Raw genomic sequence first — 71,837 nt, forward strand, 5'->3', positions numbered from 1 at the left:
CAAAAGGAGGGAAATTTATGCTAAAAAGACATTAACTTTGGAAGACACTCACTTGATTCTATCAGCTAACACAACTGAAGTCTCACATAAGCTTCAAATAAACTTTAGAATACCTTTTTCCACAGACTGAAGACTGTGGATTTTGTCCCCCAACATTTATATTCATTTTAAATTTCATTCAATTCAAGTGCATTAGGAAAGGTTTTTTTTAATGACCCGTATGGACAGCAGAAATGATTTAATCTGTTTCAGTGTTCATTAGTGTACCTGCCAAGTGTTAAAGGTGCTATATGTAAGTTTTTGCAATCACCACATAGCCAACATTAGCTTTAACAGCTGTTTACTTATCAGTCTAGAAGAAACTTTGCTAGTTCAGCATCAAACTTCATTCCTTTACTTAGCAAGAGCTGTCTCCAGCAGTGGAAAGTAATGCCAGTGTTAACTTGTTGTTTTGCTTCTAGTTCTATCACTTCTCTTCTTCTGCTGAAGTTAGCATGCTAACCAGCTAACCCTGGTCTGTCTTGTCCTGTAATACTATTTTGCAATCACTGCAGTGTCCAGCCTGCTCTCACTCCAACATAAGTGGATGAAGAGGTAACGCTGCCCAAAGGGTGTATTCTAAGCTCTTGTCTGCACCGATGCCTGGAGCTCATGGTAAGTAAACAGCTGTTAATGCTGACATTAGCTATGCAGCGATAGCAAAAACTTACATAAAACACCTGTAAAGACAGACTTGAAAAACTATGAACCTATCCTTTAATAGCGGAGCTGTTGTATTGGATTACATTCATTGTACAGGTGTGTAACTGAACTTTCACAGACAATAAAAAATGTAAAACTAAAATAATATTTGATCACATAATACTCATTGGTTAATTTGGTAAATCTAAACTGAGCCCTTGATCTACAGGGCCAACCTTTGTTTTAACTGCAGTAAGTTTCTAAAATCTCTATGAATGAGTCTATGATTGTACAATCTAAGAATCTATTATTCTGAATAGGAGCACTGTAAAGATGAACATTTGGCTACAAATGCAGTGTTGACTTGACCCTATGGTTGTCAAGAGAAAATGTGTTAAAGCCCAGCAAGCCCATTTATTTGCTTTGCATGGCGTAGAACTATATTGAGGCCTCATGCATATGAAAGCGAATATGTGTCTGTAGATGCTACCACAGAGACAAGGCTGGAAAGCAGCAGTGTCCTCTCCGCCGTGTCCACCCACACAGAGGCCTAGTCACCAGGTGGGCGGCTGGCAGTCCACTCTCATTGGCCAGCTGAGGCCGCCGGTCCACTGGAAACAGCAAGAGCATGGTTTTCCCAGCCAAAAGCTGATTTCCATCTCCGTCATCTCCCCACACAAACGAACCCCTGCTGCACTGATGAGCAGGGGCTGATTCAGAATAGAGAATTACCTTGATATAAATAGTTACGCCATCATCATCCTCCTTTGATGAGCCTTTGCTGAGGATTTAAAGTGATGGTTGAGAATTTTGAGAAATGTATGTGAGTCATCGTGACTGGGGAGGCTTGTCAGACCTTGGCTCATTCTTACGTCGTTCTAGCAAATGGAAACAGAGGCAGTTAATGTAAATGGAAGTAAATGGGGTTAAAAACAATCACACAAGGCACCATTAAAACACTTCCCTAAGTGGTTCACATCATATTAAACAAGAGCCTTTGGTTGGACAGAAAGTGATTCACCAGACTTTCTAACACCTCCAAACTCTTTTAAAACTTAAAAAGCATTGGCCTTTTTTGTCTATATGGTTATATAAATGCATATTTTTTACAAAGCTCTACACTGTAAATTTCTGTGTGAGAGAAAGTGAGATACCATTTTATAAATTTTAATTCTTAAAACACAGGATGTTCTTCTGTGTGCAGCCTATTTTAGTCCTTCAGCAGACCACCTCTGTCCATTTCACCATCTAAACAATTCAGGTCTTCCAATCTCTTAGATACTTCATTCTTTTTTAATTGTCACAGAAGAGTTTAATATATTATGACTAGTTGTTATTTCATTGTGTCATTATTTCATCATTCCCAGTTAAAGAGAGAAATAATATATTCAATATACTCACTGACAATTCTCAGGTCAGTTTTCACCCTCACTGATGTACAGTATAATGCCTTGTGCTGAGCAGAATCAGTCACTTTTTCATCCTCTTTCTCTCTCTCTCTCTCTGTCTTCTCTCTAATTACTGCCTGACGAACTAATGAGGAGGATTCTTTCGTTAAATACAAACAGCAGCCTGGCCCTTAATTAGCAGCCTCTCTGGCTTGTTTTTTGAAAACACTGTGGAGGAGAGTGGAGCATCTAATAAAGGCCCAGCTCTAGCTGACATTGAGAAAAGTAAAGGCTATGCCGCCAAACATCAAAATGGTGCTGGAAACCATCAAGTGTTTGGGTGTAGATACGTGCGTTTATGTGTATACATTGCACATGTGTGTATAAGAGACCTCCTCTTGCTCAGTTGTCTGTACAATATATCCTCATTTACTGGAAAGGGAACCTGATACCTGTTTCGACAGGTTTTAAACCACCTAGTCTGTCATTTGGTGCAGTTTCAATCTATTAAACCAAAACAAGGAGCTGAAAAAGGCTAAAATTCTGCCCATAAGACTTATTTGAAATCTTTCTTCTTGAAGAAGGAATCATTTTTGTTAAAGATTTTGAGTCTACTCAGGGATGGAAAATAAAAAGCTATACAAAAGCATCAAAGCATGCTTTATTAGAGTGCTCAAGGCAAACTGGATAGTAATGGAGCTGCAGTATTTAGTGTGTCGAGAGCCCAATCTAAGCAGACAAAGGTCTGGCCCAATGAAGCCAGTCCAGTACTAATGGAGGGTCAAAGGCTAAACACTCAGAGGCACAGCTTGTTGACCTGAAATTATCCTTTTATTCTATGTTCCCCCGGGTTACAGAGAGTCACATTATAAATACACATCTCTTTCGTCTCTCACGTCCACCTCAGTCCCTCCCCACACTGCATGACTGTTTACTAAATGCCACTGAGCTGAGTGCCTGAGATATGGGTGGGGGTGGTGGGCTGGGGTGAAGGCAGAACGCACTGCAGCCGCAGTTACCAAGGAGACCTGTGGGGGGACTTTAAAGATGAAAACCTGAGACGACAGCAGTGGCCTGCTGAAACTCGCCACCACAGGCCGAGGCGTCTTCAGTTTCCGCTGGAGCACCTGTACTCTTCGTCGAGGGCCAATCACAACTGCCCGGCGGCGCCGGCTGGCGAATGACAGACATCCAAGGATCAATCGGTCGGGTGAGGGCAGCTGCCTCTGAAGTCACAAAAGCAATATTTGAGGAAGCTGAATGGACCGCTAATGAGACATCGGATCCTAAATGATAATAGAGTGTTTATGAGAGGTCACCTGAGATGGCTGATGAATAATAGAGAGGCTGTAGCCTGGTGAGGGCAGGTGAACTCACCAGCCTGTGGTTAGAGCTCAGCTCAGGGCTGGGGCAGCCACAGGCCAACATTTAGAGGCTCACGATTAGTCTCAGGAGAGGGGCAACAAGTGAGAGGGGCAAATAAGGGCCAATGGGCACAGAGCCTGGGTACGCAAGAGGCACCGACCAGGACCGGGGTCAGTGACACAGAACAGTGATAATGAGACCCAACAGTAAACTGTGAAGACAGTACTGAAAGCGTGTTTACTTATTCTTTCAGATAGGTCCCAGTATGAAGAAAACAACTGCTAAGTATTTTTATTTTGTTGAAGTTCTTGTACAGCTGCTTGTGTATTTTGTTTTACGTTTCTCTAGGACTTGGCTTTTTATTCCTTTATTACACAGAGGAAAGACATGACAGGAAATGAGGGATTGAGAGATGCGTCAAAGGTCCCTGACCAGACTCCTAAGCTACACAGTTGTCCCCTGGACAATAACAGTTTGTTAAATTAGAAAAAAGTGCCTTGTAGAAAGCCTTCATTAAATTCCTTATGTAAGGATAAGAGAATTAGAACTCTGTGCCCACTTTATTATAATCTAATGCAACCCAATACAACAGCTCCACCATGAATCTGCCTTTACAAAAATATAATGTTAATGTTTGATTGACATGGTTAGAGAGGGAGAGATTTTGCATTGTTGTTGAACCACACTACATTATATTGAGCAGTGTTTCTAATATCTTGTTCACTCTATAACAAACATGAATATAATGCAGTCCACCGCAACACCACTCATTTATGCTCATTTTCTCTGATCAACAGATCTTCAGTTTACAATGATATGAAAGTGGGAAAATATGCAAATTCTCACATTTGAGAACCTGGAACCGGAAAACATTTTGCGTTTCTGCTTGACGAATAACTAAAATGATTAAGCAATTCTCATTTCAGCACTATCTGAACACTTCCCCTCTCACATTCACACCTATTGGAAATGTTAGTTTCCATTTCAGCTAACCTGCCTTGTCTGTATATTGTGAAAGGAAACATGACACCAGAGGAAACCCATGTGAACACGGGAAGAACATGCAAAGTCTATGCAAGCAAACACCACACAGAAAGGCCCAGGTATAACCCAGGATGTTGTAGCCGTGCCGAGTGCTGAGTTTCTGATCAGTGCTGATAACAGGTATTCATGTAGGTGGTTAAGACTGGCTGCAGTTTTCTGGTGATGCTGCTGTTAGCCCTGACCCGATGAAACATTAATGAGGGCAGATGTACTCTTAATAACCCCACTGGAAAATCCGACTGGCAACCTTTTTGGAAGTGCTCACTCATATTATTGCTATGCTGTAATAAGGCATAGTTACATCAGACTGTGTACAGTTATAATCGCCTCAGAAGCAGAGCAAATTTGTCACTATAAAAAGCCTATTGGTATTATTTGGACTCGAAAATGATTGGATGCTGGTGGATTCCATTAGTGCCTCCTCTCTCTTTTCTCTGCATCTCCCTGCTCATGTAGTATCTCTCTCACTCCCTCCCTCTTCTAACCCATTAAAGGATGCATCCATTTCACAATAAAAGCCATTTTTTTCCCCCAGCCCCCTGCATTACTTCGCTGACAGATAAAGGGAACAGAATGTTTCCTTATAAAGAGACGCAGACACATCAGCCTCTTGATTTCCACTTTAAAGATGTATGTGGCTGGATGGATGGGTTAGGTAGAGGGGGCCGTGCTTTCATCTGAGGGCCGCTCTGTCTTTATGTATGTTCCAGCACACAGTCTGTGGGGCTTAACACGCATCCCTGGGCATCACTGAGGCTCACTGAAGGCAGCACATAAAGACAGAGCGAGCCTGCTCCTCTGCTTGCCCTCCTTCTGAGCGTTACATAAGAATGGAAGATGCAGGCATACAGGCGCTGTTGCAGCTGGAGGTGAAAGTAGGCCTGTTAAGCCAAAGGGGTAATAGGTGTGTGTATGTGTGGATGTTAGAGGGGACCATGTGAGGGAAAAAAAATAGCTAGAAGCAGTGGGCTGGGCTGAGGCAAATGGAGTCACTGCTGGACAGGAAATTCTATTTACTTATTCATAAATAGAGAGCTTGAGGGCTGGTTCTCAACACATTCACATAGTGTGTGTATGTGTGTGTTTTTAATGATATAAAACTATCTGTATGTTATAATAACACATACAGACAGGTACATGAGAAATAAATCAGGTACCAGACAAAATGTTAACCACGTTACCAGTGTCCATGTCTCCAACTCACTTTAAAAGACAGTAACGGGAATACAAACATGTATGTAAAATGCAAGAGCCTTAACACAGTCTTGATTGGCACGACCCCCCCACCCCACCCCACCCCACACACACACACCAAAGGGTGAACCTGCAGTGGAACACTGATTCACCTCAGCAAGTGCACACAAAGACCCACACCCTCACCGACAACCCCACCACCACCCCTCACTCCCAGCAGCCCCTGGTGGAACAACATGAGGCTTTTACCGAAGACAAGAGGACCTCATGAATATTCATGTTGCCAACACTGCTGGAGACGCAACAGAATTCGCTGAGATCAGCACCGAGAAATTCCCATTGTGCGAAAAAAAACACACAAGTACACTCGTGCTGTACAGTATGCATGCGTGACCGTGCCGCTCGCTCTCTCTCTCTCTCTTTCTCTCCATTTCTCGGCCTCTCTCTGACATCCACCTGCCCACGCACATCCAAATGTCGAAAACACACACACAAACTTAAAGCCACCTACATGCTTTCATGTAGGTCCACATCTTCACTTTCCCTTCATGGGGGTCCAGGTTTTGTCATGTTGTAATTCAGCATCTGTCCTTGGATGTGTAGTGGAGAAAATTGTTTCACTCTTACTCAACAAAACACACAAACCTTTGAGGGCTGTTGTTAAGGATTATACAGATTGATCTGGATTGATGCTGGATCAGACTGGGAACTGGGGAGTTTGGAGGCCAGGTCAACACCTTGGGCTCTTAGCATTTGGTGTGGCAGGCACTGACGCTGGGGGCTGACATTGGAGATGTTGGCATGGGGTGTGCTTGGTCTTCAACAATGTTCAGGTAGGTGGTACATGTCAAAGTAACATCCAGGTGAATGTCAGGAACTGAGGTTTCCCAGCAGAACATTGTATTGTAATGAAATGATCAGTGTTATTCACTGTACCTCTCACTAGTTTTAATACTCTGGCTCTCTTAGGAACTCTTAGGAATCTACATGAATTTGGACACTACCCTGCCCCTTACTACATATTATCTGAATGTATGGAAAACATTATTTTCTATTGGATGGGACATATGCACATATTATATATTAGGGGTTCAGACACTAGGGTTTAGACTTAAACTAAGCCTACTTCAAAAACATATAAAACATGTTATGTGTGTAGTGTGCAACTAAGTTTTCTTTCTCAGATGACATTCAAATGTGTAAATGCTCAGCACAGTCAGTGAGTTTGGATTATTTAGACAGCTGCTTCTTCTTCACATTATTACCCTATCAACCACACACATGCAAGAATTGTAATGAGCTCGACCTCTGCATAACCTAATGAATTGAATTGGAGAGGCATCGCAGCACTTGGACAATTTCACACTGTGTTCTCTCTTGTGTTTATGAGTCAGTGCTTCTCATCATGTCCTCGAATGGCTCGGCACCACGTGTTCAGCACCTGCCTTTCAACTCTGGCAGTTGTGAGTTGCTACAGTAGTTTCGACAGTACAGAGGCAGACTCTTGATAATAAATAGGAGATGACAGCCAATCTGATGTCAGCTTTGGAGAGCTGTGACGAGGCCAAGCCTATGGGCCCAGACATTGACAAGTACCTCCCGTGTTACTGCTGTACTCTGTGATCCCCTGGCAGCGTTGCTCAGCTCACAGCTGTGCATTTGATGTGGCGTTGTGAGTGGAATGTGGGTGACACAGGCACAGGTTAGCTTTTGGAAATCAGTAGTGTACTGTGTGTAGGTTTCATTTGCACTAACTGGTTTATCTGAAAGATATTTGTGATAGTAGAGCTCAGAGGACAGATTCATAACTGGATCCATCATAACTATATATAAAGGAAAATAACTGCGTACTATCACTGTTTGATATAAAACTGATGATACCTTTACATCAGCTATTCTAGTTTGTTAGGTCCTGCTGGGAAAATTCCTTTGGACTTATTTTAAGCAGTGTCAACAGTTTGTATTACTGTAAATAAATGGAGTAGAGCTGAAACAATTAGTTGATTAATCTGCAACAATTAATCAATAAGATTTAGAGTCTACAGCCATGCTAGCCGCTCTGTGAGGCTGTACTCAGGCACAGCAATGCTTTGTCATTATGCTAACATGCCGCACCATCAATGCTAACATTCATGATGTTCAGTAGGTGTAATGTTTACTACCCTCAACACTGACACTGATGTTTCTGAAAATAAAATTAAATCAAGAAAATAATCCTGGAGAACATCATCTTAAAGATGATGCTCATACACACAGCGAAACAGTCAGAAGCGTTGCCATATAATAAACTACCTGTTGTGGACAACACCAATGGAAAACATGCAAAGATGATTCTGAGCCACTGCACTGTAACTGTTCTGCATATCTGCTGACAACGAATGAAATTTATTTAGCTGTATCCCATTGGGGCAAGTGCTATGGCTAAAGCTATTTGAATGAATTCTCTGAGGGAAGAAATGCATTGCAATGAGCTCTTCAGTGCATTAAGTAACAACAACACATATTTAATGTTATTGGCTTTATATCATTGTCTTTATATTTTCTTTCATGGAATCACACACCCCAGAGGTGGTTGTAATATGGGAAGATGCCAAATTGAAGGTTGCTACACATACCAGTGAATACCACAAACACACACACATCTCTAAAGGAAAAAAGCAAGGGATCACACACGTCATATGCTATTTGCTCAGTTGGTATTAACAGTTCCGGCGGTAGAGCTTTATTAAAATTGGAACATCACCTGAATATTTCAAAATGCTAAACCTATCTATAGCAACATGAGGTGAACTCTCAGCACTTTGAGCACATTGAACTTGGGTGATCTTATGTCCTCAAAGCCTTTCAAGTCATTTCCTCTCTAAGCCATCTTTTCAGTCAGCAAATTAGAGAAATACCAATAAAATCTTTGAATCATGAGCTGCTCCTTATTATTACTGTTGATTACTAAGTCATAAAAAAACTTAAGAATAGAAAGAGGGGCTAGGATTTAGGAATGAAAGAAAATATAAGGGAGAGAGGGAGAGAGGGAGAGAGAAAAGCTACAGAATGGACAAAGTAATGTATCATTAAAGAGGCAGTTTGAGACAAGAGAGCACAACACTGAGAAAGGAGACAGAGACTGTACTTAAAAATGTGGGGGTCTAAGATTCCGGTCCTGTTTCCCTCTCTGCACTCAGCCCGACAGCAGTTTCACCTTTTAAACTCCCTCTCTTCTTTAAGGGAATTAAGCTTCTTCCTCAGCTCCTCTCACTGCAGAGCCTCCCATGAGCCTCCAACATTAGACTCCTGCTTTTTCTGGAAGATTCCTTGAAAGAAGTACACAATTAATAAAATGTTCTGATGTAATAATCATGAAACTTGGACTTTAGTTAGCCCATTAGATGTTAGAATTTATCTAACAATCATGTTGTAATTCATTATTAACAATGAAAAGTCTACACCACACTAGGAGCTCTGAGGCTGTATGTTAGCTAAATGCTAACATGCTGATGTTAAGCAGCAGAATGTTAACTACAGTCACCATCTCAGTGTGTCTGCTGACAGCATGAATGCAGCAAAGTGTCAGACTATTTCTGGGCTGAGAGAACCAACTGCCAAGCAATTACTGTAGTTGAGACTGAAGCCAAACAAGACATATACCGTGTTGATTAGAAAACTCTAAGGGTACTGGTTGGCAGATTTTGTCACCTTTGGAAAGAAACAGGCTAGCTGTTTCCTCCTGTTTCCAGGACTTTTGCTAAGCTAAGCTTTAATGGAGACACATGAGAATGGTGTCAATCTTCTATTCTCTAGAAATGGATTTTTCTTATGTAAAATTAGATTGTAAAAAGCAAAAAGAACCTGGGCAAAATGTAAAAAATACACTGATTTAGCTACGCTAGCTTTCTCAGCCAAGCTGTTGCACAACCCAGGAGCCCCAATGGCAAAGACCTGTCATCTCCTTTATCCTTTAGTCTAGACTTATGGACATGATGATTCTATGTTATTCTTTGCCAACATGGCTGACAGAGCACAGCACAGCTACACCTCTGGAAGGCATACAGTGTATGACATAACTTCACATAAAGTATACACAATGTGAAAAGACACCTGAAGGGATCTCAGATTCAGTAAATGTATTTATGAATGAGCGGCAGAGAGAGAGAGTACGAAGTGCATTAAGTGATATCATTGTGATCCATCAAAGTAAAGTGTTGGGTAAAAGCACCCTGAGGCAGGCAATCTTTCCCGTCCTTTAGACATGGTTCGTTTCAAATGCTGCTTACGTCCCCTCCCCCTTCTTTTACTCACATCCTTCTCTTTGCTTTCCATCAAAAGCCCAGCGTGTGTGTGTGTGTGTGTGTGCGCGTGCATGTGTGTTCCTCACAGGGTCAAGTGTGCCATTATGAGTAGTTATACTCTTGATTATCTGAACTCAGGATGTTTGTCTTTCTGTTTTCAGTGCAAAGCTAAAGAGCACTTTGAAGTGGTGTCTATATTAGTGCACATATCGTTTACATGAGAGGAATCCCACTATATGTTTGTGTGAATGCTCATTGTCTATAAAAATGTGTAAATGTGAGCGCATGTGTGTTCATGTGTTTGCCCACACACACACACACACTCAGAGGCCAAGCAGGTCACTAAACAGTAAACCACCCAGGCCCAGAAAGGAATCTCATTAAGGCTGGCCTATCTCTTGCCTCTCCATTCCCTTTTTTTCTGTATCCAAACACTGGAAAAACAACAAGCTTTGTAACTTGTCAAAGGGCAACACTTAAGTTTTTTTTTTACGCCTGAAAATGAGTAGCGCAGGGAATTCCTCTGAGGAAATATTTTCACAAACCCAGAAGATGAAACAGAGAGAAACAGAGTACCTGTCTGTGCGATGTGCTCTGTCAGCATCCTGTCAACAGCGCACAGCCAATTAGGACTGCAGCCAAATGGCTGGGTGAGCTTTCTGTTTCTCACTCCACTGATTCTGCGTCCAGCACAAACACACACACCCTGATATGCACATACACACATGAAGTAAACAAGGCCAACACACATTCAAGTGTATGCTCAAGTGAAACATGTGTACACACACACACACACACACACATATATATATGCGCCTGTGTTTACACAGACATTAATGCACATGTGCTTTTACAGTAAACAAACACAATCTGCATCCTAAAAGAAAGGAAGCCTGTATCTAAATTGTGAGGCAGGAGAATCACCCTAACTACCAAGTCTCTGTCGTCTCTTATCCTGTCACTAATGCCAGTTGGCCATTTGACTACATTTCCATATTGAGCCCGCTCTGAGCATGTGAGGCTGCGCCTGCGAGAGGCGGATAAGGTGTGTGTTTATCTGTTTGGGGAGATGACGCTGAACTTGATACCCTCTCTATGTAAAATCATAGCAACAGTCCTGCCACTGGCTGGGGAGCCCATCCAGACACACAAATGCTGACAGAGAAGGACACAAACACACATCCTTCCCCATACACATACACAAAAACATGGCCCCTGTCTCTATCTTCCTTGCTACAGTCATTCCCCAGGCTACTTTGCATATCAGACCTGACATAATGAGGAGATACTGTATGGTGTCTGAGGACAGTGGGTGTGGAGGTGGAAGGTGATACTACCACCTTGTCTGGTCAGCTAAATAAACCTGACACATATGGGCCCGTCAGCTTGCTGGGAGCTGCTCAGTTTCAAGTTATCAAGTCAAACAGGCTACAACTCCTAAAATCAATTTTCACAGCACTTTTATAGGACAGGAGCAGAGTCTCAAAGTAGATTCAGGTCATAATTTTTAAGTTTTAGATAAAGGAAAAGGTCAGTGTCAAAGAGTTCCAGGGGCCAAAGAAACAACATGTGTTCAAATGTATCTGCATGTTGCAGACTCTTATCAAACATTTTGCAGTTTCTTCATTTCATCATACACTCATTAGCCTATTGCACTTCCTGAACTGTTAACCCATGCTCTATGAGCATTGTCCGTCAAACAGGGCTCTAACAGCTTGGCCACTTGCCGTCATGGATCTGCATTTAAAATTTGCATGTAGGCAAGTGGCACTTACCAGCTGCCAACCAGGCTACTTGGGCAAAGTGCAAGAGGCTGCAGTGTCCTACTCCAAGTGACAAGGCCACACCAACTGTTCACTGAGCAGTAATCTGTCTGTGCTGCAGGAGGTGCTGGAGACCAAGTGAGAGGAAGTCTGGTCTAAGACCCAGGTAAAGTCTGCTACACAGCAAGGACAGACAACTGGTTGACAGCAGCCCACGTGTCAGTCACATAGCAATTAAACCTGAAAATATGCAGGGCCTCAACTGTGATGCTAACACACAGGGGTCCTCATAGATGCTCCACTGAGCAAGACTGCCGTTGCACTCCTTAAGTGAAGACAGACAGCGAAGGAGGCCCTTCCAAGATACCCCTGCACAGCCAATGGCTGAGCCTTAGGGGGTTTACCAGCAACACTGTCCACAAGGTAGAGAAAGTAATGCAGAGTGCATATCATGCCAAAGCTCACACAGAACACAGATGATGCTATTTTTCATTTCTCTACCCCCTGAGGATACAAAACACTGAAACTGAACCCCCTGAACTTTCAACGAACTTTCAATAATTGTTGGCTAAAAGGGAAGGTTCTGTCTGAATGTAGTGTCTCTCAAGTCCCCTCGACTAAGTGTGTAGTTTGGGTGGTACGAAAGGGCTCATAAGCTATTCACATGTTTAGCTGTTGTCAGAGCATGCTGCAATGCTGTCATGACGGATAACAGCTTTGGAGAACCCTATCTAATGGAAACTTTTAATATTTGTTGGCTAAAAGGGAAGGTTCTGTCTGAAGGTAGTATTTCTCAAGTCCCCTTGACTAAGCCTGTAGTTTGGATGGTATGAAAGGGCACACAACTTATTCACACTTTTAGCAGTTGTCAGAGCACACTGCAATGCTGTCATGATGGATAACAGCTTTAGAGGAGCCTGCCCAATGGGTATAAACTGGCAATTTTCACTGAGGGGCAGAGGAGTGTACCACAGAATGCAGCGGCCTCAGTCAAACTCAGCAGAGGGTGGTTAAAAATAAACTCTCTCTAAACCCCACATGACAAGAAGAGATCAGTGATGCATACACCTTAATAGTAAAATGAGACAGACAGGAAAGGGAGAACAGAGCAGAATGGGTAGCTCTCTGGGTCAACTTGCACTCTTAATACTGCTGATGAAATCCTAGCCATTTTGCCTTGTAGACAGAAATGGTGGGCTGCATTCTGGGATTTTTCTCCACAACTTCTGGGGTCCATCTTAAATGCACCCCCTTTATTTCAAGATCCAAGCCTTGAGAGGTTGCCCAAAGTTGAGCACCATGCCATTCGCCAATGACAACACTCCCAAGTCCCTAGATTAAGCCTCCATTAGCTGGGACACCTCAGCATATCATAAAACAGTTGCTCAGTCCAAGAGGTTGACAGGTAACTCTTCCTGTCTGACTCTGACAGCTGAAGAGTGGGTGAGGAGGCGTTCTGCTTTGAGGCATGGCAATCAAGCCTGTCACTGCTCTGCCATGCTGCATCCTTTGAAATGACTCCAAAACACCCATCTTCCTGGCACTGGAGGCTTTTTGGTCACTAAAATGTGTGCCTGGCCAAAACTGGGCACCCTGGAAGACCTGAGATATTGGTAGCAAACGTTTTCACAGGCGCCATTCATTTCAACCACCATCTGTGTCATAAGAGGCAGTTTCTTGGCTGAGACAAAGATCCAGCCTGCCATTTGGCACACACCAACCTATGCCAGGTTTTTATCTGCAATTGATAACTTGATCAGAAAGAAGATATTGTCAGATACTGTTCCATCTGCTTGTCCTTCATTCTCCTTGCAAAAGGTAGTAATTTGGTGGATGGATGCCTTGGCTCAGCATGTCAGTCTTCCTGTTAACCTGTGTTCTTGGAAGTTGGAGTTGGGGACCATGATTGTCATGTACTCTGACAAACCCACAGGGGAGCACTGAAACCAGGAAAAAGACTTCATGCACAAGGGCATGGAGAACTGCTATGTACGACTCTACAGAATATCCTGACTGCAAAGTAAGTGTAAGGACACTGGAAGTAGTCGAACCATTTCTTGCGCCATACTGAAAAAAGGGCTTGGCAATCAGCAATTGTTGCTGGCATCCTTCTGATAGATACTGACTGTCTGTGTCTGGCTGAAATAATAACAACCAACCTGTGAAGTATTTCACAAGTATTTTGACAGACCTTTTGGAGAGCTAGAGTTGCTTTAGATTTCTTTCTACCTCCAAGAGCACCATATTTAGTTGACTAATGCGCCTAGGATGCACTACTACGTGACTGCATTGTTGTATTCAACTTGGATTTAACATTTTTCTTCACCAGACATTTGTCACCTTGTGGGAAAAAGTGTCTCTATTTATGCTTGAGTTTCCCAAAAGTGAATCACTTAAGTACTTTGCTTGATAAATGGAACAATTTTCTGGGTAACATGCATATGAGAGAAAAGGGTGACTAAAATGCATTTTAATAGGTGTTGTTTTCCCATTAAACCCGAGATAACCATTTAACATTTCCAGAGCTTTATCATTTATCATAAAATTAATCTTATGGTACTAAAAAGGCGTACAAATTGGTACTAAAACAATAGGCCAAATCTAAACTTGCTTTCACAACTGCAGTGAAAATCTGGTTGTTTTCAGTGTGCAAGGTAAATTTAAGCCTTTAAGAAGCAACTTGATTCAAGAAGAGTCTAGCCAGTATAAGGTGAAGAAACAGCTATAGCCTTACTGCTAATAGTGAATTCTAGGCCACTGCCATTGACACACCAATAGAGATGATACCAGGCTCATCTAGAGCACAGGTTGCAAGGTGCAGCACTGTCCTTTTGAATCTGACTGGCTCTCTGCACGTTCCCCTCTCTCCTCTCGTCTATCCTGATGATGAGCAGCTTGCTTCATCCCTTTGATATTAACTTATGGATGTATGCATTTAACATTCTCTTACACAATCAGCAAAGGTACACGCCCACGCACAGCCCTGGCACACAGCACATGCATGCATGCACAAAGAGATCCACATACATCTCACTCGCTCTTCTGAAAATGCATAGTGATACACACACACACATCCATACATCACACAGAGGGGCAAGAATATAAGTAATTTAGCACAGTGTGACACTTTCACGGTCTAATTAGCCCCAGTGTTGCAGTAAACACGTCCCAATGACCCTCCAGTTCTGGTTACTCATTAAGTATAGATGGGGCTGAGAATGGCCGGCTTCTCTCATCCGTCAGGACCTGACTCGTCACAGTAGTAGCTCCTGAGAACCCTCTAGAACCTCAGGAAGAGCATCGGATTCAACCAGCTTTATCACAGATGCAGTTAGACAGAAAACAAGACAAGGAACCCTTCTCCCTTTGCCCTGATGTGTCTGCATCTGCATGTTATGTCCATTTCTGACCAGATTCATGCAAGCGTTCATGTGCACCATCACAGGGATGTGTGCAGCCGATTCAAGGGATGCTCTAGAGAGATGCTGCATGGCCTGCGCGGAGACAGACAGCCCTGTTGCTTGCTTGCTTGCTGCTGCCTTTGACGCGGTGATGGGGATTTTCCTCCTCTCTCTCCCTCTCTCTGTTGCGGTAGCAGACGTGGCCAGCAAGCTGTGATCAAACTGTGCCTTCATCCATCCTCTCTCTCTCTCTCTCTCTCTCTCTCTCTCTCATCAGCTGGAAGGATTCAGCAGCAGGGTGCCCCAGATTCACAGACCACCTCCCTCCTCCCATCTAGTGCAGAGGCTGCTAGCTCTCCACTGTGGAGCACTACTGACACTGCCTGGCCAGAAAGGTGGTACTACAACTGGAAAGTGCAAAGACGGCCTGTTTAGTTGTTTGATATGTGGATTTTTAGATACATGTTCTTGAATAAACTTCATGGTGTTGACCTAGTGCAACGTGATAAATTAAAGCAAAGAACATGTATTCAACATCCCTGTCTTGGTTCTACAGTTCTACCTAGAGTAGAATTTTAACCAATTACCATTTCAATTGATTCCTCTGAATTTCTGAGCATTCTCAATAAATCAATCAAAGTTGTGGCGGTTCTGTATGAGGTGTCTGCACAGGCCTGTGGGCAGGCAGACGGACAGCGATGTGGGGGACCAAGAAAACGGTACATCAGCGCAGATCCTGAATCAATACCAGTGTGTGGTGTTAATCTAGTGAGTGGTCCTCTGGCAGAAATAAGTGACCAAAAGGTTGAACAGCACAGCAGACCAAAGAGTCATTATCAAATAGGACCAGCTCAGCATTTTGCTCCCAAATAAGCCACTTTTCTTTTTTTCTTTTTTGTCACAGAGGAGTGAAGCCAGGGTTCAGCAAACCTCGGGGGTGACTTTGGGTTGAGCACTGTCAGGGACTTTCTGTCTTTGTACACTGGAGTATTATATAAGATTTTATCTGGGCTTTTTTGTGCATGCTAGGCCAAATCCAATAGGATATTTAAGTTCTATGCAAAACTCTGATATTTCTTTATCCAAAGCTCTTCAGTCAAAGAAAAGGAAATTAGCTTGACTAAAGCTGAGCAGTGCAGGTTGATACCATAATCACCTAACTGCACAGACACTTCCTTTTCTGCTAGACAAGCAGGCAGGAAGCCTTTAAAGTATAATAGAGACACAATTTCTGCTCTGTTATGAACTGTGTGTGTGTAGGTTAGACTCTCCAGATGATACAAACAAAATCTTTAATCAGCTGTACATGCATTGGCACAATGTCACGTTTTCTTTTTACCTCTACTGTAGAAGAGGAAACATGATGCATAAAAACAATCCAGAAATAAAAAATAAAAGTTCTACTCAGTGGATGTCACATTACGCTTCACAAATACTTTTTCTTTATGTTTATGGTATAGCATTGCAAGCACCTCTCTCTACAATACTGTTGGCAGGTAATACTTTGAAATACAGTATGTATGCAATGCTTAAAGTGTAAAGCACCACAAAGAAAACACAAAGCAAGATCAATAAACCAAACATAATTTACACTGGACGGATTGTACGCACAAAAAAATCCCTTAACCTTGCTTTCTCTTTGTACTGTTAATACATCAATTTTGAGGAACATTTTTACTGACAGCAAAGAAGACAAGGGGGGAAAGGGAAAGAGAAGTGACAACAGAGAAGAGAACAAAGACAAGAGGAGAGGACAGGGAACAGGAAATAATTAGATTTTTTTAAAGATGTGACATTTACACTGCTGGACTTAGTAAATAATCTTTTCAGCTATTTTATTCATATCAGACACAAATGGGCTGAATAAAAACAAAAAAGTTGAAAATTGGCACCAGCAAAGAAAAAACTGCAGGCCAAACCTGTGGAGTAAGGCTTGGATCCCACCTTAAAGGAAAATACTGGTATGTTTAAACCTGGCATATTTCCCATAAACTTATCCACTGTCACTCTCTGGATGATGCTACCTTTGCACTTGGCTGTTGTAAAGATTCAGGGAATCAAGACGATGATTTTTATATGAATCGTATCAAACACTTGTCTCTGACAGCTGACTGAACATAAACACAGAAAGTAGCCACCTGGGGTAGTCTGCATATGGAGCCACAACAGACCAAAGAGCCATTATCAAATAGGACTAGCTCATGTGCTAAATGTTAGGTTCTAGGTACTATCAAACGCATGGCAACATGACAGGAGACAGAGGGAAGAATCACAGTGAACTAAACACAAATACCTTGTTGTCTCTATATACAGGGCACCTGCCATTTTCTGCATGTTTAAGCTTTTTTCCAGCTGTTATGTTTTGCTTAGTGCATGGGGGCTGGCCTTGGCTTGAACTAAAAAAAATGTAGTGCTGAAAAAAATTACATTAAAACATCAACACATCAAGAAATCATTTAGTACAGTGGCTCCCCAAGTGGGTTTCAACAAAACCCTGGGGTGGGTTTCATCCCATTATGTTCACAATATCATCTTCTCAAAATTGATTAATCATTCTCCATCTCCATATTGACACTTGTGCATTTTTTTCTTCACTAAATCAAACAATTTCTCAAGCTGGGGTCCCTGTGGATCCTAATACAGATTTATTAGGCTCTGTGGAGCATGAAATTCAAGTCTAACGGCATCCTCACCTGGATCTGGGTTTCACTCATTCATCGACCCCCTTCAGTCCTCCTGATGTTAACACAGTACAGAGTAAGGCTTCACTGAATTGATAGTTCAGATAGTTAGTTTTTTGTTTTTTTTTAAATCAGCCGAGGCATCGTCTTGTCTCAGAAAGGCACGCGACTGAACTTCACAGTTCGCTACTGCTCTAGTTTTCCTCGCTTCGTTTTTTTGTTTTCTTAGCAGCACTTTGCATTGATCTCCGTCTCAGAGAAAATGACACTTTGTGGCCTTGTCGATAATATCAACATACATATACATATTTACAGAGATGACCATCCTCTAAAAGGGTCAGTTGACATTTGTTTGTTTCCAGACAGTTTCTTTTTTGTTACTCATACAAACAGAGGAGTGAAATCAGTTGTGTGTGTGTTTGTGTGTGTGTATTTGTCTGGCTTAGAGTGAAAATCTTTTTAGGAAGTTATTGTGTGTGTACTGTACATATGGCAAGCATGTAGAAAGAAACATGGAAACAACATGGAAAGGAGGCAGAGAGACATGGCAAAGATGATGGTCTTTGTACTGTGTGTGTGAGAGTGTGTGGTTTTACGAGTGCTTGATGGTGTATTTGCCTTTCTGCAGCTGGGAGATGTACAGCTTTGACTTGGTGCCGTCCAGTCGTTTGAACCACACCTCATCGTTGTTGATCGTGGTGATGATGGCGCTGCGTGACACACAGACGGAACAAGGTTAGCGCAACACCAAACCACAATCCTCACAATCAGTTTAGAGGGTTTGCATGCAATGTTACTGTAAGCAGAGGTTGCTGGCCACTCCTCCCTGAGTGGCAAACACTCAACACTGAAAAATCTTCACAACAGTCCTAAAAGGGCAAAGACTTTTTTACAAACTGCTGATGGCAGCTGACCTAACCAAGCATGAGCATTTTAAAGTGAAACAAAGAACAAAAACAAAATATTTTTACAAAAAACAGTCCACAGACAACAGGAATATCACTAGAACTGCTTGATCATGATTTGATCAGACTGAGAAACGATGCTTTAACATATCCACCATTTCCTCACATAAAACAGGAATTTACAAAACCAGAAATAATGTGATGTAATGTAATGTTATTTCTGGCTACTTTTTACATTTTGTCGTCAGACCACAGACTGACAGGTCTTTTGTACGGACTCCTGCATCACAGCTCTGCCCATTCGTAACAGCCACCTGCTGCATTTGTTTTGCCACTCCATGGTGTCGGGTCGGGGGTTGGGGGGGTGGTTTAGGGGATCACTGTGAAAAACTGACATCAATGCATTCCCTCTATTCAATGTGCATCCTGCCCTGACAACACACAGGGCAGGACGCACAAAGAGGCAGAATGTGGAATCACAATCGTTCCTGCTAATACTCACATTGTCTTTGGTTAAATCCATCCGTGATCATTTCCATTACAAATAAATCCACCATGTGACCACACTGCTTCTCAGTCACAGACTCACACAATGAGTCAGAAACACACATTTCCAAATGAGCACGTACATCCCTCATGCTTTAACTAAAATCCCCAGTCCCTTTCATATTTATAAGGAGCAGTTTATTCTTCAGTAAGCCCTCCTCCCACACACACAAACAAATACGCGCACACACCTAGTCGGGTACTCGTCCTTCCTGTTGATACAGATGGCCTGTCCCCTGCAGTACCACTGGTTGTCATAGAAAAGTCGACCGTCCTCGGAGCGCGCCACATGGTGATGTCTGTCAGGCTTTACTGTGGGGACTGGAGGAAGAAAAAAAACGAAGGAAAAATGGGGTGAGGAAGAGATGGGGAGACAGAGGAGGGAACAAGTGACTAAGGGCAGGGTGAGGTTGAAAGGAATACAGCACAAAATATTAAAAAGGAGGACAGGGAGAGGGATGAAGGGATGTTTGTGTCCTTATCAATGAACTAGCAGAAAGTATTGGATCTACTTCTCCTGTGTAGCTATGGGTCGATGACTGCACTCAGCCAGATATTGACTGTAACCAAGGACGAGGAGAAACTCTTACCATCCACCTTCACCCTGTGTGGCCCCAGTGATGCCATCGCCTGCCAGGGAGGAAGAAACAGACAGAACTCAAAAACTCCAATCAGAATTTTGCAACAACACAAATGCATTCACTGGTGGATTAGTTTGTCCGTTATCATAATCATACCTTTCTTATCGCGGTCCAGTCTTCAAGGATGTCCAGATCTTGCAGCATGTAAACAATATAAGGCCGTAATGGAAAGGTTAAGGAAAACTCTGAGGGGTGGCAGGAAACATCTGTCTTAGCAGCACAACACTGAAGCGCTGCAGCAAAAATGTGGTGCAGATGACTGATGGGGAGGAATAAGACAAGGATGGGGCTAAAAAGGAAAAGGATATCAGAAACAACAACAGGCTTCTTCTTCTTGACAGGGCAGAACGGGTCTTTCTTCTTGTTTTTCCGAGAATGCAATCCATCATTCCACAACTCTGGAAAAAACAAAGAGGGTAGATAACGGTGAGGGGAATAACTAGGCTTCTGTGTCACTTCCTTTTGCTGGATACTCGCTTCATACTTCAATCTGATTTAAAGACAGGAAGTGCAATCTTCAAATGTCAGTTAACATATTCTTGATCAATTTAATACAGATTTTTCATTAACAAACTAATTGTACCCTGTAAGGAATGTTTAGGTTTAGTTGAGTCACTAAACCTCGAGTCCAAGTGTAGCCTCCAGTCCAAGTCCGAGTCATCAAGGTTGTGTGTTAGCATTGACTGTTACTGACTGTACACATGTGAATCCACATGTAGGCTGGTAAACACACGCACTAGCCTTTGCAAATTGACAAATGTTACTGTATTATTAAAATTCATTCCTATTAAAATATGAACCAAAAAAGTCAGAGTCAAAGTCTCTAAATCCCAAGCCCAAATGCAGTCAATGCTCGAGTCCATGTGGAGTTGTAAGCCCTGATTTGACTGACTTGTAGTAAACAATTAATTAATAAGTTTATCAACTGACAGCTCCCAATTAGGATAAATTAACTGCTTTTCTTATTGTTCAATGAAAATATCAAATATTTACAAATTACTGCTTAGCAAAAAAAGGAAAGAATGCTTTTCTCTCTTTCATAACTATAAAACTGAATACTCTGGGTTTGTGGATAGTGGCTGCACTAAGTAAGCAACTTTAGGATCTCACTGTAGGCCCAACTTCTGATGGGTTTGACATTTTACTGAATAAATGATGAATAAATGGACCAAAAAAAAACTAAAATGATGGCTGGTACCTGAGGTAATGTCAATACTGTGTCTGTCTTCCTCTAATCTTCTTATCTTTTCCTCCAGTTCACTCTGCACAGTGTCAAACAGCAGCAACTTCTCACTCTGGAAAGACAGAAAGAGAGGTCAGCAAAGACAGGAAGTCATCACATCTCACATCTCCAGAAGTAGGACTGGGCTTGAATTTCATCCAGTCAAGCAGTGCACACTGTGGCAAAAACCCAAACATCCAAAATTACAGTGTATTTCCTAACTTTGCTCAGGCGATCATCTGTTGGACAAAATCTATTTTAAATGCACCTCACGTAAGCCCTGACTCCAATGCTGGCCTTCTCACCTCCCAGTGCTGGCAGGCTGCCTGGATCTCACACTCGTACTTATTCTTCACTGACTCCAAACACAGCTCCCTGTAGATCCCTGCAGCAAACATTATGGCAAATCAATCTGAGGCAGCCAACAGGAAAGATGAGAATTTGTTGTAATCCAAGCAACTATAGGCTTTAAATTGCAAAAGAGCAAATTCCATTAGTTAAATGTCATGCAGGCATTGACATTTGAACAAGTGCCAAAGTCCTATGCTGTACTTGTTTCCTATGTAAGTGCACACATGAGGGGTCAACAGCAGGAGGTGTGATCCCTGTAAGAATTCAGTATAATACCTTAATATGTGAGCATGATAGCAGCAAAGACTGAAACTCACCAGCCACTTTGGTCCTGATCTGCATGTTCTCCTGCAGGTTGGCTAAAGGTTCCAGGTATTCTTGTGCACAGCCAGCCATTACTTCCTGCAGCTTGATGTCCACCTGGCTCAGACGCTCCTTGTACAACCTGAACAGCAATTCATAAGCTTGAACTCAGGCAGAAACTTGATCATTATCATGGCATTACTGTGAGTCTAGCGACTGTGGCGAAATTGTTTTTGAGGCATCTTCAAGAGTCTAGCAATGGTCTTAAAAGCAAATTAGCCACAGCAGTCAGACACAAGAACATAATAAAACTCAGCTGGGAGTAACCACATTACTCAGCTCTCTCTGGTCTGGGCAAAACAGCAAAATCATGTCCTTACTTCTGAAGAACAGGATGCTGTGGCATAGCAGGGGGGCATTTATTTGAATGTCCTTTTTACTACAGCCAAGTTTAACATTTCTAAAAGCCAAAGACATTTTCAAAACAGAATATCACTTTCAAAAGATGGACAGTTACAGAGAGAAAAGTAGTCAGAGTAGTAAAAGCCAAAATTTACCAGCACTCAGCTGGTGGGTGGCTGATGCAGATTTCTCACCCAGAATTACCACCTGTTCTTCTGTACAGCTGACCCTCACTGTGGAAAATATCTAGGCCAGTAACCCTGACCAGGGCCCTGTTCATAGCTGGCATTAACAAGCGCCTTGGGTGATCTGATCACAAGTGGACAGCTCTAAGGACATGTGTAAATGCATTCAAGACGCACTGAGATCCAATCGTTCAGACCACATTCAGAGGAGGTCTGGGCCACATTCTTTTAGCAGTGTGTACACAAATGCTCTGGGCCACACTGAAAGACCACTTACACAACTGACATCCTCCAGGTCTGTCTCCAGTTGGTTCTCAAACTGCGTGAGCTGGCTTTAGTCATGACATGTGAAAATTTCAAAGTGCTGGTATGCGAATGTGTAAAATATGCTCAAAGGTTAAAAACAACAATGCATTTGGTCTTTGCAAACTGAAATGATGCACATGTTTATTTGACTGTAGATCACAAGTGGTCAATCAAGACGCATGCGGAGATGCATTCTATCGACAGGTATGAACTGACATACTTAGACCTGTCCACTAGAGATCTAGTTGTGATTTCAGTGCATGGTCCATTTCACTTTGAGCATCACATTGTCTATGATTAGTGACATATGTGACATATGATTACAAGGATTAATGTGAGAAATATCTATGGGATAGTATTTCAAGTAGTCAGGTGAGATGACAAGCATCTCAGTTCTCTGACCCAGACCATAGTAAGTTTTCACGAAGTACCCTGTTAATTGAGGACAGACAGCTGAAGGTGAGGGTTATATTTTGTTGGAAACAATATTGGAAGGAACGTACTGCTCCTTCAAGTCAGTGAACTGTTTCTCCAGGGTAGTCATCTCATCCAGGCACTCCATCCTCCTCCTCTCACAGTCCTCATCATCCATCTCTGTTGACATGAAGACATGGCAGGTTTGGCATCACCTCAATATCAACTGCTTTTCTTTTCAACCACCACCAACATCATGGCATCTCAGCTTCATACAGTACCACCACCTCCCTGGGTCAGCTAATTTTCAACAGCAATCGCATATCTTGTTTAACCCATGTCAGACAGAGAAGAAAAAATAACTGTGGCTTGGTGTTTAAGGCCTGTTTTTCCTACCCGAGCTGTCTCCATCTTCGGACACAGATGAGCTAACGGTGTCCTCCTCGTCTGTGCTACTGCCGTCCTGCTCGGGAAAATCCACCTCCATTTCTTCGTGGTTGCTTTCTTTCTTCTCCCGGGAGTGAACCGGCATTGTTACGTACAGGTAAGCCGGTGTTACCGGGGTGACAGGGCTATTTGCTAATTTTACCCCGAGTAAAAAAGGCAAATGTAGCTCAGACAGCTAACCGGTTAGCTAGCCCGCATCTAGACAGCTGGAAGTGCAAACATGGCTACCGTCGACCAATAACAAGAGGCTTTACTGAATTTGTCCAATCAGATGTTGGCATGGGTAACAAATTGCCAAGGAAGGATTTTAGGGATTTGTAGTTCATTAAACTTTCCATGAGTACCAGATATGTACTGTGTGTACAAGTATGTAACTATGTCGATCTGTTGCTGTTGTTTATGTTGTTGTTGTCCACTGCTGCCACAGTTTAATAATAAATAGGTTCGTACACTAAGAAATATTGATATAAGCAATGAAGCATAATTCAAATAAAAAATGTATATTGTATGTTTCATTGTTGTTAATTGAAATTGTTTATTATTGTTGAACTTTTTAAATGTTATATTAGCTGCAATTTTAAAATCCCAGCTTATTAATGGTTAATAAATAATGCCAATTGATCAGTTATAAACCACTAATAAGAGGGACTTCACCCCTCAATGGACTATTTTTACCCTTGACTTAAAGACACAGCAGAGGGTTGAACTAGAATCAAAATCAAAATCAAAATTAAAATCAGTGATTTAAAAGTGCATTATAAAGGGAAAGACATATTCTATTACTGCATGTTTTACTATAGTGTATTGCATATAATATATATATTTATTTATACTGCAGCCTCCACTTATGGGTGCCCACAGAAGGAGTTGGCAGCTGTTGCCAAATATATTAATGCAGATATTAATGTTAAAATAATAACATGAATGTCTACTTACAGTACATCATAATATGTTAGACAGCATTTAACCTTTCATCTTTAGCTTATAAATGCTAAAGATGTTACCATTATTTACAGAGTATACATGATTTCAGATGTATTCATATTAATGAACAGGGGACAATAAACACTGTAGAAGGTGCTGAGTTGGAGTGAACACAGAGGTAGGTAGCATACCACAGAGGAAGTATTATGTGCTGACTGCTGACTCATGACTGAGAATCCATCCAGGACTCAAACATTTTGATTGCATGCCATCAGTGCCGTCATCATAGCCAGGCAGGGTACTTGGATGCCTTTATTTGGCACTGGAAGCAGACAGGAGGTCTTCACAGTGAGTGCACCCTGTGCAGCTGCAGGGATATGTTGAAAAGGTGCTAGACAGCCTCTGCTAGCTGACTGGAAGATAAATCAAGCATCCCGGGGCTAAAGCTGTCATGGCTTGCTGCTTGACTCTCTTCTCACTCATTTGGGTGGCAGTGATGGACAGACTGAGGAGTGGAGGGAGGTCGGAGCCATGGTGATGTCCATGAGCATGATGGACAGTTGTGTGTGCATGTGTGTGTGTGTGTGTGTGTGTGTGTGTGTGTGTAGACTGAGTAGGTGTCTCACTACAAAATGCACTTTTAAAAACAATCAAAACAAACAATACTTTACAGTGCTAGTTGTTTGCATTTCACAAAGTCATTGTGTTGCAATTGAATATATGCACGTCCTTGTGCATTCTCTGCCACTGACAAGGAGAAAGACCTACAATCCCATGATCTGCAATTCACATTTCAACCACAAGAAGGTGGTAAAGACTTATGCTAGGTGGATAAAACAATAGTTTGCATTTCCTCAATTTTAAATCTGTTCCTGAAGAGTATGATGGATCCATTGAAACAGGACAAATTAGTGATAATGATTTAATAAAATAGCAATTTCAGAATTTGCAAAAGAACATGATTTAAAAATAGATTTATATATATATATATATATATATATAAATATAATATATAATATATATATATATATATATATGAATGAATGAAAAGACTTACTACACAGGAATACTGATGGAAAAATAGTTAAGATAAATACTGGCTACCCACAAACATACTATAATGACCATATTTCACTATTTAGGTTACATATTTGTTTAAAAAAAGGTCATTAAGCATGAACTAAAACCAAAGCACATTGTCATCAACAGACAAAACAAGAAGTTCGGAGTTTTATTTGTGATGTGTGAGCTGCTTGAACCTCACAAAAATGCATATGAGAATACCAAACTGAAAGATTTTGCTCAGTTGATTTGCGGTTTGCCTCATAGCCTCACTATTTCCGTGGTGTGTAGCACACTGCCAGTCACATCCATTTTCACACTGCTGTAAGTGTGTCAGGAAACTTTGCTGGTCTCATTTGTATTTAGGGTGCAGTACAGTGTGCTCGCAGAAAATCTGAGTTGTCTTTGTGGTTTATTTCATAATACTGAACTTTTTTTTTCATAGTCTCACACAGTCCAGAGTAGACACTACTGACACGATAGACAATCAATAAAGTTTTACACAAAGGAATGTAAGAGAGACTCAAGAATGAGAGGAAAACCAAACAGAGAACCACAGTTTAGGGATAAATGCATTTTTTCTTTTCCAGTGTCTTACAAAAAGCTGGACAAAAATTATGTCTGTGCACTCTGTAAAAATGTCTTAGTAGAATATTATTTGCCTTGTTTTAACTGCTTTGCATGGGCACTCACATGACAGTCAGCGCTTGTCAATGTAAATCTATGACCTCAAACCATACTTGCTTATACAGGCTGCATGTCTAACCTTTCTTCTTCTGATATGATTTTAGACTTGCAGTTTCAAAAATAACAGTTTCATGTTGTGACTTCATTTTAAAGTTCTGAGAATTGTGGTGATCTATCCATCACGATCGATCATTCACAACTGTCGGATTACTGACTAACCTTTAGAATAACAGGTGGAGAGCCAGGTGAAGCCTTGCCTTCTACAACTGGAAAATGACCAAAAAAACAAAAAACAAGTTGAAGTACGTCTTTGATGCTTTTATCTTATCTCCTTCGAACTGCACTGCAGACCCCTCTGTTAGTGCCTCACAGAGAAATTACTCTTACGTCTCCAGTTTGTTCAAAATGCAGCAGCAAGTATTTGAACTGGAGCCAAGCAAAGTGTTTGTAAATCCCCAACATTAGCATTCTTCCTCTGCTTACCACTATAAAATCATATTAAAATTTTGATGACCCACTTAACTTTTGCATTGGAGAGCCCTTGGCTTTACATATGCCCAGCCTGAGATCTTCCAGCCTTTGTGCCTCACTAATATTTAAAGCTATGTCTTTAATTGCACATAAGTGCTTAAAGGTTAGCTTAAAAGAACAGGCAGACATTTTGAGAAATACTCTTATTCGCTTTTTTGCCAAGAGATGGAAAGAAAAATTGTGATAAAAATGATAAATGATAAAAATTAGCATGAAAATAGCTTAGCATAAGCATAAACAGGCATAACGCATAACAGTGGAAAACAGCTACCAAGAGTGAGGAAGGAGGGTGGTTATGTGCTAAAACTTTCTTTTGACACAGCCATAGAGTCTTTGGAGACTCTTTGACAGCCTCATAGTGATGACATTAAAACCGTAACCTCTTGTTTTTACATGTTCTTTGTTCATTTGGACAAAATCGGGCTAGGTGTTTCCCCTTGGTTCCAGCCGTTACATTAAGTTTGCTAAACGGCTACCAGCTCTAAGACCAGAGTGGTGTTGATCTTTTCAGCTAACTCCTGGCAAGAAAATTAATATGGGTATTTTCCAAAACGACCATTTCTTTAAAAAAAAAAAAGAAAAGAAAACTGACATGGCTACACATACCACCTATAAGATTTAACCAACAACTGTGATACTGATAGTAACACTATTATCTTGACAGATGCCTGGTGGCAGTAGGGCAGTAGGACAGCAGATCATATTGCATACATTAATCCCTCTGTATGTGTTTGTGTGTGTGTATGTATAACACCGTGGGAATGCCTGGGGAGGGAAATAAAGGTATTACCCCTTCTCCGAAAAACACCCACATTTCCCCGAAAAAATATGCATTTGCACATTCAGCGCGAAACCGAGTCAACAAAGGGGAGGATGTCAGAGTTTTTCACCTCAGTTTGAAAGTTTCAATCAATAAGTCTCTGATGTCATCAGTCACTTTTTCACAAGCAACGGCACTAGAAAGATGTTGAAACTTTCTATTTTCCCACCTTTCAAACAATCAAAAACACATGACCATCACATACCACTGTGAGGGAAAAACTTTGTTCTTTTTACAGGTATGGAAACCGATTTGAAGTGATTTTGTTGTTGTTGTTGCTGGAACACATGGGATTAATGAACATTCCTTCCTCTTTTTGCAACTCACTGAATGAGGTCAATGGATAAGGTAATTTGAGTAAAGATCATGCACACTATTATCTTCATTTATATCTACTCCTCATGATTCTATTAAAATCATGTTATAGTACACTGTGATTACATGAGATAATAACCACACATTAAGTTTTCATAAAGCATAGCTGTGGTGAAGTCCCTCTGACAAAGAAACAGCCTGACTCATACCATTAAACAGAGAGAATGCCTATCCATTATTTAATACAAACCATGGAAAACCGCCATGTGTGAAGCTGTCATACTAAAATACTCCTTTTTACATCCAGCCACACATTGTGAAAACATAAAGTGGGTGTAGTTTGGGTAAAGTCTGGGCGTAGAACTGCTGTGTCACTTAGCCCACGCAAGAAATGGACGAGTTGAGGCTGACTGGCAGTGTGCGAGTCCACTGAGTGATTACTGTAACAATGGAATGACAGCTTCCTTCTGAAACAGGAGGGAAGTTGTCATGAATGACATACACACATCTGGGAAGCTGAAGCTATTTTTAGTCAGCTGAGCTTGGTGCAGCTCATTGACACAATTTACTGACATATATGACAGATTCAAAAGTAAATCATATGGTTGTATAACAGTGACCTCTGCACCACCTCTGTGCATAGAAAGTATAAAAACATCACTACCGCTTTTTTTTTAAAAATATCTGATGTACATTTGAAATGTGCTTCATCAAAAGCAGTAATTAGGGAAATTCTGGAAAATTTACTTATTTTACGTCCTGCCAGGAGTTAGATTTGAAGATAATATCAATGTCAACTCTGTATGCTAATCATGAAGCCTAGGAGACTATTAGCTTAAAGACTAAAAGCTTGTGGAAACAGCTGGCCTGGCCCAGCAATGTTAAAAAAAATAAATAAAATAAATAAAAAAGGGCTATTGACACCTATAAAGCTTCATAATTAATGCTTTTGTTTAATTTTTACAAATATGGGTGAAATACACTGTACACTAGCTATGGAACCAGAGCCAGGGGATTATTAGCTTACTGTAACTTAGCTTTAAGACTGGAGGGAAGCTTTAAGCTAATGTGGCTCTGTCCAAAGTTAAAAAAAATGCTATCTACACCTCTAAAGCTCACTAATCAACATGTATCTCTGTAGTACCTGTTTGTGCACAGAATAAAAGTGACAATTTGTTATTATAAAGCTTTAAAGCTGCTTGGGTGCATATCTTTAAAGTTTTGAGACAGCCAGAGTAGCCGTTTCTCCTGGGTTATTCTAAGCTAGGCTAATTGCCCCCCGGCTCTAGCTCCATATTTAGTGTACAAACACGACAGCGGTATCGACCATCTCATCTCTCGGCATGAAAGTGAATAAGCGCATTTCCCAAAATGTCAAACTATTCCTTTAAGTGCAAATAGTAGATGCTCTCCAGAAATTACAAGTGTTTCAGTTTCACATATTAGCCATGATGTAATTTCAGTATTAGTAATTTATTTGACTTTCCGCCCCTCTTTTTCCCCCTGCTTCTTCATCAACAGTGTCTTGCTAAAAGACCTAAAGCAGCCTATTTCTAAAAATGATTGCTGGAATGAACATAGGGGAAATTATTTATGCAGTTGTAGGATATGATAAATCCAACTTAGTAATAACCAATAAATCCAAATCGATTCAGCACAACAGCCCTGGAGTTTTGTTTAAACCTACATAATTCAACCTTTAGGTTAGGCTGTTACACTGAGGGGTGTCTAGAATGTTTTGCCCGCCTCATTTATATCAGTGAGGGTAGGTGCACTTTTAACAAACACTGAACATCAGAACCTTCATGACAGCAGACTGTATTGTAGGACTGTTGCATGACACACTATAGAAGAATTAGTTTTAATTTGTTCTATGTAATGAAATGGCAACTAAATATAACTGCATGGCCCGTTTTTAAAGAATGAAGGTGAGGTTGGTGTTAGGTGGTCAGTTGAGAAAACCCAGGAGTTTCATGACCTCAGCACTTCACTGGCAGGGTGTGATGCCCCCTCAGGCACTTTGTTGACTTAGACAAGTGGTGCTTTACCAACACGCAGCCAGAGGGCAATGTACAGCTCTTGACACCAAACTGACGTCAGCGCTCTCTCAGTGGTTGGTGTCCATAGCAACCGCAAGTAAACATAAGGCAAGTGGAGACAAGAGCACTTGCACAGCTTTCTCAAAGATGTAAAGTGGAAGTCCCAGTATTTCCCATGTGAGGTTAATATCTGACCATATATAGACACAGGCACGCAATCTTGGCTAAAGGAGAAAAACACACAGGGCAGCAAGGGCAGTTTGTCCCCAGATGCCTCATTGTGATACTTTACAGAGATTAAGGAATGTGTGGAATTCAGTGCAGACACACAGGAGTGGTGGTGTGCCTGAACAAGTGACGTTTGTCTGAGTGATACAGTCACCTGCTAAATAGTGACATCACAGCTGGGTGTGTATCTGTGTGTGTGTGTTAGGTTTGTACAGTGTAATCTCAATTGAGTATCGCCCCACAGAGGTATGAATGCTGCACTGCTCCTGGATACTGTTGCTATGTTTTCACCAAGCCTACCTTTCACAGTGTAAACAGAGATGATCCTGGGAATTTTATCTTAAATGTCAGGGGAGCACAGACAGGTAGCTCTGTCACGCACTTTGCCTCCATATTGTGAAAGACACAGGAATTTCCTTTTTGAAGACTCACCTCAAAGCAACAATGGGACAAATGCAAAAAAAAAAAAGAAGAACAAGAACAATATTCAAAATTCCAACAGAAAAATCAAAGTTTTATGCTTCTGCATGACTTAACAGACAAAGTGTTTTCCAGGATCAATGCCGGCCTGTGCAGGAGTTTACCTCCAGAGGTGTGTTAAAGCATGTACAGTGCTCAGATGGGTAAGTCCAGAACATCCCACTGTGGGACATGCAGGACTCGTTTGATAAGGGAGTCTCCATGAGGAAACTTTAGAGTCTTCCCCCCTCCTTCCTCTGAGCTCAGTGTGTCACGTAAATTCACTTTGTAGCGTAACCATGTACAGAAACAGAAAGTGTGGAAATCCTGCCACCTCCTTCTGTCTGTCCCCTGAATATACTAGGTGTAGTTTTTTTTTTTCACATTTTTACACCACGTGCACTGATTTCACACACATTTTTATGTCATTTTCTTTTATGGTTTAGGGTCAAAGGGACATACTATACATGTTAAGTATATAATAATAAAATATAAGACAGTAAAAATATTTCATTTGGACAGAAAATGCACAAGTAGAACAATAATCAAATGCATAAATAATACATACATTATGCAGAACATGCACACATTTAAATATGTTTTAACTCTGGATTCTGCTCTAACAACTCAGAGGTGGAAAACAAATGATGTTGCAAATTCTTCCTCAGTTAAGGACACATTATTTTAGTTAAATAAAAGATTGCTTATGTTTTGTGGTATTTACATGTGTAGGAGATTTTACATAATGTTGAGATGAAGCAAAAACATTACTGTGCTTTTGCAAGTAAAATTACATTTATCTCTTGTTTGATAAAGACAGCCACAGAATTCATGCAGTTATATGATAACGCAGTGTGGTTATTGTGTAGGTGTAGGCCATGGTTCATTTTCAGTTTAAATTCTGAATTGAACTTCATATTGGAAACATGTTTCTTTTTTCAGGCTAATTCAAATTTGGCTAATCAGGCCAAAAGTTTGAAATGGAAAATATGCAATGCTACTTTGGTTAGCCACTTTAAAAAGAGAGATAATTTCCCCCAGTGCAGAAGGGAATTCTTCAAGAGCCAGTCAGGGGCTGTCTCTCTCATTCATGACCATCATGTCTCATTCATTGAAATCAATAATGTCCCATAACCTACATCACAGGTGAAAATAGGTGTCTAATAGGAAACTACAAGTTTTCATTCTGAGTCTGTTTTGGGGGGGATTTTTCTCACAAAAGCACGGCCCGGTGTGATTTCCCTTGCTTTTTCTAAGATAAGTCAAGTGGAATTCCCCGCCAAAGCTCCGCCCAGCCAGCGCACAAAACCCAGTGCGCCTCCCCTCAACGGCACCACTCTGCCCCTGACCTTAACATAGAGACAGAGCTGTTTTCTCCTCACAGTCGCGAAGCCAACATGGACGTCCATAGAGTGTCTAACCACAACCAAATGGATTATAACTTAGACAACATGGAGCCCAAACATGGGAAAATGCTGCCTTGCCCCGAAGACCGTTTTGACAGCGGCCTGGATTCCCTGAAAGAGGACGAGCTGGTGACCGAGTTTGAGGACATGACTGTGGACGCACACGATCACACACAGGAATACGAGCCTTGGAGAAATGCAGTGACTGAGGACGGTGACACGTAAGTGGGATTTTTGTAGATCAATAATATTGCAGCTTGCGCATTTGCAGATTTTAGAATCCTGCGTAGATTAAATGGGAGTTTTGCACAAGTGCGCAGCAGCAAAACTTCAAACCGAATGCACTGAAAACATATGAAAAGCTGTGGAGCGCATGAAAATGTCGAAAAGTTGCACGAAAACAAGTGGTCTTTAAAAATGAGTGCGTGTGTTACTTGTGTGTGTATGTGCAGCACAGCGCGTACTCAGTGTGTGTGTGTGTGTGTGTGTGTACTTTGGCTGAGAGAGCAGCCTGGGCGGTGCTAAAGTCCGCGTTGCGCGTTCAGGAAAGTCCCTGGCCCGCTGCCAGTAACTGATAAAGCATCAGATGTGTCAAGCCACAACTGGTGGAAATAACCCGACAAAACTCCATTCTTGCGAAACGCTCCACTGCTCAGGCTTTGTTCTTTCTCATTTGGCTGGAACCACTTCCTCCGTGCGTAAGTTTTTTTTTTTTTTTTTTTTGGAAAGGTACTATTTTAACTAACCTCTCTTTTTTTTCTCTCTCTCTCTCTCCCCTTCCCCACAGGCCTCTCCACTTGGCCATCATTCATGAAGCCACTGAACATGCCCTCCATATGATCAAACTGTCTCACAATCACCCCTTCCTCAACCTCCAGAACCACCAGAGACAGGTAAAAACCACCATCAGACTTAAATAAAAAGCTGCTTCTCATCCAGCACAAACACAAAAAGTGGTTTTAAAAGTAGCATATGATAATTAAATTCCCATTTCTGTGTCCTTCCCCCAGACTGCCCTGCACCTAGCAGTGATCACAGAGCAGCCCCTGTTGGTGGAGAAGCTCCTGAAGGCTGGCTGTGACCCGCGGTTGACAGACGACAGCGGGAACACGGCTCTCCACATCGCCTGCAAAAGGGGCTCCCTCGCCTGCTTCGGTGTCATCACCCAGAACTGCCAGCGCCACCTTACCTCCATCGTGTCCTTCCCCAATTACAATGGTAAGTGTTGAATAAGTAAATAAAAAAACAGAACTCACACACACAGATTGTTTTGTTTCACTTTGACTGTTTCCTGTATTGGGTTGTTGACTGAACGTTTCAAAATTTTTCTCCTCCCAGGACACAACTGTCTCCACTTGGCATCCATCAATGGCTACATTTCACTAGTGGAAAACCTTGTTCAGCTGGGTGCAGACATCAATGCACAGGTAGGTGTCACTGATTCCCAATTGAAGGCAGTTAGCATCATTTTTTTATTTTTTATTTTTGCAAAATAATCCAGATAGAAGAGCTGCATGCACTAAGCTAACATAATTTTCTTTCACGTTGTTTCCTGTAGGAACAGTGCAGTGGACGGACGGCCCTCCACCTGGCCGTAGATCTCCAGAACCCCACACTGGTGCGTTGCCTCCTCGACCTCGGTGCCAACGTTAACTGCTTGAACTACGGCGGCTTCACGGCGTACCACCTCACCTACGGGCGCCAGAATGAAGAGATCAGGTGCCAGCTGTTCGAGAGGACGGCGCAGGAGCTGAGGGAGCTGCCCGACAGCGAATCAGACGAGAGTGACATGGAGGATCTGGACCTGTCGGAAGACGAGGTCAGTATCTGATTCAGAATGGCCGAATGATGCAGCATCTCAAAAGTATAGATTTCATATAATCATCATCTCTAAAGTGTGGGTTTCTAATGTTTTTTTGTCATCTTTCCTACAGCTGTACGACGACATAAAGTTCGGAAAGTAAACTGAATCATCACTCCACTGGTGGTATGAATGACAATGAAGCTGCTACTGGGTTGCCGAACCAGGCCCCCCCACCCCGAACGAGGGACAAATCAGTACCTGTCCCCTCCCTGTCTAGGTCCAAGTCCACAGGTGCTGGCCCTGGGATCGCAAACATGAATGAAGATGGCGTCCGGTCCAGGTCATTGCTGGTTCAGGTCACAGAGCTCTGTGCTAAGAACCACGAAACAGCAAGACCATGACCTCCATGTAGTCCTTCTGTATACTGTATAAATATATATTGAAGTGTATATACCAGACATGTAATATATTGTAAATATAGAGATATTATTTTTGTATTTGTACATGGTGTGTGAATTTAAACACTATTAACAAAAAAATGTTCAGAATAAAAAGAAGTCTATGAATATAAAGAGCTTGGATTGGTGTGTTTCCTCCACTCAGCATGAGTTTAATTTCATGTGATGACTTGTTCATGTCCTTTCCATATTGTATAACAATCAACATTTCTCACTTACACAAAGTGACGGAGGTAAGAGTCATCACCCAGACTTGTGAAAGACACACAGATGAAAAAAATGATAACACTCAGCCACTTTGGAACAGTCTGGGATTTCCTTGTTGGGGCGAGGTCACCGGGTCTCTGAGTCACTGCGTTGAAAAGTCCCTGGGCAGCATAAGAGGAACATAATGTACTTAAATATTCCACCCTACCCTGGAACTACTGCTGAATAGCATCGAGGAACTGGCACAGGGGTAGAAATACCAAGGTAATTTTGTAAGGAGGAAATATATTTTTTAACAAAGATGGGGAAATGTGCTGAAGTCAGTGACACTGTTGCGTCAAAAATGATCAGGAAACTTTGCTGGGATTCTTCAGAGAGGAATTCCCTGAAATAACCAGCACTACTCACTATTTCCCAATATGAAGTAAAGCTGGTGCCAACATTTACTCAGGAAATGTGATTAGGTTTAATAGTTATTCTGTAGCCTGTAATCGTCCTCAGGGCTGTAAACATTAACTGTACAGGACTGTGGGGGGATTTTCCAAGGATCAAGGAGCAACTTGTTGCTTCTTAAGGACAGTGGGAATTATATAAGAGGTGTAAACACCAGTCTGAGTAAAAAAAAAAAAAAAGTCCCAACTCTTATGACCACATTTGGGAGAAAACATAGCATTTTAGTTGGATTTCTGTGCCTGATGAGATAGAAGTTAGGGGGACGCAAGCTGATGGGAAATGATCTAAAGGCAACTGAGAATGACTCTCTGGTGACACGTTAACATCATTTCTGATCATACTGGTAATGACTCGATGCTAAGCTGGATGGGGTCGCTGACACACACAAGCCCATATGTCAGCTTTGTCAAAACCATTTGTCAAACCAGTTGTCAGGGGGAACCAATTTTCCCTTCACAAAGAGAAACTACTTGTGTTGTATGATATATCCGGTGAGCTGAAGTAATCTATTTCTGACATACTACAGGTGTTTTAAAAAAAAAAAAAAAAAAAAAAAAAAACAAAGGCCAAAAATGTTGAGAAAATGAGGTCAAATCAAGTCTGCATCATTCACTGTGTAGTAAAATAACCTCTCCACAGCACCTTGGTATGTCATGTGATTTCTAGTGCAGCGAGAGCCACAACAGGAAGCTCAGAGGCAGATCTCTGCACCCGCTCATGTTCCCATAAACATTTCCCCCTGCTGCTCAGTTCAACTGACAGATGAAAACAGCTGATGAAACAGAGGAATTAGTCGTGTACGTGGCCGGGGGGTTAAAAGGTGTACGAGACTAAATTGTGTATAAATGCAAACAGCAACAATTAAGAGCAAAAATCTATCAATCAAAAACAACTGTTATTTTACTCCAAAAACTTTTTTTTTTATTATTGAATGAAACAGTGGGGGGTAAATGTACAGCAAACAAAGATAACACCGGTCTCCATCTGGGAACTCAATATCCCATCATGCTCTAACTTAATCCAACAGGTGATGCGCCTCTGCTCACTCAGTCCCGCTCTGCCAAGGATACCAGATGGGTGTCCACTTCACTCTCTGTCAGAATCCTGGAGAGAAAAAACAGATAAGCAGACGATTTAGTGAGTCTTATGTCGAAAATCTATTTTAATCCTCATCAGAGATGCAACAATTCTTCCATGAATTGACTTGTTGATTGACACAAAATTAGGGTTAGTTTAGTTATTTTTCAAGCAACATTTGCTCAAATTTGAATATTTGTTGCTTTTCTATGCTAATAACGTGAATCTTTTTCCACTGTTTTCTGTCATATCATGGACTAAATAATGAATTGATTTATTAAGGATTAAAACGATTGTTATTTACAGCCTCAACCCTAACATACTAAAATAAAAATGAGCTTCAGTGTCATTAAGTGACACGTTGTAACCAAGGAATTACATGGACAACGTGGGCATCAGCAACCAACTGTTGGTGATTACATTCTCACATCATCTTTGGAAAATCGCTTTCACTTTCAAAAACAGAAGAGAAATTATTCTGGAAGCTGCTATTTTTACCTCACAAGGGTAATTCCCACAAAATCTGCACGTGCTAAATCATCAACTATTCCCAGTGCTTTACCTGAACTTGGGGTCCTGCGTTGTGACAACGCCCACCTCCAGCTCAGAGGGCTTGAAGTCAATGGAGAGAACAGTTGAGAGACAAGAAATTGCCGTCTAAAGAGGAGAAAAAGGAGAAGAAAAAAATAGGTACGTCAGGGGGCAGATAAGATCAGGTTTATGATATCTTTATCATTTCGTATAATAATTTACTTGGTAGGGAAAATGATGGTTATGAAATTAGAAGAAAAACGCAGCTAGAAACCACCTGTGGTCACTTTCACATTTATGTTCCTCCCTAATCAACCTGTGCTGCATCTGTGTGACAAGTTTTTACATAGCTCACCTCAATAGTTTGTCCAAAGGTCCAGTCCAGTTTCTTTTTCACTTTCTTCTCCAGGAAGCTGGTGGCTTCTGTCTGCTTGACTCCAGCGGCAGTGGCCTTGAAGCCGCAGTAGTACCCTGCCGGGTCGCATTTGTACACCTGGGGGCCATACTCCTCATCTATGCCGATCACGATCATACCTGTAGGTTAACGGGCGTCAGAGGGGGAGAGGACAACAACAGTGACACTTGGCTTCAGTGCTTGTTATTAATATCACACAAGTTAAATGCAAAAACAAAAGTCAATCTTTAACTATAAGTCAGTATAAATTTCCCATGTTGTGTGATTGGAATCCTATCCGACTATTAGAACAAAAAGATCATAATAAATCAAAAAATCAATACATACAGCAGCCCAGTGGTCGCATCTCAGCGTTCTGCGTGTAGACTTGTGAGATGTCAGCAATTCTCTTACACAGCATGTCCACTGGAATCTCATAACCGTACTTGTACTGCCAGTTGGCTGCCTCATAGCGAGCTCGCTGCACTTGGGACCTGCTGTCAGCTGTGGGAGGTAAGAGCATGTTGAGGAGGGAGAGAGAAGAGGCTGATTTGTTTCCAAGCATCCATTAAACTGTCACAGTCACAGTGGTGCTTCAAATCTTTAGTGCAATGTTTAAATGACGTCCATAGAAAGTCAGTTCTCATGGCAAAAATAGAAGGCTTTTGGAAAGAGAAGCGGATCAGCGACAATAAAAGAAGAACATAACTGTCAAAAGATGCATGGAGCTCATCATTTTCCATTTTATCCATTTAAATCCAAAAATATTTCAAAAAACAAAGAAGTGGTTTGGTTTAAACCGGGTTTCACCTTTCACCTAATTACTGACACAGTTGCTGTGTCTTCTGAGCTGGCCACCACAGTTTACACTAAATGAGCAACTCTCAGAGAACACATGAGAAAAATAGAAAGTAAACAGAAGAATGGGAAGGAAATGCAAAGCAGCTGTTCAGCATGCAGCCTCTGAGTAAGACTGTGTCTGTCCTGAAAATTTAAAACAAATTTAACTTGGACTTCAAAGATTTAAAATCCAATTTCATACTGATATTAAAATAAAAGATTACTAGATTTTTAATCTAGCGATCCATTACAGACAGCGCTAACTGTCTCGGTGACTTCCATTATATAAACATCTTTTTCTTACCTGTCATCCCAGACATTACGCATCCGATATTATCTGTTATTCTGAAAAGGTGGGTCACTGTGGAGGCATCCAGAAGCTTGTCCTGAGAGAGAAAGAAAGAAAGAAAGAAAGAAATATCTGATAGTGGTCTCATCATGTGATGTCATTACTGTTTACAAAAGACTTATTTGACTCCTCAAATCAATAAGGTATACCAGTGATCAGAGTCACTACAAATATGACATGCACGCTGGAGCTACTAAGTATCCAATCAGCCCTCTGGCAGCATCCAAAGATACAAGTATTCAAGCACATAAATACAACCATGCCATCAGCATCTCTCATTTCTTTCAGAAGATATGATATTCATATAATATAAATTGGACACTATAAATTGAAAACAACAGGACTGAGTAAACAATTTAACAAATCAAACTACACTCTGGGTTCTAAAAACATGATGCACATCTTTTTCACACTAACTACATAATTGATGTCTCTTTAAACATGATAAATATACTGCAGTCTTAATATAAGATGTGAACCACTTTAACAAAAGATTTAAGATTCTCCAGATGAGAGAATCTGAGGTGCACTTTCACAGACAAAGGATATAGCCAAAGGATGTACATTCAATCACTCACAAATGACTCACCCATCTTGAACTGAAATGAATATATATTGTATAATTTCACATGTAGAGAGCTTAACAGAGACAACATTTAACTGTCAGTGTGGATGTTACTATGTACATGAGAGCAAGGACCACATGTCATGAGTGCAGGAGGATGCACCTTGTCACAGTAGTGAATGATGTGAGCTCAGAGTGCTGCCACTATCACAGCAATATGAAAACATCAACCTGATATCAACTCACCGGTACTTTTTTCTGTGTTACAACAACCGCACAGTCCTTCCCCCTGACTGCTACTGATGTGAGTCCGCCTTGGTTGATGGCCTTGAAAGCATATTCTGCAAAGTAAGCAGGAGACAAGCAAACATGTTCATCTGACAACAGCAAGTTAGGGAATGGTGATAAACAAGGACAGTAGTGAATGACTTTGGGCAGCAGGGTCGATATGTACAAACACAGCTGTTTCCCCCAGCGGGAAACTGAGAACAACAAAGAACTCAGTTTTGGTGTGAACTGATTGGCCAGCTGACACTGAATTACTGACAGCATGATATGTTGCATCCAAATGACAGTTACTTGTTCACTTTAATTCTTGAATATCATGGTATATTACTCCAGTGAATGTACAAAGATTTATTTTGATTTTTAATGGTCGTGGAGCAGCTTCAACTGTTGTTGATCAGGTGACATCAACAAAAGCTCAGTTTAATGTACTAAGAGTTGCCTGCAAAACATAGAACTAACGTATGGTTAATAGTTTAGAGTGAAATTTCACTTTCATTCTAATCAACGTCTGCCGTATCTCTAAAAAAATAATACATTTTGAACAACTGCGGCAAGATGCTATCATGACAAAGGTAGTTTGATAAAATAAATAAATAAATAAATAATATTCCACTAACTTTTCAATATTGTAACATTTGCCTCTGTGACAAGTTGACACTTTGAGCAATGAATCAGCTTGCTTGACTGCAAAGCTAACCATGCTAATTATCCTACTAGCCAGCTAGCTATTTTGATTCGCTCTGTTCAGTTTAATGCTACTACCAGAAAAACGGAGGTAAAATATCACTTCGCACGCCGTTAGTAAACCTTTCGTGGTTATATATGACACTACTTTCGCTTTGGCGGGGTGCTATTTATCAGTTAGAAGGCAAGCTAAGCGAACCATGACAGGGCATTTAGCTAGCTAGCCAACAAGTGAGCCTTCGAACCGGCTTTTGTCTGAACACATCCATATACTGACCGACTTGATAGAGTCTTCCTTCAGGAGAGAAGATGGTAATGTGTCGATCGAACCCTGCACTTGAGCCTCGGGACATTTTACAAGGTTAATTGGCCGAGAAGTTCGTCCAAATGAATTTGCAAGCAGATTTTACTTCATGCACAATATTTCCACCCGGAAGTTGAATTGAAGGGATCCGAACTTCATCCGGTGTGAGAGGCCTGCTTCGTTTCCATGGTGATATAATACTACCATGCAGTGTCTTCAGAAGTACTATAGGTAAGTGTTTCCTTTTCATGCTGCTTTATACTTCACCACATAATATAGCTGACTTTTTACACTACTAGCCTCATTTATTTGAGCAGTTATTTGCCATTTTATTAGATTTATATTCTACCTTCTAAATATATGGCTATTTCATAAAATACACTGTAGGCATAAGAACCAAACAGTAAACAAAGTGGTTTAAATTAGCTACATCTTGACCATCTTCAATATAATGCTATTCATACATCAGTATTAGTAATAATAATCCACTATTGCAATATTTAATACATTACACTGATGGGGACAATTCTGTCTGCATAATCAGTACTGCTGATTATATTTTTAACATTATAGCTATGTGTATAAAATAAAACACAATAAATTAAAATAAAATGGCAAAAGATGGCAAAAAAATGTATGTAGGCCTATAGGAGAGGGACCAATACAGAGCAATCCTGTGGCCAGCTAGCCTTTTTCACAGTAGATGTATTGATATGTCTAAGCAGGGAAAGCACTGGTGTAATAGTAACATTAATTTGCCAGTTCCAGGGCCGTGGTATTGAACATGCTGGCCCATTTAATGATTTATTGAATGAAACAAAGTCACTGTTAATCTTAATGCACTGGTTAGTTAACAGTTTAAAAACACACTTAAGATGCTTTTATCAACTAGATCCTTTATAATATTTTATGAGTATTGTTTATTAACGTGATTTTTGAATGTTTCAGAAGTCTGGTATTGAAAGTAACATATTCTGTATAGGGTCTCAGAGGCCCCAGCTGTAAACATGGGTAAATACAATGGATTTTCAGTGCCCTATAACAGTGGCTGGTGTTGACAGTACAATGCTGCATTACCTCTCTCTCCCAGATCCCCAATTAATTTTGTGGTAAAGGGAAGGTTTATCAGGGGAAAAAGGCATTTAAAGGGAAAAAATAATTGATTTTGCCATGATTGTTATTCTTTTTACAAACAGTGGCATCTGTGGGAACTAAAACAGTGAGTGTTTTATCATTTCCTGTTAGGAGGAAACAATATGCAAGCGTGTTGCTTCACTGTATACAAACTGTGAAACAGTTTACTATGAATAAAGCTTACATATTGCATATACTGAATTAGGATTCAGCATAAGCTATGACCAGACATTCTGACTTGTCATACTGTAGCAGGAAAAGTACAGCTGTTACTAATAACGTCAACAATGGCTTTGGTCCATGTGCGCGCTTAAGTGTGCACAATACCAGGAGCCAGTCATTCATTATATTATTTACACCTGTTGCTTCTCCTGCTGTGAAATGGCCAAAATGTCTTTGATGAAATAGATCCTATATATGCTGCCTCACTGTAGTTACTTCCTGGAGCACTTACATGGAAAGGTTAAACTTAAGACACGCATTTTCTTTCCTGCCAGTGACAATGACTGCTGTATAACAAAGCCTACTTTTGTGAATCTTATGATTTTACCTTTTGTGTCTTAGCTGTGACTGGAAGCTGGTGAGTCAATGTTGCACTGGACTACATGTTAGATTAATGGTCCTAGAACATCTTATGATATAATGCAATTCAGTACAAACCCACCACCAACTATTTCCTTGAAAATCACCTTGGAGTTGAATCAGCACATTTCTAACACTGTCTTAAGAAAAGCTGATTACTAGCTTCAAAAGGGTGGCTTATATTGCAGATTTATATTGCAGATTCATAATCCAGTTCAATAGTTGTATATTGTACAGTCTGCATATACATGTTACACACATATAACATGGATATGTTGGCATACACATGAGTTAATTTCACACCTTGATCAGTTACTAAAGAAAGTTGTGAAGTATAAATGTAAATTTGGTTAAAAGATTTAGCATTTCTTATATATTAGCTATTATATTACTATTCATTTTGCCTGCTAGACACCAACATCGATGTCAGCATAGCAGCATTAAAAGCTAAAACTGTAATTGTATATTACTGTGACAAAGTGAAAACAGAGGACAAGCCATCAGATCAACTCTTATGATTTCCTCATCATATAACAAGCCACATTAAAATAATGCCATCTATTAAACAGAACATGACAGGGCTTTTTTTCAGGTCATGGAACAAAATCACAGACTGATCACTCAGTATGCACTCAATTCCCATTTCCTTGTTCCTGAAAAAAAAAAAAACAACCTACAAATGTGCATGTGTCATCTGGGATTTTCCCTTGGTCTCCAGGTAGCTAATACAGCTGAATAGAGGATGTTTGCTTCCTCTTTATAAGTTACTAACACAATCAGATAATGAGTCATACAGCTACTCTGAGTGGTATCATGATCAGCGATAAGCAGAAGTTGAACCTTGGGTCTGCGATGCCAACAGGGGTTATCTTATAGAATTTTCTCATGTGGTTTTATAGCAAAAAGTCCCGATGTCATTATCCTAATTTAAAAACGGTATAGTCTGTGATATAATCGTGGATGACATAAATGGGAGTATTTGTGTTTAACCACAGAACCAAATATGACATAGTTACACAATAAGGTATTTTAACAGCAATTAATCACCCTAAAAATTAATGCAAAATCCAGTATTGCAAATAGTTTGTCCATTCCTGCACAACCACAAGCATTCCTCATACTACACACTGCTGCAGGGTGGATAAAGACATGAGTTTCCAATATGGATTTTGCAACTTCAAAAATGAACACATTGTACATTCTTTTCAGAACTGTGGAATTTAAATAGAGACATTAATTTGATAAAACGTTGATTTATCAAATGTATTTTAAAGGCCTTAAAATGTTTCAATGGTTATGTTGCTAGAACATCTGCAGGTCTTTTGCTTTGATATTTCACAACCTAGATGGTAAACCCCCCCACCCACACAGATGCCCCTCCGTCCTGATACCTCTCACTTTCCTCCCCCCCCCTTTCCTGTCGTCTTCCCCACCCCTATTCTCTCTCTCTCTCTTTGTTCTCCAGCTTTGGTTCTTACTCGGTGAAAGTGCAGCTCATTCATACTGTACCAATGCACTGTATTCACATCTGAAACCAAAAAGACCCCCACCCCCAGGTCTAAGAGAAGAGGCGTGGGACTGATCTTTGGAGCGTGGTGGGGGGTGGGGATCTCCACCATCTATGAAAATACTTTTTTTTTTTTTTTTTTACATTGCAAAGCCACAGAGTGGCTAATGTTTTCCAAGCACAGAACTTTAGATGTTAAGCAATAAGGGAAACATTAGTGTGATTTGGCCTGCTTTCTCTGAAAACCCTCAAAACTTAAAATTAGACATTAGTAGTTTTGACTCATTTTGTATAAAACATGTATAAAACAGCTTTTCTTTACGTAACTGTTGACATTTATATTTGAGTATTTTAAAATTTCCCAAATAAATTTCTGTGAAATCGTCTTTTATATGTGGTTTTCAGTACAAACCCCATGCCCAGAACCACAATGTATATTTTGTTTTTTTGTAAAAGCATGAAAATGTGAAGCAGACAATCTAATTGACCTCCCAAACGCAAAACGCATCTTTTATTGCTTGCAGTATAAACAGAAAGTTTCTAAGAACCCGAATCCAGCGTGCAGCTTCTGGGAACAGCTTATCTAAAGTGTACTAAATGCACTGTGATGCATGTCTACATGTCTACAGAGAATGTCGTGATAAAAATGCTGTGTGCTAGCTTCCTTTTACTACAGAAATCTTCTCTAGAATTTGTACATCGTTCCTTGTAAATAATCTGGTGGTTTTTGCATGTTGCAAACACTACTTGTTGCACAGTAGCCTCAAGGTGTGGTGCAATTATGCGTGTTGTCGCACTTGCTTGGAATTGCCTTAGGTATTAGACTGAAATGTAACAGGTATAATGTGTGTAAAATAAAATAGAATCTAGTCATTCAGGACTAGTTACATAACAGTGAGACAGACTAAACATCTTTTGGGTGTATTTGGAGTTTACTAAACCATCTAGGTGCTTTACACAGATTAACATTTATGCAATAAGTGAGGTTTAAAGAGAGAGAGGGTGGAAAAGCTTTACTCAGGCTTTTAAAAGAAGATTGCATCTGGTTCGTATTATGGATAAAACAAGCTCTTGATCTAAAGTCATAAATCAGTGGTGTGTGACTCGTGAGCAGACTCTCATCATTCCACTTGTTTGAAAAAGACAATTGACACAGAACCTGGAAAACAGAGGCTTGTATTGTTTTCCACTGAATATCTGTTACTCCAGCTCCTCTTCAAGGCCTCAATGAATTAATCAGCTTTCAGCTAGGTCAAGTCTACTTTTATTCATTTTTTTTTTAATAATACATTTATTATTTACTGAACAACTTGCCAGGAAATTTTGCTCCAGGCCTTTATTTTTGACATATCTCATCCACCTTCCAATCATGTGTTATTAAGGTAATATCTTTGCTTTTATGACCAAATTCCCTTCAGGGCTGCTGTGATGATCTCCCAGCTGAATACTGTGTTAAAACCCATGGAGACTGGAGGATAGGAAAAACAAAACTTACTTATTTACTTCAAATAGAAAGCAAAACGCAACTCTGCTGTTGTGTAACTGTTACTATTTCAGTCATTGCAGACACAATAGGCAAGCTCAGAACTGGATGTTGTAAATTCCACATAAACTGAAATAATAAGAAGGAAACAATAAGGAAGTAAAAAAAACAAAATCATCCTCAGAGTACTCCTTCATACCACACCTGAATTTAAACCTGGCGTTAACATGCAAACTCTAGATACCCTATCTAGACAAGGAAAGACATGTTAACGCAAGGTATAAATACATGTAGACCACAGCATGATGTAGGCTGGGATCGGGTTAGGCTGGTTTGCATTATTGTTGGATCTCACTTAGGTGTAAATGTTATTTGTACAATGTAACCACATTTTTAAGCAAGAATCTCCCCAGCAAGTTTAAAAAAAAGTCACCTAACTCCATTTGCTTGCCAAAAAAATACAAGCAGTAGCTTTAGTTGGCAAGTTTCACCTCACCATGTTTAAAAATGGACAACGCCCGTCCCAGGTGTTGTTTATTGACAGGTTCCACGTATTTAATTTGCATACTGAGATCAGATCACAGTGCAGGCTGAATGGAGATGGTGAGAAAATCTCTTGGTACCAGGCGCAAATGTAAAAGTCTGTGAAATGTTATTGGTCAGATAATGTCTACAGACACAGGTCACATATGATGTAGGTGTGAATGGGATTTTAAGGCGGTAATACAGCAATCTAGTATTGCAGTTCCATAAAGTTTGGGGACTTGTAAGAGACAGATTTTTAAAAAGGTCAATGCAGCAAAGGCTGAGAAATGTGGATTTCTAGCCAAGCTCCAAAAACACTTGATCCTTCATTTCCCATATTGCAATTCAGTAGTGTCTTGCACAATAACATTACTGCCTCCTAAATGCCCACATATTTCAAAACCCACAACTCCAGTTTGTAAAGCAGGCTTTCATTAAAAATTCAAACTTTCAGGCACATGTTCTTTTCCCCAAACTTTGGAAGGCTCTCTCCAGAGTTATACAAATGTTTTCACAGGCTGAGTAAAACCTCTTGTCACAAGTAAACCGAACTTCATGTGTAAAATTCCTTTTATATTTTACATATTGTATGTTTCAAGTTGAAAAACTGCAGCATTTTTTGGTGCTCTACCATGTGAACCACCTGCTGCCAGGAGCAGTCGTTTAAAGTACATAATGGCTGTTGGCAACAGTGGAGATCAACAGTGATCCACGTGACTGTGCCTGGGCTTGTGATTCTTGCACAGTGTGAAGTAACTTAAGTGTTTATGTAATGTGGTCGATGCATTATAATGCTCATACAGTCGGCTGAAATTTCCACGTGGCAGCGTTTGAATTAGATGAATTTCAGCTGGAAACTTTGGCATTTAACTTTGATGTTCATGTGCTATATTGACTTTGCAGTTGACTTAAACCAAACCCAAGGGCAAGGGCTGAATGCAAGCAGCCTGCTGCCAGTAACAGAAGTTATTCTGATTGTGCAATCCCACCATTTGCTTTGACATGTGCCTTTTCTGCTTTTTGTCGGAGGTGAGGTTTGTGAGGTTTGTGAAAAGTTATAGATTTCCTCACATCCAAGCCCTGCATGTTTTTCACATTTTGTGCTTCAGGTTTCTCTAGTTTAAAATTAGTTAATAAAACATGTTATTTCAAGACTGTAGGATCTTCTGCATGATGGCAATAGAAAGTGTATGGCAAAGATGAATGCGACTCAAAAGGGCAGTGACGGTAACCTCTGTCTCTGCTCTGAAACAGTCTCACCCCTGCTTTCCCTTCATCTCTCCATTTTCACTGCTATATACTGATGTCTCTATAAATTTACTAATTTATGAATGGTGAGTAAGAGCTGACTTGGACCTCATCAGCTGGTCTTTATGTGTGAACTATGAAAAAACTGGTGACAACAGAGGCAGCATGGAAGGGGAAGGGGGTATCTGTGGTTTTAACCCACATATTCTACTATAAATGTCTCATGAAAAAACCCCCTGAAATAACCTGTGCATAAAATCCCTGAGCCAGACGTAACATAAATGACATTCACAGAGTCTGAACCCTTTCAATTCAAAATAAATGCTCTAGCTGTCTGTGCACAGCTTGTAATGTCATATAAAAATACCAATATGCAAAGAAACCCACATGGATGGATGTCAGAGTGGTGGGTGAGATCAAATGCTGTTTTAGGCAGCCAGCTTACTCCCACATACTTCCTCTTGTCCTGTATATAACCACAAAGCTGTCCTGTAGAATGGACAGACTAAATTATGTATAACAGCAAAGGCTTGTTGTATGCACATTGCTATAGAAATAAAATGCAGAGTTTGTTTAACGCACAGGGATGAAATTGGACCCAAGAAAAGATCCAAAGGTGTGTGTGTGTGTTTGGGGGGGGGGGGCTTCGAACAACAAAAACAACCTTGAGCATGTCTCTCTCCACTGTACCACAGGGCAGCAGGAAACCCAAAATCTCCTCTTCTTTTTCGAAGTATATCCCTGTCTTTTGACTCTGAGAACCATGCAGAGTGTTTTTCAGTATGCACCAGCAGGCATATTCAGACAGGCCTTAACTATCAGGTTCTGCTGGTAAGCCTTGCCTGCCGTGCCTCATGCCTTGATCACTGTATCAGTTCCCTGCCTCATGCTGAGTTGTCTCATTATGTGCACCTTTAATGCCCATCATTTGATAGCAACCTGCAAACCAGACATGCAGGGTTACTCACGCACTGACAGCCAGTGCAACTTTACTCTTTTGCCTCAGGCTTTGAAGCTGTATCTTTCACTTTGTTGAGCTCAAATAAAAAAACTGGCTACTCCAGTGAGGCTAAAACTTTCAAAAAGCAGTTCATCAGTTCATTTATTTGCTACAAGTGTTTTGGTGGATAAATGAAATAATTTTCTCTTAGTTCACAGTACTTTTTTCAGTGGGCTTATGCTGCAGACACAAAAGTTGACGGTTAAACATTACTGACCCTTTCAGTGGAGCAAGTTTGATACACAATATTGGCATATTAAACTTCATTTGACTTGGGGTAATGCTTCAGCAAACAGTTGTCTTTTTAAACATCTAGCAGTTGCAGTTGTGCTTCTGACCTTGTTGGGTGGTCCAACCTCCAATAATATTCACTTTATTAAAAGTTTGTCTATTTTTTGAGGGTAATGTCTAGCTTTTTAGCTGCTAAATGGTGCATTTTGCTCACCAGCTAGCCACTAATGGCATAGTAGCATAGCATGGAGCCCCAGATGTTACTGTAATGTTCTTAACTGCTCTAAATGAATAACAGAAACAAGCCAACCCACATTCTTACTTGACTGCCAGCTCAGTAGCTTTGCAAACATTGTGACTTGAAGAACTGCAATGTTTTAAGCTAGTTAGGAATCACTAACATTAGCTTACACTAACGTTGCCCCTCTTTTTCCTCAACTGCACTGCTAAGTAATCAGTGATTTAATAAATAAAGCAAAAAAGTATCCAAATAAATGTTGCTCTTCTTTAACCAAATAAAATAAAAAATAAAGTATTCTCAAACTGGAAACAGGAGAGATTTTCCAGGTACAGGGGGCTGGCAGATGCAAAACCTGGAAAATCAATTTACAGATTAATTTTAGAGGCCAGTAGTTCCTGCATGGTGGCTTCAGTAATAACAGAGTGAAGTCAGTAATCTGCTGATGGCTTAAGAAGAGAGGAAACACCCTGCCGCATTGCACCAATGCCAACTGTACCATGCAGCAGCAGCCAAACCAACTGTGCTTTGGACCATTACATACATGATGATGAAAGAGATACATCAAACCAATATGTCAAAAAGCAGCAAGAACAATGATACTGTTGTGTTACCAAATATTGAGCAATCCCAGAGCAAGACCACGGCTTAATAGACATGCTTGTGGCGCGCTAGGAGGGAGACTGTGAAAGATCCAAGTCACCAAAAAGCATGAGTCATTTTTTGCACACTACTGTACGCCTATAAAAATCCCCCCTTTCACACACTTACGCATTCATTAATTGAGTGTCCACATTGTCCGCAAATGGAAAACATGCTCTCATTGATCTTATTTGGTTATTTTAGATAGTCAAACAGGATTAGAAATAAATAGCCACATTCAACTGTGAAGTCATTGCAGGGAATGCTAGGGGAATTTGGAATGAAAAAACTCTTCCCAAAAAATTATACAGTTGATATGACTCTATGTTGAATGGTTAGTCATGATGCTATTTCGTGTTCTGGCAAAACCTGAACTTTATGTAGAGATATAACATTATTCATTCATAGGCTGTATTTAGCTGTTTTTACAGTTACAGCATCTAAAAAGTCATTCTTTTTAAAACCCTTTGGTCTCTCCCTCCTCCTCTTGTCTACTCTGCCTGTTCTTTCATGCTCCCTCACATTCCCAAAGAGATTTGCATCCAAGGAAATCTAGCAGGGATATAAGTTTACATGCAATATCCTCAGTCTAGTATGATTTATTGCTAGCTTGAGGGGACACTGGATCTTCAAAACTGCCCCACAACTGTAAATCCGACTTTCATTTCAGCAGCGAGATGTTATGAAAAACACAGGAATGTGCTCACAGAGGACTGCTAGAGTGGAATTTTTGCTGGGAATTTCCCACTAGTGTGTGTTTGCACATGCGCGCAGCGTGTCCCCGGCCTATGTGGGAGCGCCTGTTGTCTCTGAATGAGCATAAACAAGTCTGACTGACTCAGGTGCACATCTCCTTGCAAGGATGTAAACAATAAAGTGTTTGCCAGGTGAGAGGTGCCTCTCTAGTTTTTTGTGCGAGTCCTATTTGAGATCACTTGTGGATTATTAATAGTGCCTGATGTTCCATGCTCAGCATTTTAATTTTAATTTCAACAACATTGTGCTTGGAGATGTATGCTTAGTCATTCACTCTTCTTTTAAACTTCTTTGAATTTAATTTGAAGTTAGTTTTGATGTAGACCTTTTTGCATTTCAAAATAAAATGTGGTTGAAAGCTGCTTTATTTGGAGAAGCAGTTTCAAGAAATGAGACTCAAGCTTTAACAATGTGCAAATCCTGCAAAACCATATAACTGTAAAAGTGCAGTTTTGCAGAAGTGGCGGACTACCGCTGACCTCCAGTAGCACCGTTACTGAAGCTGCATCTTTCCCTCCTGAAATCCCCCAAAACTTTCCCTCCGCCAAATCTCTCCTCCCAGCTGCCAGGATAATGGTCTTTTCAGGCCTCCCGTGATACACGCTGCTGTGGATCTGCCACAGCCCGTGAACTGGCTGCCTGGCGAGTAGTAGTTTACACCGGGCCATGTGTTCTACCTAATTGCTTTTCCAGGGTAGAGCAGAGGGCAGTGTTATAAAAGACGAGACACGGAGGGCTCGGAGGATGGAGGAGGAGGCGTGCGGGGAAGCTTTCTGGCCCAGATGTGTGCAGTAGCAGTCGGGGCCAGGCGCACATCTGCAATCATTTGAACTTACTGGGGGAATTCCTCTCTCACTGCTCTTCTCCATGTATTTTGCGCTGCTAAATCCTCAACTCGGGACAATGAGTTGCTTGACTGCCTCCCTCTGTTCTTCCTCTCATATTTCCCTCTGTGTGTCATGAACTGTTTTCCCCCCACAGACAGACAAACAGGCCGGTCTGGTGGCGACTCCAGAAGGCGTGGGATCCTTTTGTGTTGAGGAAATTTAAAGGGAAGATAAAAGAGCCAAGTCCTTCTGTAAATATACAGTACCGTGTATGAGGCACAGACATAACAAGCACTTAGCTATGAGGCTGCGTTTGGTATGGAGGGCTTTGAATGCACCTCACCACACATGTCCTGACTATGACAAGGGGAAAATGCAAAGATTTTAGCCGCAAGTGTTTTATAAAAGCAATGAACAGGGGACATGTCTCTGCTTGCCTAAAAAGGTTGCTCCAAAAATGTAAACAGCAATTTCATTTTAACAGTGCTGGTAAGTGGGTTAAATTTGACAAAAGGGGCCTAAAAATATCCATTGTTTTGCTGTTGCGTGGGCTGCTCACACAACAAAAGCAGGGAGTTTCCTTTCCTCCAGGATGTTGGGAGATTTCCTTGTACGTACTAGCATTTCGAGATTCGGAACAAGATGTTCTGATTGACAATGATCTCTGCTGACATGCACTCCAGTGCTTGACCTCCTCAGGGACACAGCGTTCTTCACATTCTCCCGTGTCTCCCGGGATTGGAGCAGTTTGGGATGTGAAGCCTTAGAAGCATCAAGCACTGTCTGTACCCATGTTATCTTTTCTCTTAGATCAGCTTCTGTTCTGTGTGTGTTTTCACAAGTCATGTCTTCCTCTTGTCCCTTTTGGCACAGGCTGTTATATGACATTACCACTCCCTGAAGATTCACATGCTCACCGTTCACTTGACTTTTGGCCTGTAGGTGACTGGACACACCCTGCTTTGTCATGTTCAGTGAAGTGGATGAAGAGGAGTAAGGTCATTTTTCACGTGTACACACATAGTTTTGTCTTTTTAGGAAAGGACATTTGAGACAGTGGTTCTGTCCATGCTTTATTCAGCATGTAGATAACAGAAAGTTACACTATAAATACCATGGGTTATGTTATGGGTTATGGGTTATGTTCTCCTTTCAAGATTAGCCTGACTTTGTAACTATAGAAAGAAAAGCCTTTTTCAGAAATGTCCCCTGCATTAGTTGAGGCTCAGTCCTCTGGCTCATACAGTATATATAGGGAGAGATTATATGAGATCTGTCTGGCTCATTGGCTTGTTTTTGTTCCTGCTATTAGCACTGTGTCTATCCCACACTGTGTTAAAAGCTAAAATAAGTGATATTTTCATATTAACAATGGATCAAACAACTATGAGCAATTTGAGAGGGGTCACTTGTAGTGATATAATCATCACCCAGAACTGCCTTTAGTGTCTTTTAGCAACTTTACCACTTAGGTTCACTCTCACTGCTCCAATCAACGTCATTTCCAGACACAGCACACATCCGTTTTCAGTGGAAAAGTTCTGATAAACCCTCTGTATGCTACCTGCCCAGCAGCCAAGAGACAAGCTTAGCAACTAGCTGGTGAACATCAGACGTCCAGAAACACAACCAAATAAATGCTAATGTTGCTCCATATCTGCTGATGTGTAAATAAGAAACAGTTTGCTAACACACAGCCTTATTGACTGTATGTTGTGTTTACTGCTTGTTCTGTCTAAATGACTTGTTCTTTAGATGTTTTAGCTTTACTTTTTGGACTTTTCTGGTTTGAGCTCAACAAAGGGAAAAATATGGCTTCAAAAGATGTTTTTAATGACATAACTTATATCTACTAAAATGTGTCTACTCTTACACTACTTTCATATGAGCCTATATATTACACACCTGTACATAACCTACAATATACATACATACACACACTACAATACATTTATTATTATTTTATTCTGTATAATACAAAGTTGTATCTAACTGAGCAACTGTAGACAACTCTGGATTGTTTTTGACTATAAGGATCAGTTTATCTGATGTAATTTCAAAATTAATTTAAAAAAAAGTACATTTACATTATAATCCTGCAACAGAGTGGTGCACCATTAAACCAGGCCTTCCATAATGCAAATTCAAATGACCTTAACCTTGATGCCCACGACCATCAAGTGGCATGGATGATAATGTGTAGATGATAACTCTGGTTTCCCTTTTGTTCCCTCTGTAATACTTCTTATAATCAATACTACTTTTCTATGCTCTTGTTGTCTGTGAATGATAGACTATTTCAAAAGGCCCACAGAGTTAGAGTCCCTTTTCTGTTATTTTTGTCCCCAACAACAGACAACCACAAGCTGAGCTATTTGTCACGGCTCAGAGGGGTGGCTGACATATTTACTGCTTCCTTGTTTCAAACCTCTGTTCACACGGCTCGCTGTATATGATCTGAGAATGTGACAGGCGCTGTGGGGCGGGGGGCCTGCTCTTTAAAGAGGAAAGTACCTAAAGTATACATCTGGACCTCAGTGTCCTTTGCAGAACCACACTCCACCCATGCAAGGACATTATTCTGCAGAGGATGTTTCACTACCTGTTCAGTTCTGACCAGTGGTTACATAAGCCATTCTGAAAAAGGGAGCAGGCCTCCACCCTGCAAAACAAAACACCCACTGACCAGTCAGTGTTTCTCAAACAAAGTCAAATGGACAAAATAATCAGGCTCATTGCTACTTGGAAATGATGCTTGAGTTGTAGTCCAGGTCAAAGGTGAACAGACTGTGACGGAAAAAATTTAGTCATTATGACTTAATTACATGTTTATAAAATCCCTCTTTAAGCCAACTGAATCCACAGGTTCAGAAACTTTTGAATGCAGGAGTCACAGATTCAGTGAATGCAGTCATGTAGCCATATCTTTCTGTGGTCATTTTGCATTTCTTTTTTCTTGTTTTTATCTTCTTTTGCATCTCTTTGTAGTTGTGTTTTATGTCTCTGTGTAGTCATTTTGTGTCTCATGGTAGCCATTTTGGTCTCTTTGTAGTCATTTAATGTCTCCTTGTATTCGTTTTGCATCACTTGGTGGTCATTTGCTTTTCCTTTTAGTCTGTCTTATATTTCAGAGTGTTTTGAATGCTGTTTTGCATAAGTCATTCATGATACTAACAAGCCAGCTGCCTTGCTCTGGCTTGACTGACAAAAGTACTTGAAAAAGTGGGAAATTAATATGCACTACCTGGTTTTTGTAAGATGCTGATTATTGGTCACAGATATACAGTAAATGTATCCAAACAAATCAGATCAGTTTTACTCTGGGACTTTTCACAAACTACTAATGTCCATCAGTTGTGACTTGTGTCCGGATGAGGAGATTGTGATTAGAGATTGTGATTAAAGACACACCGTGCCCACTGGTTGACGGGGGCTTGAGTCATAATATGTCTGAAAATCACAGAGACAGCACTGATAAAGATGAGATACTGTCAGATGCATCTATTTATCAAGGAACTGACTCATACATTCCATTTACATAGCAGACATGTTTTCCTGCCGATGGATACACTTTAACCTAGAAATAAAATGCTTCAATTCAATTAAATTCAAATACAACAGCCATGCACAGTGTGCATCTATAATTTTCAACAGGAAGAACATCCCTAGCCTTGTTCCTGACCCAGTTTAAAAATTAACGGTTTTTCTCCAGTGTGGTCACAGAATGATAAAATAGCATGAAGGCAAGACAAAAAAAAGAAAAATGGAAGTTAGACAAACATGTTCTTTATAATAAACTAAAAGGTATACAGCATTTGACAGGAAACAGCAAAAAGCAGCATAGAGACTTTCAAGGGCTGTGATTGGCTGTTGAAAGGTTCTGTTAATGATGAAATTTTTGAATCAGCAGAATGCCTAATAACAATTTAAATCATAAAAGAGCAGAGTGTTTCACCAAATTATGAGATATTTGAAATGATTAACTACAGTGAGGCTCTTGGTCGGCCAAGACTACAGAGGGAGACAGACAAAAGCTCCCTAGTGCAATAAAAATTACACCAGGTTTTTCATCCTAAAGTAGTTGTTCTTGTTCCTGTTGTTTTTGCTGTTTTGCAGCTTTAGAGGAGAATGACTGAACACACACTCTAAAACCTTGCAAAGTGTAGTTGTTATATGAACTTGAGGCTTGCCACAGTTAGCTGGCAGCTGGTGTTAATTTCAAGCCCTGAACGCCCTTTTCACGCACATTTAATTGAACTTTTGTGCTTTTTTTTTTCTGTCAAACAAACATCAAGTCGATGAATGCATGAGCAGCTGGTAAAGTATGGTGTAGGATCACGGGTCATATTGTCTTAGCCTTGTTGTCATTGAAACAGCCACCTGTACTAGCAAACTTGCAGCCGAGATAGGAGGCAGCTTGTGCCAGGGACTTTCCACAACCTCCTGTATGTGTGTGTGTGTGTACATGTGCGCGCGTGCGTGTAAAGTACTTTTTTGACAGTCAAGTGCATGTTTCTGCATTTGGGTGTGTGCGAGTGTGTGTGTGTGTGTGTGTGTGTGTGTGTGTTTTTGTGTGTAAAGGGCACTGTGTGCAGACAGACAGTGAGTGAGTGAGTGTAGTATGAACTGTGATTACGTGAGAAAACATTCAGAGAAGCTTTTGCACTAACGCAGTGGAGATTATAATCATGCATATATATGTTTTCCATGCGTTTAAAAGTAAATGTGCTTTTGTGTGTGTTTGAGAGAAAATAGAAGCATGAAGGTATGAATAATTACTCATATTCATAAATGCTGACATTGTGGGGCTGGCAAAAACTGTGGATGTATATCATTTTAATGCAACAATGGATTCTTTAAAGGATGTTTCAGTGGAGAATATTCAAAACTCTTTGATGCAAAGCTGAAAATATCAGTGTCAGAGTGTTGCATGCAAACCTAAAGAGAAGAAACTTGATGCCCCACAGCAAAGCAACCCGCACTCCTCCACCTTGCATATTCTACTCCACTTTACCTCCAGAGGGATGTGGTGATAAAACTGCGTCTTGACTTTAAAATGACAATGCCTGTCATTCCAGTGTCAGTGTTAGCTGCGGAGGGTTTGTGTCGGAGCAGACAGGCTTTCTGTGTTTTTAAGCTGTAGCCCACGGAGGAAGCAAAAGGGCTAAGGGGGTGAGACAGGAGACCAAGCGGTGCTGGAAATCCCCTTCCCTCAGCAGGCCTGCCTTGTCTTAGACACACAGGGCCCCGCTGAGGCCCACATCAAAGGGGCTGCTGCTGTTCTCATCATCCTCCCTCCTTCTGTCTTTCTATACGTCTTACTGTCCTTCTGTGTCTTTACTTCCTCACCCTCTCTCTCTGTTTCCATTTATATACATGTCTCCTTCACCACTGAAGAGCAGCTGTCCTTGTTATTTAAAAAAAAAGACTGCATATCTAGGAAATTTGGTGAAACTTGCCTCAAAGCTACCTGGGTATTTCTGCATCAACAAGCCAGACAGGTACCAGATTTGGTTTTGCCGGGCATTTTGCATCTACAGCACAAGCTGCACTTATGTTAACTATTTCTGACAATACTTTTTGAGTGACTAAACTGCATGTGAGTCCTGATTAATCACAGAGTAGATGTGTCAGCACATATGGCAGTCAGGTGTGGTGTAATACATTTTTAGGACATGTGGTTAGACTCGTGTACCACCTTTGAGTAACTCAGAAGTGAAAATGCTTGCTAAACTGGTCTCCCCAGAACAGTAAACACCTCCTACCTCCACCCCCATGTCTCAAAGCCCACAAAAATGTCAGGTATGCTCGAGGTGTCAGGGATTTCGAGGCCCGGCGCGTGGACACGTAGGTGTGTGGGGGTGGGGGGTGGGGGGCATTGGCACATGAGAGTTGAAGCAAGAGTTTGGGACAGACCCTTGAACACAAGCATGCATGCGGATGACTCTTTCTGCACACACATGCGCTCACACGTTCATGGCTGCACCAGTAAACACTAAGTCACAAGGAATGGCATTGAATTCTCAACTCTGGATTTTCCCTCTTAATCACTGATTGTCTGATGACTGCTGTGTGTCTCACAGCTTCCAGGAGGAAGACACTCAAACGGGTAAAGTCAGTTTTCTCCCTGCTGCACAGACTGTTATATAAAACCGTGATGGACACGCACAAGCAAACCTGTTTCTCATAATCAGATCCCAAATTTGGAAAGACAAAAAGATCTACATGGATGTCATTATATAATGTTTTCCATCCATCATTATTTTACTGAATTCTCAGGACATTTTTTTTACCATGATATTTTCATGCTGCCAAATTATATTTGTCAGGGTAATTGTTTAAACTTTCCTGACATCTTTTTGAAAACATGCTTCATAATTAGTTTATTTACATTTTTTTTTTCAAGTTAAGTGGCATCATGGCCCATAGTAACCCCAGTTAGTCTCTCCTGTCAAATACAGTACTCCCCTCTAGTGGACTGACTAGGTACTGCAACATCTTGCCTTCTGTCACTGGCAAGAAAAATATATACAGTGCTACACAGTCTGAGGAACAGCTGACACATTAGCAGTGCTTCAGGTCTTTCTGTCATGGTAAATTATTAATGCCATTTCATGTACAGTATGTTAGTAGTAGTCTGTTGAACTTGGACACAACCAGTTAGTTTTGTCCTGATGCAGCTGAAATCAACAGAAAACGGCTGCACTAGATGGAGTTCACAATTAGATTCAGATTAATTAAGTTAAGGATAATGTCTGTCTACACCTCAGTGGTTATAGAATTATATACCTGGCTAATTTTACTGGGTAAATATCACATCTGTACACATAAGTGGTCTAACAGACATCCCTCTTTTAATTTATTTTTAATCAGTTTGTAAGTTTTCAAAGTCACCGATTTATATCAAAGATAAAGAGAAAATTGGAAAACTGTATGTGAAAATGTCTTTTATTTGTATTTTCTCTTGTATATTTATGTTTGATCATCTGCTCATTTTTATTTGTCTCCTTTGTTCTTCGTCTTCTGTAAGGTGCTTTTGTAGTTTTTATACTGCCTGGTAAACACTGGAGAGAAGAGAATCAAAACAATCAAACAACAGCAACAACAAATGTGAACAGGTCTGTGTCAGTGAAACTGTAAGGTGTATTTATTATGATTTACGTTCAGAATATAAACAGTTATGGATTTTCATCAAGCATTTCAAGTCTCCCACAGAGATGGATCAGAGATGAATTTGTCTCCTGTATAAAGTAAAGACTCACATAATTACATTAATTACTAATTATTATTATCACTGTTCCCCCAACTCAACCAGACCACATCCTAGAGTTATGTGGAAACTGGCACCTTAAATCTGTCAGATGCACATGCAGTATGTGTGATAAGAGAAAAATTCCATCTGAGGCTTTATGTACATAACTGACTCAAAAGCATATCAATAAATAATAAAGGTAAAAACAGCCAGCAGCTAGTTTTTTTCAAGAATTCGAGTCAATTACAGCAGAAGAACTAACTTGGCTTTGCCCTTAGGCCCATATTTCCATTAGTAAAAATATTTATCTGTGCTTTCTAAGACTGGAATCATGATTAAAAATCTGCCCTGTCGCTGTGTTTTTGAATGATGTATATTAGCATTATGAACCATCAGCAGCGTTACACGACTCTGCACACATGACTGTGCAGGCTGTCAGTGGGTGGTATTGTCTGTCAGTGTGGATGCTGTGTGAAGCTGCCTTGTGTGGTCTAGCTGCGGCATGGGTTGACTTCACTATGTGACTATTAGAGATGAGCTGTCTCATCATGGCACCACCATAATGACGTGGTGTGACATGTATTCAGCCACCAAATGGAGGCTCATCTGCCAACAGGCTTTGCTTTCATATCTGGTTTGTGAGTTTGCATAGTTTGCAAGACGCCAAGTGTCATTTGACATCCCGTCTAAATGACCAGTAGAACACAGTTTTTTTCTGTTTTTTCCAGAAAACAGCTATTATGTTGAAAGGGAAACTTAGCTTTCCTGTCATGGTCACTGCCAAACATTTCCATCATGAGTCATTTAGTCTCTCATTAAATCCTAAAATACTGGCAACATGCTTTATTTAACCTAGCTTCAAGCTCTCATTCTCAGGACATCAGTAAAACCATTTGTTAAAATTGAGATGTTTTTTAATTCAAGGCCTGTAGGTTTACTGTACTGATGTGAGCCGTATCACTCTGCTCATCTAACTCACAGCAAGAAATCAATAAGCTTATCTCCCAAAATGTTGAATTATTCCTTTAAAACAAGTGACAACAATCTGCAAGTGTCAACACATAATATAAATCTCTTTCCAATATAAACTATTGTTTTTAATTTTTTTATTTTTACAAAATCGAGGCATTTCTATCTCTAGTGCAGCAATCGACCGGTCTACATTTCTAAAAAAGCCTTGAAACAGGAGGGTTTTTTGTTTTGTATTAGAAACAGGCAGAAAAAAAATCTTACTGCAAAGTCACAATAATGACTATAATGCTGGACTGGAAACAGACACACACAAAAAACATTTGAAACTACTGCTGTTAAAAATTAAATGATGGCAACAGTAGTTTATGACTGTCTCCAGCTATCACTCAACACATTGTCCATTTGTGAGCCTGGCTGTGGCATGGTGACTGCTGTGTATGTCAGTTGCGGTGAGGGCGTGACTGCTGTGGAGGTCGTTCAGGACCACAGAAACCCACTCTGACCTGAGAATGGTGACATTGTGCACAGAGTGGACGGGGTCTCTGACCTCAGAGCAGTCTGCGCACACAACAACACAGGCTCTTTGTTACCAGCGACAAAAAGATCAGTCACATCACTCACACTGTAGAACCACTATGAGTCTTTCAACAGGCAGACAGGACAGCAGAGCTGCCAACATTGACTTAGGAAAATAATACCGATTTTTCCATTTGGACCTGTTTAACTTGATAATTACTATTTTGAAATGAAAACACACGCAGAGAAAGTATAAAAGTCAGACAATAACTATGATTTTATTGTAACAGTTCATTACAGTGTTACTTACTAAAACAATAGAAAAAATGTTTAAATTAAGTGCAGTCAGTTTGGTAAAATAAATACAGAAATATCAAAAATTGTACTAAAAACTGTTAAAAAATTAAGTTTGCATGTTTTAATACAGACTTAGTGTAACAACGCTCCCTGCCATTATCAAAGGCCAATATACCACATCTACTACTGTATATGTTCTATCTGTAGTAGATGAGGCAGACAGTAAGAGCAACATAGAACAGCTAGACCCGTTTTCATAGTGTTTTTCTTTCTTTCTTTTTTCAAACAAAACATCAGTTAGTCTCACGGTCCAACAATGATTTGGTAACCAAGGCTAAATCTGCTCAGTGCTTCCACAGACATTGAGTGCAGTACAATCTTAATAAACATTAATACAGACAACAAGCAAACGAGTGAGGGAGTGTTAAAATGGTCAGCTCTTTGGTGCAGCCAGGTGTATTGAGAACGCACCGTTTTGACCAGATCTGGACAAAATAGCTGTTAAATGCATCAACTACTTGGAAAAACTTTATCCAAAGCTGAGTGTACACACTAGATCAACGGCTATTTTCCATCTTTACACACTTGAAATCATTTTCAAATATCTGTTTAGTCTAGATCTGGCGCTGACTTGGCTGTATTGGTGATTTAGGCACAGTGTCTGGTCCATCAGAGGCACAGGGGAGCAACATATAACCTTCACTCCACAGCAAATGTTCAAATCTGGGAGGCTGCTGTAGCAACTAACAAAGCCTTAAGTGTTGAATAATATATTAATGACAAGAGAACAAAGGAAACTTCTGGTCTAAATGGGCATGAGCAGATGAACTGGCACATTTCATGACATTTTCTGACTCATATGATATGCTTTTCATTACATACTTTTTGTTAAAATCAGTGTGTCCAAAGATTTAAATGTGTTGCCTCATTAGCCAGCAGTTACTTTATCAGTTGCTACACTGTTGCAAAGGGACACATGGTAGTCAGAGGAGTGACTCCACCACGACTGTCCTTGCCCAACAACCACCATACAGCAGCACTGCCCATCTGAAGCTGTGTAACACACAAACCAAACTGGTGCTTTGTGAAACAAGACAAAGTGTTCCTTCTTTAATAAACAAACACACATTAAAGCTCAAACGTCCCTCTCTGGGGATGGTTAGGTTGCCGTGACGATAGCGGGGACTCTGATGGTGCTTGGAGGTACCTGGTTTTCATTCTCGATCTGATAGGTCACGTCAGGGTGAGTGGCGGCTACCTCCGGCTGGTCTGCGGCGGTGACCGGCTCGTCCTCGTCTTCCTGAGACTGTAGCTGGTCGAAGGATCGCTCTGCTTCTTCTGACAAGCGGGTTTCCTCCTTCTCCTCCTCCCTCTGACACAAGAAGGTAATCACATCAACTGATAAGTTATTTTTATGAATTCAACATGCTCTCAGAACTACAGAACATCCCTGCAACATACCTCCCTCTTCATCCTGTAATATTCATCAATAGCGTACTGATATTTGGCTGATGTTATCCCAAAGAGGGAGGCCATCCTCTCCCCTAGGTAGTCACATGCTGGAAAAAAATCATAAAGGAGAGATTGGATATAAAAGAAACCAGCACAAAACCTCCAGAATGCATGATGCTGTGCACTGTTTGTAATAAACAATGAAGTGGTCAACACGGATTGTCTATCCTTCAGTGAGAACTGGAGGCGAGGTTTTATAACCATCAGTTTTAATACCTATCAACAGTAGTATGCTAGCTAATGTTAGCCTCCAGGGCTAGAATGTTCACCGTTGCTTGGCAACATCTTCAGCTGCTCCGGGACTAATGTTAGCTTGTAAAGCTAAGTCTTGGTTATTGTATAATCATATCAAACATGTTTTGTGTTATTGTGGTGGCCACAATGAGTGTGAGAGCAATTCAGGAGAGACTGGATCTGTAAACACCTCACATTAACAAATAATCTGGGCCTAACATTGGTGTCAACCAAGGTCTCAGACCAGGACCAGATTTCTTCTGCGACTGTTGGCAGGGGTGATTCAGGGATAGACTGCCATAAAACTCCTGTAGTCTGAGTCTGGCTTTTAAACATGCAGCATGATCTGATCATGATCTACCCCGATCAAAACAACGCCAATACTATGATACCAGAAAACCTGAAATAAGCCCAAAGATAACTAAGTGACACATCAATCTTGATCTTAATGAACAAACCTGAGATGGTGGAGGTGGCAGCTCTCCACATGTGGAACCAGAAGTACGGACCCCAAGTCATCTTTGACTGGAAAACAAGAAGTACAGTCACTGTGACTCTTTTCTGTAGGTAAATGACCACATTTATATGTAAGCTGCTGCTTCTCATTTGTGTATTATTAACTCAGAAAACAAAAATTCCTCATCCCTCTCACAGATTCACTCATCAAACCAGTCCTCCATCATTTCCCTTGTCCTCATTTAGCTTCTTGCACCCCCCACACACAAATTCCCCATCCCTCCACCGTTTCTCACCCTCACCGCATCGACCGGGGAGGACAGCAGGTCTTTCCTCTCTGGCTCCTTGTCCTCTCCCTCCTCCTCGTCGGTGCTGTACTCCTCCATGGTCTCCCCACTGGAGAAATGGATGATCCTACGAGGAACCTTCTCCCTCTGCTGCTGATGCTGCTGCTCTCTTTTGTCCAGCTCCCCCAGCTCCACACTCTCAAAGTCCCTACCCGGGTTTGGACTCTGAGAAGACATCACAAGCAAACATAAAGACAGTGTGTCTTACTATGAGACTATATTGTGAGGGGATCAGTCAGTCAGTGCCATCTCAGGGTAGGATAGAAAACGCTGCTGCAAGGCGTGGAAGTAAAGAAATATATATGTAATTTTATCTCTTGTATAATATCAGCTGACAAGTGTAAACAAGCCACAGACACCAAGCGACATTATTAGCCACATTCAATAAACGGTGACGAGAAAACGTGGTGAGAATAAAAAACAAAATTGTTCACCGACCTGCTCCACAGCCATGTTCTGTCCTATCGACACATTAACGTTAGTGAGATACAGTGATATGTCAGCCATTGTCGCCGTCTCCTCTGTATCTCTGGATGCTGCGCCCACAACAGCGTCTCTGCTCCGCACGGCCAGAGCCGGAAGTGCCGTTAATTCCACCGTACGTTACGTCCATAGAGATACATTAGAATCACAATATACAGTATAGGAAATGTAGGCACACTATACTGCGGAGGTATTAAAACTAAACGTAGATGTTACAGTTACTCTTTATTTGCTTTATTTTATTTATATGTTTTTTTTCAATGAGTAAATCTCATATACACAAAACAAAATTTTACTATTGTCTTCCCCAAATATATTAGCTTAATTGTTATAGGCGAATAGGCTAATGTAAGCGATTCGAACTATCTAAAAATAAAAAGTGCGTAGTAAGGTCACTCCCCTGTAACATGAAGAGTTGTTTGGTAAGTCTTAACGTCTTTTTAAATAACTTAAGTATTCATTTTTTGGTCATTTTTAAGCTCGTATTAATGCCACATAGCTACCTTTTAAGGCTGCTAATGTCTCAGTAGTACTACAGAGGTAATGTCACGTTTTATAATGAAAAAAACTAAAGCTACATTTTATTCCCATTGTAGTAATGGTTAAGTTCCACTGTATATTGTGTGATAATGTTCCTGTCTTGTATTATGGTGTTTTTTGCTTTATTTCTTCATATTAACCTCTTTTATTTTAGTGCCTCTTTGCTTTCACTAAGATATTACTGTCATATATTCTTGCAATAGACCCCTTAGTGCTTTTCCCACACAGTAAATAGTTTCATAAAGTTTGAAATCTAGGCCTTTTCCACAGTAAACATTTTGACATGTCACAGCAGTATATGCAAAGCAAAGGAATGATGGCTGTTTTTTGGCTGCTTCAGTTCCAGGGTTCTGTATTGTACATGCTGGCTCACTGTCACAGTTTACTGTGGTGCTTGAATAGTAGAGAGCCATTGTTAATGCTGTGCATTTCCTACTATGACAAGTCAGAATGTCTGTTGGTCTATATTCCTAACTTTCTCATATCTATTCAGTGTGTAGGAGCACAAAAGCAGAAACTAACCTGATTGAATCTTTATGAACAAGGAAACTTTACACTTAAGAAAGAGTTTTATGGTAAACTGATGTAAATCCATATTTCAGTTGTGGATGGAATACTGAACAGGTTCAGAGCTCAGTCAAAAGTAGGCATGTCCCAGTTAGATGTTTTTAATCTTAATCATTGAATACTGAGTATACAGTATGCTGATAGGAAGTCTGGTCTGATATCTGTTTATTGCATCTCTGGCCTGTGGTTTCAGATTTTGAGAGGTGGAACATAACTAAGTACAGTTACTCAAGTACTGTTCTCAAGTACATTTTTCAAGTACTTGTACTGTACATAGTATTTCCATTTTATGTTATTTGATACTATACTATACTCGACTTCTAAACCATGACACTTTCCCGACCAGGATAGTTATTTTGGAGATCATTTTATTTAAAAAAAAAAAAAAAAAAAAAAAAAAAAAAACTATACTCAGCCTCTCGTTATTACCAAGTAACTGTAGTCAAGAACCAAGCTTCTTAAAGTTAATGTTCTTTAAAAAGAGAAGAAATGTTCCATGTTTCAACACAAATCAGCTTGTTTCAGTGACTTGTAAAATAATTGTTTTCATTATGCTATTGCTAATGCCTTATCCCCTCTTGTTTGAGGATACAGAAATACTACTCAAAATACAATGCTGCTGTGACAATACTCAGACACTCTGTATAACACAATGAAAGGGCTCACCTGGCATAACAACTTTTACTTTTGCTACTTTAAGTACATTATGATGATTACACCTCTGTACCCTTACTTAAATTAGGGACTTCTACTTGTAATGGAGAACTTTTACACTCAGGTAGTCCTACTTTTTAACAGTAAAGAATCTGATTTTTTTTTCCACCCCTGCTGTATAATCCTGAGTCAGCCTGTGAGTTGCCCCAATCTAAATGTACTTTTTAAAACCACTAGATGTCAGTAGAGCCCCACCTAAGACTGAAAGCTGATTTCTCTTAGTGTCTCTGAATGGAAGTGAATTATTTGGGTGTGATTTAATAAAAATCACCAACAGGAACCTGTACATCTGCACATTCAATAGTCAATCATCCTGTTTAGATATTTTCTCTCACCCTGGAAAGCTGCAAAGTAACTTCAATAAGAAGAATTTACTGGATGCCATAAAACCACAGAGCAAACTCTCAGACCTATGATGTCATCAGATATAAAAGCTAGAGTTTCCCCATAAAAAATGCATGTCAGCCTAATTTTGTGGCTTTACACACAAATGTTTGCTTGAGGTGTATGAGGAAAGCAGATTCATTTTTAAACAGTTGTATTAGTTATGAGCCAAAATATCCTTTCTACTTTTCCAGAAAAATCCCCCGGATCCCATGCTTAGCTTCTCCTAGCAGCATTCTCCATCTCTGTGGATATTAAATTCATGCTCTCGAAGGATTTACAGCTTCAACCCTTCTCACCTGGTTTGTTTGGATTAGTCAAAATCAGAAACTGTTGCAGTTTTTCATTGGCTCAGTCTGGTTTCCCATTATCAACTGACAACGGCATTTAAGCAGGCTATTTGTAATCAGTCACACAATTGCTCTGGTCAGCTGTTTATTGGACAAAACATTATTAATCTTGAGCTGTCAGAAATTATGGATTTCTCAAAAGGGTAAAATCAGGACCACTGGGATGCATTTGTTGTGTCTTAGATAAAGGTTACTGTTATCGTGATATTGCAAGTCATTAAACTTCAAGAGGCTGCAGGTCCCAACATTTGTTAGTGTATTAATAGATGGATTTTTGGACTATATGCCTGTTCATGCACCATTTGTCCATTTGTAGTCACTAAAACAGCCTTTATCCCACAAAATACTTTAAATAAAAGCAAGGACATATAAATAAATAATGTGTGGAAGTTATTTTTAATTTAACTGTGACCTTAAAACTACAAAGTGGTGGTCTGGGAGGCATTTGGACAGGTGTAAGAAAATTCCAGCAGCCAAAAAGAAACAGTTAATCACGTTTATTATGGGTTTTGTGAAAGACAGTGCATTTTTAGACTGGATTCTTACCTTAAATTGCCCTCTCCAGGATTCACTCGGAAGTGGCGTGAAATCACTGGTGTCAGGCTGGCCAGAAAGCTGTTGTTTCATGCAGATCCTATTTGATTGGAGCATTCTCCACTTCTGACGGGCGGCTAAAACAAGAAGGTAAACAGACGATGTTTCGATTCAGCTGCACCAAATAAGGTGGAAAAAACAGCCTAAGTGTTGCCAGGTTTTGTGGATGTGCTCACCTTTTCTGGCTTTGGGGAGGAAGTGTGTGTTTAAATAAAGACCTACTGATTTTACTGCCCAGACTGGATAAGAGCATATTTCTGAAATCACTTCCAATATAATGGCTTTCAAATGATGGAGGAATGGGTGCAGGTATTAGGATTGCACGGAGCTATTATTCCTAAACCTTGAGTAAAGTTTATTCAGGTGTCCTGAGCAAGCTCTGCAAATAGCGGAAATAGTGTGTGTGCAGGAGAGATAGAGTTCTGTTCACTCTGTGTGTCTGTATTTTGTGCATACATGTGTAGTTTTGTGCAATATGTGTGTTGTGTGTGTCTGCGCTTCATGCTAAGCAGAACATTCTCCAAGCTTTTAATGATGGCATCCATATTATGGAACGTTCCCTTCCAGCAGCGTCCCTTTTACACCCCGGGTGATATGAGCTCAGCTGTCGACATGAATCATGCCTCTCACTGGCCCACTGCTTCCAGATAGTTATAGGTCTATATGGCCTCACACATGCTTTTCACTGAGAGTGTAGGAGTGTTGTTAACTGCTCTAGAATACATGGGAACAGACAAGGGGGGACTTTGAGAGGTGGTGATTCAACAAAACAACTGAAATAAAAAAGTACATTTCCAATGGTTACATCCAGGCAGTAAATAGTCAGTGGTCATAAAGGCACAACGGCACACGCACATCCAACTTCCTAAGAGAAAAAAAATCTTCATACATTATTTTTTTCTGCTTTGACCCTCCATTTTCCCTCACTAATGAAAGTCACATTAGTCAGACACAGAATGAATCACTGACTTTTCTTTATCCTGCCTCAACTCCCCACACAGAGTGACACTTTACCAAATGTTTTAGCAATCACATGCTCAGCTGGTATTGTGCTCTCTGTGTGCTTTAGCTCAAGGTTAGTCACAATGAATGGTTGAATCAGTGAATGATGATGTTACTAATCATGCAGTTGAATTCCTCTTGCCCACTGGATATAATACTAATTAGAAACAAGAATTAGCTATTTTTTTAAAGAATCTACATTATCTTTGAAAAAGAAGACAGATTCAAAACTTCTGTATTGGCAAGAGTCAGACAATCAAATCAAACATGCAATAAGCTTAACTCTGCAGGACTGAGATGCACTGCCCGCTTCTAGACTTAAGATTACTTTTGCTGTGACTGTCAAGATTTCCCTTCTGGCACAGCACATAGTGCAGTTTACAGTAATAACAGTGCAATAACAGTGGCAGATTTACCACTCAGAATTTAGAATAATCTCTAAAACAATTGTCCCTTATTTCAGACAGAGGTAGACAAAAGCAGGCTTCTCTTTTAGCAGGCAACCATTGAATTTGCAAGCTGAAATGATAACCTTTTCTGGTTTTGCTGATTTTATCAGCTCTAGCAAGCTAATCAAGCTAGTATTAGCACCATGAGTTGCTTAACAACACCATCTCCGGCAGACATTTTAATGACGCCTTGGGAATTTGGTAATAGCTCTTAGACATGCACTTGATGGCTATATATATGTACATGATGTGCAAAGACACTAAGCTTAAAGCTGTATGTCCTGGTTTGTGCCTGTCATGTATTAACGTAATGTAACCATCAGTTCTACCCATATAGATGAAAAAATGTCTAGTGCTCCCATAAAAGATTTTAACCAAGTTGCTTCTCTCATTCTAAATCAAAACAAAGATAGCAGCTGGCTACCTGGAAGTTTATCCAGATGGTTAGAAGAGTCTATGAGGATCCTGAAAGTGTTTTAGCCTCTAGCTTTTGCAAACATCATTAATTATCTTTTAGAGACACTGATGGTTACCTCTGTGACTTAAATGTGTGCTAATACATGACAGGCACAAGCTTGGGCTAGTCCCAAGGAAAAAAGTCTGTACTCTCACCGGCTGGTGATCCACGTAGAAGACAGGAAAATAAAGAAACAGCAGTGTTATTGTATTTCAGTGCAGAGCTTTTAGACCTAACATTAGAAGTAACTATGGACTTTGTTTTCATTTTTAATATTGCAAGAGAAAAGGCTGTAAGAATAAGGACTAACCAAATGAGAGCTTTTAATGTTAGCCTAATTAGCATCTAGGACTAGCTTCCACACAGTGGGGAAATACTCCATAAGATGGATAGGATGTGGTAGTAATGAACAAGACTTTATTTAAACAAAACCTATAACCCCCAAAACTAATGTTGTTTATTAATGAAATGCTCTTAGGTTTCAGAAGTACCACTGGATTACTCCTGTAGGTAACAAAATGGCTGGACATCTAACAGTTACAGAGTTCTTTACCTTTTACTCTTGCTTTCTGGTTTTGGCTAGGCTAAAAAAGACTCCATACTCTTTAAATGCTGAATATCTCTGTTATTACAACATCATGCACACTGCTTTAACATGGAGAAATCTACTGTAACTCATGACAGATCTACAATGCCTAGTTACAATTGCAGATTCATAGTTCAGAGGAGGAGTAAAAATAACGGTCAGTTAAATAATTTCATCATGCAGTTTACCAAATTGAGGAATCAAATGTACATTAAATGCTTTAAAAGCTTACATCAGAATAGAATGTGACAAGCAGCAGGAGCCCTCAAGGTTAGCACAGACAGGCCTGACTTTCTGTATTACAGCAACACAAAGGAAATGAGGTGGCATCTCTTCAGCAAGAGAGAGGGAGAGAATATTAAATACCATTTCACGGGATATTTGGGCACCAGCTGTGCTGATAAAAGACTTTCATTGCTTACTCTGCTTTCGGGTGGATTTTGCAAGCAATGTAACCATGGTGGAATGAAAGGCTAGAAAAGGACACAAGAGTATCAGGGGTTTATATGCCTTTTGCAGTTTGGCTTGTGTGCTGCAACAGATGCATTTGAATTGTTAATAGTGCACAAATCATAATACAGAAAAATAAACAGCCTACCATGATGCATGTGTATGTGCTGTTTTATCTGGAGCTCATTTCAGAAGCACGAAGCACACCTCTCTGAGTGTACGTGTTTGAACAAGTATGTGTGTTTGTGTTCATTAACACCTAGCTTTTAAGCAGAAAAAAAAACAATCTGAGCCTCATCCTCTGTGTATCCTAATCAGCGACTCTGACTCTCCAAGGTGTTTATCTGCTCTTATCAATACACCCTTCGAAGGAAACTGCCTATTACAGAAATTCATTTTCCCGTGTTTGCATTCTGAGTCCAGACATCAAAACATCCAGTTAACTCAGGGCCTCGGTGTTTGTATGGCCATATTAAAGCAGCTCATTACAACTGAATCAACAGAGCAAAAGGGCAAGGATATAATAATGTTCATTCTAAGCAGAGAAAGCCATGTACTGCGAGTGAGAAAAAACTTATTTGTGACTACTGGCACTCATTATCATGCAATTTGAATTTGAATAATCTTTATGCACTTGAAATATTTCCAGGCTCAAACACCTTGACTGAAAATACCCTGTTGAGTTCAAACTTAAATTCTTTTCATCTGTGTCTTAAGTGCAGAATGAGTTTTTGAGACATTCAGTATGTTTCAGATAGACATTTATTGATATATGTGAAAGGTGTAATACTTTAATACTTTAGTGGTTTGGTAGAGATAGGCTGAACAGTGCAGATGCCATAAATAAAACAATTTGGAAACTGTGAGCATGAGGTTGAGTTTCTCAGACTATAAATCTGTGCTCCTCTGCTCTAAATCCTTATAGTTACAGTCAAGATGGCAGTGCTCCTGTACACTTGGCTACCCCCATTACTGTTTCTAAAACAAAGTAATTAAGCAACAAAAATCAATTTAATTGATTTGGATATACTTAAACAGTATGCAAGAGTGCCTCAGTGATTATATAAATGCAGTGTACAGGATATAAGGAAGGAAAATTACATCAAAATTTGACTGTTTTAATTGAATGAAGTGAGGCACTTAAAATGCAGAGCTTAAATGTATTAACACATACAGCAGTAGTATTTGGACTGACTGGGTTGCTTGTTTCGAGATCTATTCATAAATTGGTTCACAATATGTGGACAGAGGACATATGTGTCCAGACCATGATGATCCTGAGTTGTTAAAAAGACGATAGTGAGCAGTGCTTTTCATTCTAATATATTTTGAAACCAGGTTTGGAAGACACTTGTATGGGAGTTGAAGTGCAGAATGTATAAACTTAAACCTTTTAGAGACCATCATGCTTAATACTACACACACAATGCAAATTAAAAACATAACAATTTGAACTATTTTAATGTTTTTTGGTGTTTGATACATCACCATTTACATTACATGGTTTTTCCCCTCCACACATTTTCAGATTTTAAGATTCAGTTTTACACTGGGTTAACAGCTCAACAGCAGGAGGTGGGGGCAAGGACCGATTAGGCTGCTGTTGACAATGAGGACAGGGCCAGGAGCCTGTTGGGGTGTGGCTGTGCAGCCTTTGAGTGGGTGGAAATGTATTACAAAGACAGCTTCCCTAATTTTTTTTCAAGACAAAATTTACTGATTTACTTTCACTTGCCCTTTCTGCCATCCTGAAGAACTGTTCCAACTATGAAACAAATCCCTTTACAGACTTCCCAGAGTTCCCAGATGCTTTAACTCTATCCAGCCGTTGATTCAAATGACCAACTGAAACATCCAGTTTACCATTTTGCTCTAATTTAGCTAACTATATGAACTTAATTTAACCTTTTGGAGCCTCTGTGAATGATGCTATATGTAAGTTTTTGCTGTAGCTTTAGTCACCATTAGCATTAACAACTGTTTATTTACCAAGAACTTCAGTCATTGTTTACAAGCCTTTACAAGACAATAAGTTTGACTTTGTAATATGGACAACACTCATTCTTCATCCTCTTATGTTGGACTGAGGGCAGACTGGATGCTGACTCACTATCCGAAAGTGGTATTATGAGACAGGAAGGGCTAGGGCTAGATGGTTAGCATGCTAACTTCAGTAGAAAAGAAGATGTGATAGAAATAGGAGCAAAACAAGAGGCTACACTGACACTGCTTTTTGCTGCTGGGGACAGCTCTTTGTGAGAACACAAATGAAATTTGATACTAAGCTTACAATGTAAGTAAACAGCTGGTAAGGCTAACATTGGCTATATAGTATAAAAAAACCTTTACATATAGCACCTTTTAGGCTCTCGTGCACATACAGTATAGTATAGTGGATATTTGGGAGTTGACCTCTTTCCCACATGACAATATTTGCATTTTGTATTACTGTGCTGCATCTGCATGCACATGTGCAAAATGGAGAGGAGAAAAGAGACACACAGAGAAGAGATTCACAAACTACTCACTGTTCTGGTTTCTGACATCTGCAGCTTCTGAGCTCTTCACAAATCAGAACAGGCTGCTTCTTCTTCCTCAGACAGGTTGGAAGACGACTGTGCTGTCAGAACATCTATCAATAAAATACATCACACACACACACATGCGTTAACAGAGCACAACATACCCATATGCACACCAACTCACATACACACCTCTGACATAAAGATGAATGGCACACATCAATGTTTCCATCTTCTGCTCACTATGGGGCCCTACAGAGGGGCCTCTGCTACAAAGAGGAGCCAAGTTTTCCTCACACCGCGCTGTCATGACCACGAAAATTACTTACCATAATTTATATGACGTGGCTCCACTTAAAGGAGGAGTTCTGAAACATGCTGGAAATTTGGCCAGAGGAAACATGAGAAAATGCAAAGGGAAACTCAAAGCAGGTGAAAGTAGCTTTACTGCAGAAGTAGCAGTTTTATGACTCGTGCCCTGAAGTCAGCAGTCAAGGCTGGAGCGTTGTCTGCTGATATCCTTGAGACACTGCATGTCTGAACAGAAGGCAGAGCACAACACTCACTCACATACACACGCGCACACACACAAAATCTGATGATTATTTTCATTTCAACTCTTCACAGACCTCATTACTCATGAACCTACAGTAAGTGATTGGCAAATAAAAGAAGAACCTGAAAAGACGGATGGAACTATGGTTTGAAGGCCGACACACTTTTGGGTTTAGATGAACTGATGCTCAGTGCTGACTTTGGAGCTGATAATTCAGCTGCCAGATTTTTGTAGTTATGCCAAGGATTTGTTTGTTGGACTCTGATGAGAGCGCAGCCTCACTTTCACTGACATTTTGTCCAGAAACTGAAAAGAAAATATTCTTTTTACTGTGCTCAAAAAAAAACATATTCATTTAATGTCCTCTAACAAACTGTCAATTTAGATAAACAGCAAGTAAAAATGAGTGAATAATTAGGCTGTTATTAATTATTGATAATTAGAAATTTATTATTTTATTTCCCTGTTAACTTTGGT

The 71,837-nt window shown here is 40.4% G+C and overlaps 4 protein-coding genes across 4 annotated transcripts; 1 reads left to right on the forward strand and 3 right to left on the reverse strand.

Moving 5' to 3' along the window:
* Positions 1 to 16,394: 16,394 nt before the first annotated feature.
* Positions 16,395 to 23,763, reverse strand: brms1lb (BRMS1 like transcriptional repressor b). Its single transcript, XM_018694793.2, has 10 exons — positions 23,472 to 23,763; positions 23,165 to 23,255; positions 21,783 to 21,910; positions 21,420 to 21,499; positions 21,091 to 21,187; positions 20,201 to 20,290; positions 19,989 to 20,053; positions 19,842 to 19,881; positions 19,443 to 19,572; positions 16,395 to 18,510 (listed from the first exon to the last, which is right to left on the reverse strand). Exons 1-10 carry the CDS (start codon positions 23,605 to 23,607, stop codon positions 18,393 to 18,395), a joined length of 975 nt encoding a protein of 324 aa, XP_018550309.1. The 5' UTR covers positions 23,608 to 23,763; the 3' UTR covers positions 16,395 to 18,392.
* An 8,137-nt stretch (positions 23,764 to 31,900) lies between these two features.
* On the forward strand, positions 31,901 to 34,369 carry LOC108895835 (NF-kappa-B inhibitor alpha). Its single transcript, XM_018694775.2, has 6 exons — positions 31,901 to 32,214; positions 32,781 to 32,886; positions 33,004 to 33,211; positions 33,332 to 33,420; positions 33,552 to 33,812; positions 33,928 to 34,369. Exons 1-6 carry the CDS (start codon positions 31,985 to 31,987, stop codon positions 33,955 to 33,957), a joined length of 924 nt encoding a protein of 307 aa, XP_018550291.1. The 5' UTR covers positions 31,901 to 31,984; the 3' UTR covers positions 33,958 to 34,369.
* Positions 34,370 to 35,810: 1,441 nt separating this feature from the next.
* On the reverse strand, positions 35,811 to 40,106 carry psma6b (proteasome 20S subunit alpha 6b). The gene is made up of 7 exons (XM_018694776.2): positions 39,921 to 40,106; positions 38,918 to 39,012; positions 38,062 to 38,143; positions 37,266 to 37,421; positions 36,879 to 37,057; positions 36,555 to 36,649; positions 35,811 to 36,019 (listed from the first exon to the last, which is right to left on the reverse strand). Exons 1-7 carry the CDS (start codon positions 39,994 to 39,996, stop codon positions 35,962 to 35,964), a joined length of 741 nt encoding a protein of 246 aa, XP_018550292.1. The 5' UTR covers positions 39,997 to 40,106; the 3' UTR covers positions 35,811 to 35,961.
* Positions 40,107 to 59,113: 19,007 nt separating this feature from the next.
* Positions 59,114 to 62,288, reverse strand: LOC108895772 (protein FAM177A1). The gene is made up of 5 exons (XM_018694697.1): positions 62,145 to 62,288; positions 61,662 to 61,871; positions 61,362 to 61,428; positions 60,619 to 60,716; positions 59,114 to 60,529 (listed from the first exon to the last, which is right to left on the reverse strand). The coding sequence occupies exons 1-5, from the start codon at positions 62,211 to 62,213 to the stop codon at positions 60,317 to 60,319; spliced, it is 657 nt and encodes a 218-aa protein (XP_018550213.1). The 5' UTR covers positions 62,214 to 62,288; the 3' UTR covers positions 59,114 to 60,316.
* Positions 62,289 to 71,837: the final 9,549 nt, after the last annotated feature.

The sequence above is a fragment of the Lates calcarifer genome, linkage group LG7_1 (genome assembly GCF_001640805.2).
Source record: "Lates calcarifer isolate ASB-BC8 linkage group LG7_1, TLL_Latcal_v3, whole genome shotgun sequence".
Taxonomy (NCBI): domain Eukaryota; kingdom Metazoa; phylum Chordata; class Actinopteri; family Centropomidae; genus Lates; species Lates calcarifer.

Excerpts from the sequence above, each read along its gene's own strand:
- brms1lb (XM_018694793.2), bottom strand. The coding sequence starts at position 23,607 with ATGCCGGTTCACTCCCGGGAGAAGAAAGAAAGCAACCACGAAGAAATG. Across the intron at positions 21,188-21,419 it reads CAGCCTGCCAGCACTGGGAG|AGTGAGAAGTTGCTGCTGTT; the intron begins GTGAGAAGGCCA and ends CTGTCTTTCCAG. Across the intron at positions 19,573-19,841 it reads ACACAGGGTGAAGGTGGATG|TCCCCACAGTAAAGCCTGAC; the intron begins GTAAGAGTTTCT and ends TTCTTCCTCCAG.
- LOC108895835 (XM_018694775.2), top strand. The coding sequence starts at position 31,985 with ATGGACGTCCATAGAGTGTCTAACCACAACCAAATGGATTATAACTTA. Across the intron at positions 32,215-32,780 it reads GTGACTGAGGACGGTGACAC|GCCTCTCCACTTGGCCATCA; the intron begins GTAAGTGGGATT and ends CCTTCCCCACAG. Across the intron at positions 33,212-33,331 it reads GTCCTTCCCCAATTACAATG|GACACAACTGTCTCCACTTG; the intron begins GTAAGTGTTGAA and ends TTCTCCTCCCAG.
- psma6b (XM_018694776.2), bottom strand. The coding sequence starts at position 39,996 with ATGTCCCGAGGCTCAAGTGCAGGGTTCGATCGACACATTACCATCTTC. Across the intron at positions 37,058-37,265 it reads GATGCGACCACTGGGCTGCT|GTATGATCGTGATCGGCATA; the intron begins GTATGTATTGAT and ends GTTAACCTACAG. Across the intron at positions 36,020-36,554 it reads ACGCAGGACCCCAAGTTCAG|GATTCTGACAGAGAGTGAAG; the intron begins GTAAAGCACTGG and ends TTTTCTCTCCAG.
- LOC108895772 (XM_018694697.1), bottom strand. The coding sequence starts at position 62,213 with ATGGCTGACATATCACTGTATCTCACTAACGTTAATGTGTCGATAGGA. Across the intron at positions 61,872-62,144 it reads AGAACATGGCTGTGGAGCAG|AGTCCAAACCCGGGTAGGGA; the intron begins GTCGGTGAACAA and ends ATGTCTTCTCAG. Across the intron at positions 61,429-61,661 it reads TGTCCTCCCCGGTCGATGCG|TCAAAGATGACTTGGGGTCC; the intron begins GTGAGGGTGAGA and ends CTTGTTTTCCAG.